This window comes from Salmo trutta, chromosome 21 (genome assembly GCF_901001165.1).
Source record: "Salmo trutta chromosome 21, fSalTru1.1, whole genome shotgun sequence".
Taxonomy (NCBI): domain Eukaryota; kingdom Metazoa; phylum Chordata; class Actinopteri; order Salmoniformes; family Salmonidae; genus Salmo; species Salmo trutta.
Window position 1 is genome coordinate 8,734,806 of NC_042977.1, and position 62,914 is coordinate 8,797,719.

Sequence of the window (62,914 nt, forward strand, 5' to 3'; positions counted from 1 at the left end):
TTGTATAACTATGCAACATTTCTAGTTATTGTTTATGGCCATCTCATGAAGATTTATTACTTTTAGGCATGTCTATTTGGGTGGAAATGACATTTTTGTCACACCCTGATCTGTTTCACCTGTCTTTGTGCTTGTCTCCACCCCCTTCCAGGTGTCGCCCATCTTCCCCATCTTCCCCGGAGGTGGGACAAAGGTACAGGACGACAGGCCCTGTGTACTTATACCTGTGTTTTCTGTTTGTCTGTTGCCAGTTCGTCTTGTTTGTCAAGCTTACCAGTGTTTGTCCTGTCAGCGCCTGTCTTTTTCCCTGCCTCTCTTTTTCTCGTCCTCCTGGTTTTTGACCCTTCTCTGTCCTAACCTTGTACCTGCCTGCCAGACCACTCTGCCCGTCCCGGGCCCTGAGCCTGCCTGCCGTCCTGTACCTTTGTCCCACCTCTGGATTTATTGACCCCTGCCTGCCTTGACCTGTCGTTTGCTTGCCCCTGGTGTTACAATAAACATTGTTACTTCACATGGTCTGCACTTGGGTCTTACCTTGATTCCTGATACATTTTGCCGTATTGTTCAAAAAGTTAGAAGGTTGTGTAAATGGGACATGGTACATGCTGTATTGTAGACGAATGCTGAGGACCTTTAGAGTGTTGTGATAGAAGCCAGTGGAATGCACCATATCTTTTTGAGGGGGGTCTGATGCAACAGCATAAATTGACATCAAAGATACGACGTAGGCCTACAACAGTATTAATGTATCGACGATATTGACTACATAATGGACTGCCCTGCTCAAATGGTTTACAAGAACTGCCTATACAAGCAGTATGGTAATGATTTTACTATATGGGTGTGTGAGAATGAGGTCAACTTTGTGCCTATGTGAATGAATGGAAAAGTGTGGGTGTGTTTTTGCGTGTGCGTGCATGTGTTTACCAGTATGTGGTTTTGTGTGTGCTCATGTTCCGGTATTTGTGCATGCGTGCGTGTGTTCCGGTATACATGTGTGTGGTATGTCAGGTGTCTGTGTGCTGCTGGCCAGAGCGCAAAGCTTACGCTCCACTTCAGTGTGTGTGTGTGTTCCGGTATGCCAGGTGTCCAGAGCACTGCTGGCCAGAGTGGGAAGCTTACGCTTCACTTTACAAGGGAGCCTACAGGGGTGGAAGTAAGCTGCCCTGAAACTTTAATGAGAGTCTGACATCTTCAACACGACCAACTCACTGCCCTCATCCTCATCCAACAGTCCCTATATGTGGAGTGAAAGCCAGACAGACAGCCTACTTTAATACCAGACAGACAATCTGCAGCCTCCTAAACACAAAGACACTATTGACACTGTTTATGCAGCTTCATTGTGAAGATCAACAGCTAGCTACGAAAAATAGGTTTCCACTCATGATTTCATTATCTTGTGTATAGTACGCTAAATGTACATGCAAGTTGATGACTGTCCCTAACGATTTTGCTTTCTTAATTGTTTTTGATTGATTGGCTAATTGTCCTACAGCCGCATCAGTTGCCAATTACAGTAGCGGATCAATATTCGTTTACATCGTTACGTGCTTGGCTGAACTGTAAAAACACTAGAGTACAGTAAATTCAATATTGGGAAATCCCTGATTAGTTGCCCTAATGAGGTCTACTGTAAATCAATGACCCAAATCAATAATGTATGCTTACCTCCTATCACTTAAATCTACAGTAAGTACATGCACATCCTTAAAGGAGAACTATTCCATCTCTATTCCCGGAGTTGGGTAAGACAGTGGTTACTACAGAATTAGAATAGCCTATCTCAGTTGCAGTTACATTGACCAAAACCCTTCATTGGAAATAGTTCTCTTTTAACCCCTCAACCCCCAGAGTCAGTTTAGTTACACTAATAGAGCCTGATGAGTTACACAAACAGACCTCTGTCAGGGAGTAAACGGTTCCTTCGAGGTGCTGAACACACAGGCTGGGGGGAAGAGGTCAGAACGGGGCCTTTTCTTTTGTCCTCTGATGTGACGGATGTCGGCTGACTTTGTGTCTGTCCAGTTAACCACATTGCCCACGGAAATGACTATTATTATTTCTATGGTTGGCACTTCCTTTACAGTGCATTTGACCAGTAAATTAAAAAAACAGTCAAAAACAAGCAGGTAGTGAGTCATTTAACTCATATCTGGTTATGGCATACTGTACCTTGTGACAGAGAGCACTTGTGATTCAATTAAAAGTTCTTGATTGATACTCTTACTCAGTACTAGCTCTCATGATGGAAGTGCCATTGAAGTGCAATTACAGTGCTGGATTAGCCAGCTAAAATAACAAGCACATGCACATGATATCCACGGGTAGTAATAACAGTCTGGAGCTATAGTTTGTGATTGACAAAGAGTAACCAATGTCATCTGCACAAAAAAACATGAAAGGGACTTGGCCCTTGAATTGTACTGCTTTCTTAGTAGGTTACTTGCAAGCACTTTCCATTTGGGTACTGAACCATACTTACAAAATGCTTTCCTATTTACTTTCGAGTAGAGTTCTGCTCGTTTTCTAGAGCTAACAAGATAAACAAACCTAACTCTCAACTGCTCACTTACTTTCGGTTGTTCTTATTAATAGATATATTAGATCTATAACTTGTAACTAACTCAATCCTAAAACTAGCTAATCTCTTACCCACTACTGTGCACTGACATTTACAATGATTCTTTCCTCCCCTCTGCTGAGGCCAATTCTCACAAAATTGACATTCTAGGATTTGCGTGCACAACAAATTATTGGCATTTATCAAACTGTCGCAGACAACATTGACTTTCATTGATTTTCAACATTGAGTCAACATTGTTTTCATTGATAAATAAGAGCCATACTATACGTGAGCGAGTGCTACAACCCCACCTGGAAAATGCCCTCCATTCACCATTTACGGTAACAAAAATGGCCAATTTTGCTGTATGATTTGGAAATGTTAGAACTGGGCCATGTCAGTTTCTAAAAGAAAGCGCAAAGTCTAATTTTAATCACATTTCTGAAGCGGTGTGGGTAGAATGTTTTAATCTTTTGCTGTGACGTTTTCAAACAAAAAAAATGCATGCCACCTATTGCGAGTGCCAAACACTGGCTACGCATTCTGCAAGATTGATTGTCTATTCAAACAATTTAAAAGTAAATGCTACAGCCCATACTTCTTTGCAATATGATACACTACACGGCCAAAAGTATGTGGACCCCTGCTCGTTGAACATCTCATTCCAAAATCATGGGCATTAATATGGAGTTGGTCCCCCCCTGCTGCTATAACAGCCTCCACTCTTCTGGGAAAGCTTTCCTCTAGAAGTCGGAACACTGCTGCGGGGACTTGCTTCCATTCAGCCACAAGACCATTAGTGAGGTCGGGCACTGATGTTGGGCGATTTGGCCTGGCTCGCAGTCTGCGTTCCAATTCATCCCAAAGGTGTTTGATGGGTATGGGGTCAGGGCTCTGTGCAGGCCAGTCAAGTTCTTCCACACCGAAAGGGCCTTCCTCAAACTGTTGCCACAAAGTTGGAAGCACAGAATCGTCTAGAATGTCATTGTATGCTGTAGCGTTAAGATTTCCCTTCACTGAAACTGAGGGCCCTAGCCCGAACCATGAAAAACAGCCCCAGACCATTACATTTTATTAAATTTTACATTTAAGTAATTTAGCAGACGCTCTTATCCAGAGCGACTTACAGTAGTGAATGCATACATTTCATGAATTTTTTTTGTACTGGCCCCCCGTGGGAATCGAACCCACAACCCTGGCGTTGCACACATCATGCTGGCGTTGCAAACACCATGCTCTACCAACTGAGCCACAGCATATTGCAAACTTTACAGTTTGCACAATGCATTCGGGCAGCGAGTGTTCTCCTGGCATCCGCCAAACTCAGATTTGTCCGTCGGACTGCCAGATGAGTCGTTGAAGCGTGATTCACCACGGTGCCACGTTGAAAGTCACTGAGCTCTTCAGTACAGGCCATTCTACTGTCAATGTTTGTCTATGGAGATTGCATGGCTGGGTGCTTGATTTTATACAATTGAAAGCAACGGCTGTGGCTGAAATACCCAAATCCAGAAATTTCAGTTCAAATCAAATGTTATTTGTCACATACACATGATTAGCAGATGTTAATGTGAGTGTAGCAAAATGCTTACACTTCTAGTTCCGACAGTGCAGTAATATCTAACAAGTAATCTAACAATTCCCCAACAACTACCTAATACACACAAATCTAAAGGGGTGAATGAGAATATGTACATGTAAGTATATGGATGAGCGATGGCTGAGCGGCGTAGGCAAGGTGCAATAGATGGTATAAAATACAGTATGTACATGTGATATAAGTAATGTAAGATATGTAAACATTATTCAAGTTGCATTATTTAGAGTGGCATGAATATAGTGACTAGTGATCCATTTATTAAAGTGGCCAGTGATTGGGTCTCAATGTAGGCAGCAGCCTCTCTGAGTTAGTGATTGCTGTTTAGCAGTCTGATGGCCTTGAGATCAAAGCTGTTTTCCAGTCTCTCGGTCCCAGCTTTGATGCACCTGTACTGACCTCGCCTTCTGGATGGTAGCGGTGTGAACAGGCAGTGGCTCGGTTGGTTGATGTCCTTGATGATCTTTTTGGCCTTCCTGTGACATTGGGTGCTGTCGGTGTCATGGAGGGTAGGTCGTTTTGAGACCCAGGGCCTCCAGCTTGATAATGAGCTTGGAGGGTACTATGATGTTAGATGCTGAGCTGTAGTCAATGAACAGCATTCTTACATAGGTATTCCTTACATAGATATGGAATAGGGCAGTGTGCAGTGTGATGGCGATTGCGTTGTCTGTGGACCTGTTGGGGCGGTGTGCAAACTGAAGTGGGTCTAGTGTGGCCGGTAAGGTGGTGATATGATCCTTGACTAGTCTCTTAAAGCACTTCATGATGACAGAAGTGAGTGCTATGGGTCGGTAGTCATTTAGTTCAGTTATCTTTGCCTTCTTGGGTACAGGAACAATGGTAACCATCTTGAAGCATGTGGGGACAACAGACTGGTATAGGGAGCGATTGAATATGTCCGTAAACACACCAGCCAGCTGGTCTGCGCATGCTCTGAGGACGTGGCTAGGGATGCCGTCTGGGCCGGCAGCCTTGCGAGGGTTAGCATGTTTAAATGGGGCGTCCACATACTTTGTAGTGTATATTGTTCAATATTTTGTTGATCAATACATGATTATCTTTCTTTCTCCTGCCTTGGTATAGGCTCTGAGATGAAATAGGCTATGATGTTGCGCTCCTTTTGCACAGCAATACTGCAGCCTACACATACAGTTGAATAGTTTAAATAGGCTACCGTTCTATTTACTTTCAACCATGCTTGGCTATTGAATGAACAATGGATAAATGGTAGACTCATTTTTGTTGTGTAGCGGGAATAAACCTATTTGACCTTTTGATGTCATAAAAGTAGGGACAGTAATATGTCCTGCAATATGATTATGATTTAAGCCTACATAAGAAAAGTCAAACAAACATATGCCTATTAGGCGACATGCTGCTATTCGATATCATTACCAATGGCAAATGCATTTGTTTAATCATTTGGCCTACGTTTTAATGTTTTTATGATTATTCCCATCCACCAAATACCTCCAAGTTCCCCAAAACAACAACATTAGCTTGCAATACAATTGATCAACCACTAGAAGTTGTGCGTCCACACTGTTTAAGCTTTGCTTGGAGATACGTACATTTTTACCAACCTTTGCAGGAAAGCTGAGCCTCCTGCTCGGTATCTGCTCTGCTCTCTGCTGTTCCTAATTCAATACATCTGAATTAGGGACAGCACCCCCCCCCCCCCCCCCCCCCTTCTGCAGGACTCCTTATTTCTACCGCCGAGTGCGAGACCGACCGAGGGGGCACGGAGGGAGGGGGAAAGTGAGGGGAGGGGGCGAAGGGAGCGGAGGGTAGGGTTGATGAAAACAACAGATCGCTGCTACCCTAATCCTTTTGTGTATACGGTGTTAATCCAGCCGCAAAAGCCCGCTGCATCCGCGCCTTGTACCCGAGCGCTCCCATCACACAAACAACTACCCTATGTCCTTATGGAAAGCAATGTCTGGATAGTCATCCTGTAAACACAACACTAGCAGCACTAGCATCCCATAACAAACACACCAGAACACAACCTCAAACTCTAACTGTGCCTGTTGTGTGTCCATTCGTCTGAGTTGCGCCAGGGATGTGCAGCCTTAACACAGATTTCCTCGTTTGTGCAGAGTGCGTTTTAATTCATGGGGGGGGGGGGGGGGGGGGGTGAAGGTGTGTTTTGCAGATGGGTTTTGTTTTTTGCCTGCTTTCTGACATTTTCTCGATGTGCATTTGTTGTTTTTTGTTCCATTTGTGCATACAGAGTTGTTGGTTTGTTTGGTATGGATGTATGAATGCATACATGTGAATGTAAGTCAGTGTATTCATTGTGTGCTGTGTTTTTGTGTGTATCCCAGGCTTGTTTACAAGCTGAACGAGAGAGAGAGGGGGGAGGGGGATAGAGGGAGGGAGCGGTAGTGTGGTTGCCGGGGCAGGGGGGGGCTGTGTCTAAAGAGGACACACCCTGGCAGCAGCGGAGGCACCAATGCCCCTCCCACCCCCAACCCCCCCCCCCAACCCCAACCCACAACGCCAGGCAGCTGATTAGAGAGCTCTCCGTGGTGCTGAAAAGAGAAAAACACATTCAGACACACAGTGAGTGCAGTACGGCCATGAGAGAGAGACAGAGAGCGAGCGAGAGAAAGAAAGTGAGAGAGAGAGAGAGAGAGAGAGAGGGAGAGAGAGGAAGGTAGAGTAGGCGTGTTCTTTGTGTTGTGATCCACGCTTCTGAAGCCTGGACTCATCTGCTGTGGCTCAGGCTAGCAGAGAGGAGCTCTGTGTGGAGGAGAGAGGCAGTGGAGGGATGCTCCGACTGAACACCCCCTGACACACACATACACACACCGCTCTTCTTTTCAACTACGGACACAAACTGCACCTGTGACACACACACACCTGGAAAGCCGAGAGTTCATCGGATCAGACAGAAAAAGCCACGAAGAACAAGTCACCTCCGGCGTGTGAATTCATTCTGCAGAAAGTGGCAGCAAGTCGAGAGGAGTGTGTGCGAGGCTTGTTTGTGTCTGTCTGTTTGTCAGTGAGGATGTGTGTGTGATGCTGGTAGGGTCTGGTCCAGTGCTGCTGCCTCCTCCATTGCTCTGTAGCATGTGCAGATGAGTGTGAAGCTGGCCCCTGGGTTGGAGTCTAGCATCGTTTGGACAGGGGGCTTGGGTCTCTCCGGCTACCCAGGGGAGGGAGCACTGGTCTGGGCATCCACCGGCCTTGCTGGCACTGCCCCGGCCCTGGAGGACTCCTCTGAGCCAGCCTTACTGTCGGGAGCGTACAATGGCTACTGGACTTCCCTGTGGATTTAAGTGGAATTCTGCACAGATGCTCCAGGATCTGTCCGAGTTGTTCAGCGGCTCGCACTGGACTCACCTGGAGAACACCGCTTTGGCCCTCTTCAAGCCAGCAGGGACACAGCTCCACTGTAAGTATCCCCCCCACCACACACACACACACACACCTTCCCCTAACCTATCAAATAAAATTGTATTTGTCACATGTGCCGAATACAACAGAATTCAACCTTACCGTGAAGTGCTTACTTACAAGCCTTTAACCAACAATGCAGTTCAAGAAATAGAGTTAAGAAAATATTTACTAAATAAACGAAAGTAGACAATAAACAGCGAGTAGCAGCAATGTAAAAACAAGAGGGGGGGGGGTGTCAATGTAAATAGTCTGGGTGGCCATTGATTAAATGTTCAGCAGTCTTATGGCTTGTGGGTAGAAGCTGTTAGGGAGCCTTTTGGTCCTAACTTGACGCTCCGGTTGCCATGCATAAGCAGAGAGAACAGTCTATGACTTGGGTGACTGGAGTCTTTGACAATTTTTTGGGCCTTCGTCTGACACCGCCTAGAATATAGGTCCTGGATGTCAGGAAGCTTGGCCCCAGTGATATACTGGGCCGTACGCACTACCCTCTGTTGCGCCTTACGGTGAGATGCCGAGCAGTTGCCATACCAGGCGCTGATGCAACTGGTCAGGATGCTCTCGATGGTGCAGCTGTAGAACTTTTTGAGGATCTGGAGACCCATGCCTAATCTTTTCAGTCTCCTGAGGGGAAAAGGTGTTGTCATGCCCTCTTCTCAACTGCCTTGGTGTGTTTGGACCATGATAGTTCATCAGTGATGTGGACACCAAGGAACTTGAAACTGTCGACCCACTCCACTTCAGCCCTGTCGATGTTAATGGGGGCCAGTTCGGCCCTCCTTTTCCTGTAGTCAACGATCAGCTCCCTTGTCTAGCTCACATTGAGGGAGAGGTTGTTGTCCTGGCACCACACTGCTAGGTCTCTGACTTCCTCCCTATAGGCTGTCTCATCGTTGTCGGTGACGACTGTTGTGTCGTCAGCAAACAGTGCCATTGATTTCATAGGGTTCACCTTTGTTACCTGATCCTCTGTATGATGAGTGATGGTTTTCACTGAGCTGGCTGTGCAATGTTTTGACACCGCTCGAGAATATCCCCATACCCCCAGTGCCACCGTTGCCTAGATATGGACATAGTGTGCCACTTTCGTTTCCGTTTTGAGAAAAGGCCGCCTCGGATGACCAACTTGTTGCAGTCAATGTCACCTAAGGAGAGGAGAGGATGGAGAGGGCAAGAGAAAGTGAGGTATAGTGAGGGAAAGAGAGGATGTGGGTTAGGTTCGGAGCTGCAAAACAACATTTGAAGAGAAAAGATTGAGTAAATAAGTGCACGCACGGGAGAGAGAGAGCTTCTCCAACAGATATAGCTGATTTAAAAGAGAGAAAAGATAAGAGAAAGAGGTGAAAGAAAGGGAAGAGATGAACCGTGCAGGACCATAGGAGGAGAAACAGGGCTGCAAGGTTTTACTGAAAAACAGTGTGATAAACAAGCTGATTCCAGCGCTGCATAGCGCTGCAGGCTTACAGGGATTACAGAGGCAGGCTTAATTCAGCTCCAGCAGTGTTTGAATCCGGCGTTGCTCCCCCCCTCCTGTCACTGACAGAATTTTACCTCTGCACTTAACACATCCACTCATCACTTCAACGCTGAGATTTCACGACGGGCTTCAAAAGTGCTTCACCACTCAGCAGCTTCATGAAACCACTGTGCTTAGAAACGGTGGTACATGGACCAAAATTCAACCACTAGACGCAGTGTAGAGGGTCCGCACTCAAAGAAAGATGCGAAAGTACTCTGTGCATCAATGATAAACTTCAACTATGAGATGCAATTCTGCAGCATTAACTGTAGCGCTCCAGCTACGAGCTAAATTACAGTACTGTAAATGAGGTCTGTCTCTCGTCTCTCTGTGACACTGATTCAAAACTGGGCCCTTTAAAAATGAGTAGTCTCTGGAGCAAACCGGAACAAACTGCCCCACATGCAGTTAAACTCACTAACCCCAACGCTGAGGTTATCCATGGACAGACAGAACAGACAGACAGTAGAGGTATGGTGAGCCAGACAATTTTCTGGTCTTTCTAAGTTAGCCATGCCATCCATTTGGCTGCTCTCCAATCTCTCTGACTCACACACACGCACACACACACACACACACGGTCTCACATGCACACATGGGCAGACAGACAGTCTCACACACACACACACACACACACACACACACACACACACACACACACACACACACACACACACACACACACACACACACACACACACACACACGGTCTCACATGCACACATGGGCAGACAGACAGTCTCACACACACACACACACACACACACACACGGTCTCACATGCCCACACGGATAGACACACAGTCTCACACACACACACACACCCACGCACACACACACACACACACACACACACACACACACACACACACACACACACACACACATACACGGTCACACACAAATACACACACACACAAACACACACTGTCCCCCAGGTCCCCTCCCCCCACTCCACACACAGTCCACTCAGTGCCGCTCACACGTAAACAGCATGAGTCTCTTAGGCTTATCTGAAAACATTGACCTACATAAAAGTGTGCGTTGTCTTCTCTTCTGCTACAGACTCCTGCGGGATGCATTGCGCTGTTGCACACACGCATACCGGTACACACACATTCCCTCTCAAACAGCGTCTACACACAGTGTACACTCTGCATCTACACACACATTGAATCGCACACCACATCATTAGATGCTCAATGGTGTGTTTGGATGTGGCTGTAAACAGTGCTGCATTCACCATCCATTCTTCTCGTTTGAGTGAAAGCGAAGGGATAACAGTCGAACTGAGTCTTTTTTTTCAATGGAGCATCCTCCTTCACGCAGCTCGCCTGTGACGCACGACTGTTTGTGGAGGAATCTTATAAAGAATCATCTTGTGGAGAAGCAGACAAAAGCACAAGTCAGATTATTTGATCAGGAATCGCAGCAGTTCTATGTGTAAATCCGGCACAAACCCCAGGAATGCACATAAATGCAATCAGTACCACAATGCCTGATATTCTGTGTGCATAGTACATGACGTTGAAGGACTTCTCAGTACTGTATGTTGCTTCATCCTAAGCCTAAGGCTACTGTCATTCGGGTTTTGTGTCATTTGTTTTTCCTTCTTTCATCCGTAAGTTCTTGATCCATTGAAGCTATTTATCAGAGCGACTAGATAGTGGGGCCCCTTCAGAGTTGTGTGTTTGTACTATACGTTTCTCATGCTCCGGGGGGGATAATGATGAAACTTGTGGTCTCAGCCATGAAGCAACTGTTACCACTAATAATAACAACCCTTTATAAGCAAAAAAACCCCGCCCATACACAGCCACCAGCCACCGTAAACGTCACTGAGCCACTATGCCATATTTGTCCTTAACACTACTCTATGTTCCTCTCGCAGAAGGCTGCCGGATCGCTTGTGAAGAATGATGAGCTCCAAAGAGGAAGAAACTCTGAGATTTCTCCAGTATGTTGAAGATAGCGGACTAAGAGCCTACAGCGGGCTGGTCTCTCAGAACCTGGATCACGCCAGGAATGAGAGGAACAGGATTTACCTACAGGAGAAAAACGACAAGAAGAGAAAACAGGAAGAAGCCATAAAGAGGTAGGATGCTTAAAAATGTGTTCGTGCACCTACAGGACACTCCTTCCAAAACCTGGGCCGCAGACCTTTGAGAAACAATACACATATACAGGCACGTCACGCTTGTCTATAGATGTGAGATGTCACACCACACTAGTGTGAGGACTTAACATTACATGTAACAAAGCATCAAAGACAGTCATGCATCTTATAATACACCTCAAACCATACACACACACACCGCATGCTTGTCCAGTTATATATAGATTCACTTATACATGATGTGCTTGTAAAGTCACAGGCTTAAGTTGTTGCACTGTGCTGCCGATGCCACAGACCTCTTACAATTACAGCTAACCCAAGCCTCCAAGACAATGAAACTGGCCCAAACAAGCCCTTAGGGCACCTTGTCCAATCTTTCGGGGAGGCCTTTGGATTTCCATTTCCTTAAGCTGGGTGTACACTATGTGATTTTGGCCCCGAAGTTTTTGAGATCGGAGACAAAATCCCCATGTCGTCGCCTACCTGGGGCGTGCGGCCACCACCGACACTCGTTTAATGTGAGCGAGTCATAGACGCAATCTGAGGGCTTTGACCCGTCTTTGAGCAGTCTCAGACGTCCCAATATTTGGAAACATGTTTGAATTTGTCGGCACAAAATCGGCAATGCTCTTGTAGTGTGAGACGTGCAATGCCAAGATTTGAGAACCGTGACCTGCAGTAGCCAGTGAGGTGATGGCGTTGTATCGCATCACCCAGAATGTGCACACTCGAGCAGGGGGAAATGACTCTGACGAGCTCTTTACACACAACGTTATTCAATTCAAAATGCATCGGCTCAACATTTCAACTCTGTATCGCAAGCGTGGATGTCTGACTGAAAACGTTTATGAGGCTGCTTGGAGCCGTAGCTCGTTCTAGCGATCTCATCGCATCCTTGTTCTAGTGAGACAGCGTGGTATCGAGAATCCTCACCACAAAGGGAATAATCTGATCGTGCGCGACCCACGTCTGCGCCACATCGTTGAATGTGCACAGTGCACACCGCTACGTCGGCAATACAAAAACACGACAGGAATGACGGTCGTTTAATGTGAGAGGCTCAGAGATGTTAGGATTTTAAAATATTGTGTAGTGTTCCCGCCCGGCGTTAGGGTGTGCCATTCTGATTTGGAGCAAAGGCTTGTCCTCTGCATTGGTCAACACTGTTGAGTTTCCATACCCAACAGAGAGGAAAGGGTGTGTGTACTGTATGTGGTTCTTGAGTGGGTGTGCGTGGGTTGTATGTGTGTGTGTGTGTGTGTGTGTGTATGGGTCTTGAGTGTGTAACATGTCCTCAGTCCCTTCTGTTAAGAGCTCACAGTGTGTGTGTCCCTTAAGCCATGGCATATTGCTATACTTTGGGGTGCCAGTGGGTCGGTGCGGGCCTCTCTACGGAGTAGAGTTAATTTATCATTTACTGACTTATTTGGGACTTGTCCTTGGCTAGAGGTTGTCCCTGCCTGCTCCACTTGACAGAGAGTAGTTTTAAGGTAGCCTGGTCTCAGATCTGTTTGTGCCGTACAGCCAACCCTTATGGCCATTGTTTGGCATGGCAACGACAATAGGACTTGGCAAGACAGCAGAAACGGATGACAACAACCATAGGAGCACAAACAGATCTGGGAACAGGCTAGATTTAGGGAGATTGTGATCATAAAATTGATGGATGAGCCCACGTTCACTATTAGACATAAATGCATTAAGTGTGTGATTGGTTTAATGTTGTTTTTAATGTAGGGTCTATCAACAGAACTATAGGCAATATTTGTTAGCTGGCTAATGGTGGAAGAGTTTTGGCCCGAGATTGGGCCAAAACTCAAAACCAGTCATATATAATGTACATAATATTATTTACTAACTGAGAGTTTGTAATTTCAGTCGTCTGATACAGTGGTTACAAACACTCCTACAAAGCATTGGAATAGTCAGTAGTGTCTGGCAGATGTTTGCGTCCTCTTTCACCCTCTGTCCAGGTGAAAGTGAGGCAGAGGAGACTAGTTGTCCTTACTTGGGGCTATGTAGCGGCACCACGTGGCATCCGAAAGCTGAGCGAATAGGAAGTGGCTGCACGACATGGGCAGCACGTGGAGACGGCGTGCTTTGGTTGTGTGTGAACAAGTAGGCGCTGTGGAGGCACGTGTGTGGTTCGCCCATAAAAGATGACAGCAGATGGGTAGAGAGGCGTCTGGTTGTGTGTGCTTTCTAATGCTACATGCTAACAGTGGTAGCAGAGTTCCTCGACAGATTCTCATTCTACAAGTCTTTGCAACATTTTCTCGGTCTAGGAAATGTGTTCCAAACCTGAACGGTCATCACTCTTTAAGCCTTGTACGGCATTGATTGCTTTCACCTGTTAAGCTCTGCAAATGTTGCAGAGAGTGTCGAGTATGGGCAGTGTAGGTGCAGCTTGGGTCATTTAGTGTCTTCTTCTGGCTTCTTCTGATAGTAAATCTGACATCAACTACAGTTGACTCCTAATATTATAGTAGGTGCCAGCAGTGTAACTTTCTTCCATTCATTAACTGTATTGGTTCTCTGCACTTGCAATGATTCTATGCACAACACTGTTTACATGAGTAGCGTTTAAGAGCAAGTTCTATTTGAGAAACCAATAGTGCATGTTTTAAAGCACAAAGTCCTAGGTCCTCCAGTTGTATGATGAAACGTTCTGTGGGGTGCACAAGAAACTCATATCACTTCTCACTTAAACACATTGCAGCAAAAGTTACCTAGCACACCGACAGCGAGTCTGAAGTCATCCTAACTTTGTACCCATTCCAAGGGAGGTGCTGCCTTGAGGAAAGTGCTACCTAGTGTCCTGATATCTCTCTATCTGTCTCTCAGCTGTTGTCAATGTAAAATATTAATACACAGTAGCTAGAGGAAGAGTATAAAAAAATAGCTGGATTTTTGACGAAGCCTATAAGTAGGTCAATGAGACGACCCATTTTTACAGTAACTGATGGAGGGAGAGAGAGAAGCAAAAGTAAAGAGAGATAGTGAGGGGGAGAAAGAGAGATATACGAGAGAGAATGGGAGAGAGAGAACGAGGGAGAACGGGAGAGAGCGAGAGAGAGAGAGAGAGACAGAGGAGAGGGAGGGGGAGAGAAAAGAAACCTGTTAGAAAGAGATTAAGTGTGAAGAGCTCGCTAGCAGGAGATGTGTTCTGCCTGGTGACAGCTGGAACAGCCGCAGGCCAATCAGATCACCAAGTTGGTTTGAGTGAGGAAGGTCTTCCTGCCTACAATGCCATCCCACTTGTGTTTCCATTTTATCTGAAGGAGTAGTTATTCACACACACACAGGGATGTACACACACAGGGTTGTTGTCGGGCAGTTCTGGTTCTGTGTCTACTTGAGTCTCTATGTGACTTGGAATGTGCAATATGTCACCAACAAACAAAATAATTGGGTTTATGTGTGAGATTAATTGGAAGGGAAAAGTCGGTCCATAACATTCAGTGTGTGTTGTCATGCACACACGTGCGCATGCATGCACACACACACACACACAGATTGATATGCACAGCAAACCTCACACACAAACTTAGTTCTGTTATTTTTTTTGGTGTCTTATTGTGCATTCAATGTCACATAGACTCAAGTAGCCTACTGACACAGAGCCAGAACTGCCTGACGACAACCCTTCATCCAACTGTTCCATGTGCACCTGTGGTCTAAGTTCCAGCCAATCACCGGGCATAGATCCTATAAATAACACACACATACACTCCACCAGTTACACACCTGGTACATACACAGTTCTGTATGTGGTTATGTTCATGAGTGCTTTCCTGCAGACACCTGTGTGTGAGCGAGCAGAGCTTAATTATTATTATGTATGATTACATTATCATTGTCATTTCTGTAGAGTATATGAATTAAGTAGCACCATGTTATAGTGAAGCCATATTTCCACATTGCATGGATAACGTTTTTCTAACTCTAATGAAATAACAAATGATTATGAAATAGGCTAATGTTATGACATTATTATGATCGTTTCTGCAGCGTTTATGAGATAAAAGCAAAAGCTACAACTCGTTACTTGATTTACTACATTGAAAACAATGAAGGTTCTTAAAGGGTTCTTCCTCAGCTGGTAAGGTTCCTTGGGGAACTCTTGGCCGATAAAGAACCTTTGAGTTAAGTGGAGTGTCCTTGATGGGACATCTACAGTTCTTCGGAATTCTTAAAGGTTCTTGAAATATATGGAAGCGTGCAGATGTGTCCCTTTCATAGCATAGAGCAAATTGGCCAGTGTTAACTAGTGTTGATTTTTCTGGTTAACATTTTTTTGTGTTGATTCAGGAGTTAAATTAACACTCAGTGGTGTAAAATAACCCCAGTGTTGGTGACGATAACCAAAGTTGAGCCAAAACCATGCCCATCTTTATCATATTTCCCAGCATGCTCTACTGCAGGTGGATTTTAAGAATTGTTTGTTTCAATATCTATGTTTTTGCATGTACACAATTCATTAATTAATCGTATTCTACTCAAATATAAATAACATACATTTTTGTAAACTAATTAAATCTGTTACTATGGACTGAGGCTATTGCACCCATTACTGAAATTATTGTTCCACTTTATATCATCTCATATCTTAGTCTTCTTAACCCTGGCAGTCATTCTGAAAGCAAATGCTGGCTATCCCCGCTCTTCCTGGATTCCAATAGGAATTACACATCACTTTGCAAGACAGCATAATGTGACTTTCAGGCCTGATGTGGCCTGTAAACCATGAGTTTCAGGCCACTGTATTAGGGTAAAACTAGGGTCTTAAAATAAGCCTTATGAATTATGCTGTGTTAAAAAAATAATTGTTTAATGATAACACATTCACTTAGGATTTCACATGGTGAAGGCCACAGGACTGAAAATGTATGAACGCAAAACCATGTCTCTGTCACAAGCAAACACAGTTATTGGTGGTACTGGAAACTCAAAAATGTACTTGAAAGGCACCCTGAGAAATATGCAAATTCATCTCAACAATAAGGTGTTAAGTGTGTGTGGGTCTTCAAAGAACCATCCCATGTAAGGTTCTTCAGAGAGCCTAAAATGGTTCCTTTATGGCAGGGCTGCCCAACCCTCTTCCTGGAGATCTACCGTCCTGTGGGTTTTCAGTCCAACCATAATTTAACACACCTGATTCTACTTATTAGCTGCTCAACAAGACCTTAACTAGCTGAATCAGATATGCTAAATTAGGGTTGGACTGAAAACCTACAGGACAGTAGATCTCCAGGAAGAGGGTTGGGCAGCCCTGCCTTATGGCATCGCTCTGAAGAACCTTATTTGGTTTCAACTTGAACCTTTATTGTTAACAGTGTACATAGGGAAAATAATAACTCCTGCCATTCAGATACCATGGTTAGTGTGTTTATGGTTAAAAAGAAAGAATAGGAAAGTACCAAAAAGAGTGTTTGAAACAGGCACTGTCTTCTAGGCTACATAACATCAGCTGGTGCCAAGCTCCTCTGGGCACAAGGCATGACCAGGAATACACACTGAGAGCTGTGTGATTTTTTTTTCCTCCCAGGTCTTGAAAATGCCAGCTCAATGCTACATCCATCATGTGCGTGACTGGCACGGTCCACCGCAGGGATTCATAACCTGAGGTCCCGGAACCCTCAGGTGGTGTGTGATAGGTTTGATAGCTGGAGGAGGGTAGGTGTCATCTAGCTGTACACAAGGGAGGTCTACAGGTTCAAGGAAAGATTCACCCATTCTGAATGCTACATCTCTGAGCGAGGTTCTATCGATTCCTGGGGTCGTTTCATGACTTCATGTGTATCTGAGCTATTGCCGTTCAAGCATGCCGAAATTCGCAATGACATAGCTTTGCGATAAATCTGCTCTCACTAGACTGGAAGTTAATAAGGAATACGACTTTTAGATTGCAAAAACGTCTGCCATTACATGTCAGATTTCAATACTGGCTGATGTCATAACGCGGGAGCCATTTATAATATTTTTCCAATATTCCTACCTTGAGAAATGTGTAATTTAACAGTGGGTCCTCCACATGTCTCCTATTTGTCTGCCTCTTCAGTCCAGGGTTCATTGCATGGTGCCATTGCAAGGCCATTGCGAATGTCAGACTCTGTGAGGCACACCGATCTGTAGATTGAACATGGTGAGATTGTAGACTCCTACATTTATAGTGCCGTTTGTTTAGGCGATTTTACAGCTAAGTAGCTACTTCACATGCTGATATTGACTTTGGTATTATTGTGTGTAGCTACATTTGCTAGCTAGCTACCTAGCTTGCTAGCCAGCCAGCCCATTGAGAGAGCATTGCGCGTGTTGTAGTCAACTTGGTCTGCAACAGTTTTCCACAACGATTTTCACATGTTGCTACCAATCTTAGTATAACAATAAAATTAAACATTTGTTCACAAAAAATATTCTTCTCACATATTAGTGTTATTTAACACTGTACATTTTTTGGAATGAATGGTTTTGGGTGGATTTTTCCTTTAAGAACTACAGATGGGAGTTTAGGACTTGGGAGTTGTAGTCTCTCATGTGTTCGTTTGTTGTGCGGAGCTGGACAGCAGCAGGCTTTGTGTCTGGTTTCCGTGGGTACCCTGTTGCTAGGCAAAATTAAGCCCCTGACCAATGAACCCAACCCTGCAAGCTCCTGCTGCTCAGCAGCTGGCTTGGAGTCAGTGGGAGTCAGCAAAGTCACACACACACAAAACGCAAACATCCACCCACCCCCGCCCATGCACGCATTCAAGCATTTGTACGCACACAATGCCACTTAATGTCACAATAATCTTCCAACTTTGTATTTTGACTGACGCATTGACTTAATGTTTGGATAAATTCTTGGACTTAATTTCCACTATGTGAGCTAAACCACCAAAAGATACCAAAAACAGAACAGCCTTTAGTTTGGTTTTCCTATAACTAACTGATTCAGTGCAGATAATTGATTCCCCTCAATGACAGTAACTGGACAAAAACGGTTTAGAATACTAATATATCAACATCACTGTTTCTGTCCAATTGGTCTTGAGGGGACATTCTTTCGAACCTTTTCAAAGAGGCACTCTGCAACTGGAGTACTGTCTCCATCACGGTCGAATTACATGTGGTTCAACTCTCATCCACTGCCGTTGTGAAAACTCTGCATCGGTGCAACGAGGAGTTTGAGTTGTAGTTGAGCACCAACAGAGAAAGATGCACGAGTAGGGAGGAAGGACATATTCAACACAGCGGATGATGCACAGTAGTTTGAATGGCCGCTATGTGAGTGGGTGTGTGCATGTGCAAAAAGTTCTGTCGTTTTGTGGTCGGAGAGAGAATAATTGTTAGGCTATTTGGTTTTGTAGTGTTCAATTGACTTACAGGTATTTACTCAGATTTTTTTTTAAGTATTCAAGGTGTTGACCATATGCAGTACCACAATCAACACATTTTCGTATCTGACAATATCTGATGATATAGGGCTATAAAAATTAAGAAGAAAAAAAACTATTCAGAGGCCCAACTAGACTACTTCCTATTTTTGTGCACCTCATCATTTCCAAACTGTATTTAAACTTTCGCCATGATATCTTCTGTTTGCTGGTGACCTTCTAAATAAAAACAAATAAAAATAGTACTTGAAATGAAGCCAAAGTCACCACCATCTGGCAGTAAGAGAGTCAAAAATCAACTCTACAGTCCTGCGACTGTTAAAGCCCCATCCTGCCACATGAACCACTCCATTCAGGCTAATCATCGGTGTTTTTAAAGAGGGATCGATGGTGGCTGGACTGGGGAGACTTCCACCGTGTCATTGTGTCTCTGCGGCTGGGAGCGCTGAGCTAACCATGCCCAGGGTTAAACACAAATCAATGGCTACCCACAGAGAGATCCTCTTGGCTGAGTGGCACTAATGTGGCTCTCGTTGTTGACGCTTGCATCATTGGAGCACTCGCGAAGAGAGTAGGGCAAGCGGAAACTCACACGCGTGCACAAACAAACATCGAAGTAGACCTCTGTGTGCTATTTTTGGTTCAAGGTCTTGTGAAAGGGCAGAGTTCCAGAGGTGAGGGAAGGACTGATGTATCGGTGATGTTTTAAGTTTTGTAATTATCTTTATAGATTCATCTTTGTCACAGTAACTTACTACAACTGTTTGAATGAAAGATTGATCAATTTATTGTTTTATCATTTCTGGATCAATCATTTGGATTGGAAAGCAGCACATTTCATCTTTATAGTGTTCAGTGTGGTTGTGTTTGCTTGTTTTTCCATCCATAACAAATTGTTTCTATGTCGAATGCGAAGATAGTTCTACGTACCGTCGTGCGTTATGACGCGAGCACCTATACTATCAGATTCCAGATCAGTCGGCATGTATCATAACATAAACATCTCTCTCTCTCTGTCTCTCAGGACCGGTGAAGAGGTGGTGACTGAGGGGAAGCTCCTGCGCATGGGCTCCATGACAATGCCGCCCCCCCCGGAGCGCATGCCCGTGCCCCCCTATCTTGCTTGCGGGCCGGGCTTCGCTGTGCGCTCCCAGTCCCTACACTCGGTGGGCGGGGGCAGTAATGGCGGTGGGGAGGAGGAAGTGGGCAGCCCCACGTCCCGCAAGCAGCCCCCACCCAAACCCAGGAGGGACCCGGCTACCAAGTTGAGCATTTCCTCTGAGACAGTGGACCACAGCCCCACCTTGGTCTGTAGGGGCTGCAGGGCCAATCCGGACAGTTGTGATGGTAAGTATGGAATGGCACGGCTAGCTAAGCAAACTAGCTAGCTATAGCCTGTAATTCAGCGTAGCTGAGGCAACATGGGCTTAGCACACAACTACGAAAAAAAAATACTACCCGACGCACAACTACACAAACACAGAAGACCTGAGGAACACTCTGAGAAACACTACGCTACAATATGCACTGAGTGGTTTATGTGTGACAGCACTGTACAGCATTCCTGTCTGACTTTACATAACAACAACACAGTTTGGCCCACACTCAGTAAACAAATGACCGTCCGCTGCAGTGGGATTGAATGAGCCGAGCCGCCACCCTTACAAGCCAGAGTGCAGTGAGTGTACATGAGGTTGAGTGTAGCAATGCGGATGAACATTGGCTTCTAGTGAGTGAGGCTCTGCTCGGTCATTCCATGCCACCGCTCCTGACGGTCATGAATGGTGTTTATCTAGGCCCAGTCGGCCAATTTTTTCCACTATTATTGGATGGCGGATGTGCGTACAGACTTTCTTGTCATCATACTTTTTCCTCCCCACATGGACATGTTGCAGTGTTAGATTCCCCCCGCTTGAGATTTCACCACAGGAGGCTGCTGAGGGGTGAACGACTCGTAATAATGTCCGAAACGGAAACCATGTGTTTGATATATTTGATACCATTCAACCTATTCCGCTCCAGTCCTTAAGACGAGCACGTTCTCCCCAGTTAAGGTGCCACCAACCTCCTGTGGATTTCACAGCAACACAACCTGACTCTACTAACTCATTCAGGCTTGAGGAGGTTCGAAGGGTGCGTGCAAAGTGACCGGTCTCATTTTTGGTGCGCTGTCGAAAGCTAACCGTTTGGAAAATGCCTCCCGATAGCATGTGCAACCTACAGTATCTGTGTTCTACAGTGTCTGCTCATCCGTTTTCTCCTTAAAGCCCACAAAGATCCCGTTTACATTTTGCAGGAGAATGCGCTCCGAGAACGGGTCACATCTGGAGAGATCTGAATTTGATGTCCTGGTGTGACTCGTTTAGCCTATATCCACTTTGTGATCGGTTCTAGCATGAATCCTCACCAGGTAGACAAAAGTGATCCGCTCTGCGTCTGTTGTGAGGAAAAAGTGTCAGAGGTCGTTGGAAGTCGTTGTTGCATGCAATCGGCAATTCCCCTGAATTTAATAATAACAGCAGATCTCAAAGGAAAACAGATTCATGAAACGAATGACGGAAGCGGGACACATTGGGAAAAAGATGGTTACTGTAATAGAAAATGTGGGTAGAGACTAGGTAATGAATGGATCAACATTCAACCATCTCTAATCAGATATGATTTTTTTTCTCTTTATTCACTATAAAATCAGTAGTGTGGCCTTGTGGATACTGGGATGTAAACCAATAGAGCATAAGAGCCATATAAATTCAATCACTGTTCAGCTGTAGACCTATATCAAATAGCATGAAAACAAAAAAATATTTTGACAGAAACAAAGAAAACCTGCTAAGCAAGGAAACAACAAGTGAAGAAATGAACAGGCTATTAAAGTATTTTAGTCTTAAAGGGCTGTGAGAGACTTAAATTTGACTGCGTTGCAGTTTGACGTGTGTGCCAATGTGATGGTTGGTTAGGGAGTTGCCCTGGCTGTCTCAGATTGGTGGGGATCACTGTGTGCGCACAGATCTTCCTCTGCACCACGGCAACCATCCCACAGAAACAAGACCCCCCGTAGCCCGGCCAATCAGAACAGCGGCAGGCAGCGAGGGCCAATGAAGCGGCGGCAACGGTTGAGCTCTAAGGCGTCCCGGCCAATCGCCGTCGGAGTGTGGGGGTGTCCGTCACAGAAAGAAGGGTTGTTGCGTGAGCCGGAGCAGGCTTTGCGCCGAGCAGGGGGGAGGGGCCAGTCGGAAGCAGAATTCATTCAGGAGGAGCGATTGACCTAGATTCCTTTTCCCCTAGGAGGAGAGGGGGTGTGGGTAAACACATCCGCTACGGGGGAGGGGGCGAGAGAGCGGGGGAAGGGAGGCGGGGGAGGATGAACTCATCATCTGTGCGTGAAACAGATCTCAAGATCCACCGTGCAACCCAGTTAGCATAATGATAGTAATAACAGGCCATGCATCCGAGTGCGGAGACACAAATTACACTGACACATAGCCACATCAACAATTGAAGAAAAAAAACACATACACACAGACACACACACACACACACACACACACACACACACACACACACACACACACTGAACCACAGCTGACTGTGCTCAAATGAGGGGTTGGGTGAAGTGCGGAAGAGACATTTCAGTTGAATGCATTCAGTTGTACAACTGACAAAATAAAATATACATATATCCTATTATCGTCTCCTTATCTGGTTGAGAAAATGGTGCCGGGATATAAAGCCCTGTTGAATTTACAACCTGTGTTTGTGCAACCTGTGTTTTTATTGTTGGAGGAAAACAACATATTTGCCCTTTGCCTGTGTGTGTAGTAGGGAGAGATTTCAGTTCAGAGACTATGAATGTGAACATGTTGAGGTTGGGTTGAGGTTATGGATGTACTGTATATGAAAGATTTCAAAGGGATGAATGGTGTGTGTGTGTGGGTGGGTGTGTGTGTGTGTGTGTGTCGTGATGGCGGTGGTGAGTCATAGAGAGGAGCGTGCGCCTGGACCATCTGGCGTCTGAATTATTAAAGGTGTAAAATCTGCAGTTTGAAGGAGACATGTTCTAGCTCTTATCTTCCACTTACATCTGACCAACGGGAAAAAGGGACTCACTAATACACTACACTATTTGACCTAGAAATACACTCTCTCTCTGCGCTATAATATACTGTAACCAGAACATATCTAGCCTAAAGGAACACCTGTCTCTATATGGCTGTGATATACAAGACCCAAATGGATTCACTGCAATGCTACGTCATACCAACCTGAAAAAACCCACACAGTTTGACTCAGATACACTTAATTACAACACTACCGTATATCTGACCTAAAAACAAAGACATGTAAAACATAATAATACAGTGAAGGTTTACTGTGATATGGCTAACGCGTTTTGTTTTTCTGCTCCTTCAGCGCCGCAAGGCTGCGGCGAAGACTGCAAGAGGGCCCCTCCCCCCAAACCCAGGAGGAACCCCAACACCCAGCTGAGCACCTCCTTCGATGATTCCTACATCAGGAAGCACGGAGGCTGCAAGGGTCACTCCCCCTCTGCGGAGCGCGAGCGCAACCCCTCGCCGCCAAGCGACGAGAGCCCCAGCCACCACTCCGACTCGGATGAGCCCGTCTACATCGAGATGGGCGCCAGTGTTGGGGGGCAAACAGAGGCGCCCAAGAGTGAGGACGAGGAGCCGGACGAGTCGGTGTATGAGGAGATGAAGTACCCCCTCCTGGATGACATGGACTACCGCTGGGACCCCCCGGGATGCCGCTCCGCCTGCCCTACCCCGGCACCACTGGACCCTGAGCCCCTCAGCCGCTGCTCCACTCCGCGCAACATCCCCCTCTGCGACATTCCCGCGCCCTTCCCCAACCTGCTAACCCACCGGCCACCTCTCCTGGTGTTCCCCCCTTCGCCAGCCCAGTGCTCGCCAAACTCAGATGAGTCCCCGCTCACCCCTCTGGATGCACTGACCAAACTGCCCATGATGGACAACCCCAGTGCCTACAGCAAGTCACCCACCTCCTCTTCCGAGCCCCCCTTGGCGCACCTACGCCGGGAGCTGACCGCCACGCCCACCCTGACCGTGTCAGGTCGCTCGTCGGCCCCGCCCCTGCCCTGCACCCTCTACAAGTCCTCGGCCTCCTCGGCCCACGGCTATCAGCGCAGTCACTCAGCCTGCCCCTCGCCCGTCAGCATGGGCCGCTGCCTAACTCCCCTCAGCCTGATGCGTGCGCCACCCTTCGACACCCCCATTCCCTTCCCAGGCGGGCTGCCGCGCAGCGCCTCTGCCACGCCCCACGGAAAGGGCTCACCGCCCCAGGACTGCGTTGCCGGGGGCAGGCTGCATGGGTCAATGCAGAACGTGTCGACAGGGCGCTCACGCACACCGACCAGCCCCCTGGACGAGCTGACCAACCTATTCACCGCCGGTAGGAACATGATGAAAAAGAACACCAGCGGAAGGAAGTCGAAGGAGCCCGGGGAGAGTGAGTGTCAATCATTCAGTCAGTCCATCAATCAGTCAATCAACGCATCACATCATCTATTTGTCAATCTAGTTACAGAATGAGTCAATATCAACATAGAGGTAGAGTAACAAAATAGTTCCTCTACAGGTATCCACTATCCAGTCTGATCCAAACTGACCGCTATGCCATAACCCACACAGTGTAACATTGACACATTTGTTGACACATTGATGCGCAAACTACAGCAATGGTTCAAGTTTTTTGGTGAAATTATTTATTAGTGTTCTCATCAGTGTCGCGTTAATATAAACCCCTTTTCATCTGGTAAAACAACTTTCAATCCCGCTAAATTAGGAGATGCTGCTGCTGATGTTTGCGGTGGGTGTTTGTGGCTCTTTGCAAGCATTTCCACCGTGAGCCCGTTTAATCTATGCCCAACAAACATAGATTGATACAGATCATATGATTTAATCTGGCCCGGATTAGGGAGTAAAGCGGTCGGCATGCCTCTCAAACCCTGCAGTGGCATTAAGCCACCGCACAGCATTACTCTTAAATATGTAAACATGTTTAAACACAGAAGGCCAATGCGTCCAGTGCAGTACGGTGCCAAAATTGCACAAATGGTGAATCCAGATAGTTACCCAACTCCGGAGATGAATACATTTTTATAAAACTTCAGAACCGGTTTTCCGTATTCATGCTTCGTCGACCATCCTGTAATCTTTATATTCAATCATGGATTTATTTATTTCATTTGTATGTATAATTCAGCCATTGATTTTCTCCTAATTAACGACCCCTGTTGACACATGGCCTGAAATTTAAATGGGCCTAATGCAAAGGAATAAAATATTAATTTGTGTTTGAAACCACATAGGCTATGCATTGCATATGCACACAATACTGTATAACAAATTGTAAAATATTAAATCGTGTGTAGGTATTCAGGACTTAATTATGGTCACAAGAGCAGTGGAGTGTGTTATTGGGTTTTTATCAGATTGGCTGAGGATTTGGAGAGAGATCTAACATAGCAACTAACTCAATGGGGGAATTCCCACTGGCTGAGTGCATTTGAACCCATCTAGGGCTATACATAAAAAATGACTGGGCACGTGTCAATCTGTTCTTAACTCCGAGAGCTTCATAGCAACCACCAACTCCAACCCAGTCATAGCAACAGAAGAAGGAGCCTCTCTTATTTGCAGCATCCCTCCCTGTGGGGAAGTGGGCCAATCGCAGCGCAGGTCACTCCAGCTTCCAACTGATCATGTGCAGCAGCAGTAGGCTTCCTAAGAGACAACCAAGACATTTACACCTGATCAGAGAGTTCTATTCCTATCTTGGCCCAATCAGCAAGTAAAGATTGAACCAATCAGGGAAACAGCTTCACTGTCACCAATCAGGAGAGAGAAAGAAGCCCCAATCTATGACAGTTGCTGACTTCCTGGATCTGTAACACCACAATCTTCTCTGAATGTTGGAAATCTTGGTTGGTGGTTCTGGCAAATGTTTGCATCTAGCTTTTTATGCAAATTCTGTGTATTTTTTAGCTTTAATTGGCTTGTGGGATCATTTGTTGGCTCTGTCCTCTTCATGCATATGCAGTAATGTCTTATTGATGCACAGTTCTGTGTTGTCCTTTAGCCTAATAGAGAGAGACAAGCAGAGAGAGATAGAACATTACAATTGTCATATATACCTACTGCATTGTTTTAGAAAGATTTCTCCAAATATGACAGATTAAAACAGCAAATAAATGTGTTTAAATAAGAATGCATTGAAAGTGGTTACTGAGCCTTTACCTACCCATTGATAATAGTGTCTATGCAATTCACATCCTGGATGTCTCCATGACATCTGTCAAATGAAACAACAGCATTTCCCAGTAATTCAGGCAAAAGGACCTTGTCTCATCCCAGTGGTTCATAGCACCCACAGCGCATGGGTGAAACCAAGTGGCCGTATAGCGTTAGTGCAGGGCTTTTTATAAAATTGTTTATTTTTATATAGGTTATGTTTACTAGATATTTTGTGTTGAAGTAACAGAATATACTACTAACTAATTGGCAAGGACATGCAGGAACTTGGTATTTTAAGGTATTTGACTGCGTTTCTCCTAGGAAATAACAGTAGATACCACTAGGCCTAACTAATAACTAGGGACTTAAAGAAACTTGGTATTTTATGGTGTCTGACTGTGTTTCTCCTCTGTTCCAGCCGAGTCCAAGTGTAAGCCTAACAGCGAGTCCAAACGTGACGGCAAGGAGCGGCACAGTCACAGCAAGGAGTCCAAACGGGAGAGCAAGGAGTCCAAACGGGAGAGTAAGGAACGTAGCAAAGAGTCTTCTTCTCACAGACGCGACACCAAGGACAGGGGCTGTAGCAGTGTTGAACCCCTGCCTATGAAACGGGACAGCAGAGACCGGGGTTGTAATAGCGTGGAGCCCTTGCCTATGACAAGAGACAGTAAAGATAGGGGTTGCACTAGTATTGAGCCTCCACCTGTCAGACGGGACAGCAAAGACAGGGGCTGCAATAACATAGAATTGATGCCTAGACGCAATAGCAAAGACAGAAGTGTCCACGGCGTGGAGCCTTTACTACGGCAGGACAGTAAAGACTCTCCCCGGAATGGTGTGGAGTCCAGACATGACAGCAAAGAAAGGCTCAGCCACCAGAACCCACCGGAACTTCTACCCAGGCAAGATAGCAAAGACCGAACCAGGAGCGAAATGGATTTGAGACATGACAGCAAAGAACGAATTGATCAGCCACCAGAGCTCCTACCCAGACAAAATTGCAAAGATTCACCCAGAAATGGCCTTGAGTGCAGACGTAATAGCAAAGACCGAGACAGGGCGAGCTACGGCCTGGAGTCTAGACAAGAGGGCAAAGAACGAAGTTACAATGGAATGGAGCTCTTACCCCGACAGGACATCAAAGAGTCAGCCAGACATGGCCTTGAAGCCAGGCGTGACAGCAAGGACAGAAGCTGCAATGGCTCAGAACTGCCCCCCCGGCGTGATAGCTATGGTAAGAGTGCCAATGGGGTAGATCCTAGGCGCGACAAAGACCGGGTGGGTTACAGCTCAGATGTCTTGCCCAGGCGTGATAGCAGAGATAGGGGGACCTACAACTTTGAGCAATCAAAACCACAAGAGAGGAACGGTGTATCAGGGCAACAATCATCGACGGCCACACCAACTCGGCATGGAAGACCTGCTGGCAGTCCGCCAATGATGTTGGGAACTGGCAATACAGGTGAGGATAGCCTAATTGAAATTGCAAATACAGCTCAACACAACCAGACACCAGGATGTGACTGTGGTAAATTATTTACACGCACTAAACATGTCCTCATTAAGCACAATAATCAGCAAAATTTAGAGATGCTATACTGTTGATTGCAATAACATGCAAGTAGAGTATCCATAATTGAACAATTTGAACATTCTCTGACTGGGTTACATGGGTAACTAAAATGTACATACAACAAAGGTAGTCAGGTTCTTCAATCAAGTACAAGGGTGGAGCGAAAACCCGCAGACACTCGGGTGACTCGGCCCTCCGTGGAATGAGTTTGACACATGCTGTAAAACAACACATTTCACTGCACCTATCTGGGGGGTGTGACAATAAAACATATTTTGAGTGCGCTTGTTAGCTAGCTTGCTAGGCTAATTTAGTCAACATATTGTCCGTCAATTTGATTGTCATTTGAAGACATTGAATTAATTATAAGGATATTTCATACTAATCAGTAAAGTTTGAAAATTAAATGAACAAACACAATTTTACACTTTTCACACGAAATAAGCAACTTACCTAGTCCAACTGTTCTCATCAAGTTGCAGTTTCAAACTCAAGAAAGGTGATTTTCTCTGTTTTTTGTGGGAATACTGAGACCAGGTGCAGGTGCCCTTTGAAACACACTGTAGTCTAAATAGCTAGAAGCTACATAACATAAAATGAAATGTGATTCCAAGTGTTATCTTATAGACAAGACATAAAACATGCTGAGAGAACTACAAAGTAGCCTACACTATTTATTCTGGTAATGTGGTGATGATTGGTAAGGGTTTGAGATTGTTTTGTTGCATATAAAAAAAAGAGTGAGCTAAATGTATTAATTTAAATGCATCGTCCATCTTTCTAGAACTGAAACCAGCACTTCCGAAGTATGGACGCTCCTCCTCTGCCCCAGTTACACCCTCTCCCTTGGGGACCCCACAGAGGCAAGCACCAGAGGCACAGGTAATTCAATGAGATATGAGATATGCTGCCAATAAATCTACGATTATCGAGAATTTCAATAAACATTTTTCTATGGCTGGCCATGCTTTCCACCTGGCTACCCCTACCCTGGTCAACAGCTCTGCACCCCCCACAGCAACTTGCCCAAGCCTCCCCCATTTCTCCTTCACCCAAATCCAGTTAGCTGATGTTCTGAAAGAGCTGCAAAATCTGGACCCCTACAAATCAGCCGGGCTAGACAATCTGGACCCCATCTTTCTAAAATGATCCGCCGAAATTGTTGCAACCCGTATTACTAGCCTGTTCAACCTCTCTTTCGTTTCGTCTGAGATCCCCAAATATTGGAAAACTGCCAAAGTCATCCCTCTCTTCAAAGGGGGAGACACTCTAGACCCAAACTGCTACAGACCTATATCTATCCTACTCTGCCTTTCTAAGGTCTTTGAAAGCCAAGTTAACAAACAGATCACCAACCATTTCGAATTCCACCGTACCTTCTCTGCTATGCAATCTGGTTTCCGAGCTGGTCATGGGTGCACCTCAGCTACGCTCAAGGTCCTAATTGCCATCGACAAAAGACAATACTGTGCAGCCGTATTCATCGACCTGGCCAAGGCTTTCGACTCTGTCAATCAACGCATTCTTGTCGGCAGACTCGACAGCCTTGGTTTCTCAAATGACTGCCTCGCCTGGTTCACCAACTACTTCTCAGACAGAGTTCACTGTGTCAAATCGGAGGGCCTGTTGTCCGGACCTCTGACGGTCTCTATGGGGGTGCCACAGGGTTCAATTCTCGGGCCGACTCTTTTCTCTGTATACATCAATGATGTCGCACTTGCGGCTGGTGATTCTCTGATCCACCTCTACGCAGACGACACCATTCTGTATACTTCTGGCCCTTCTTCTGGCCCTACTTTGTGTTAACTAACCTCCAGACGAGCTTCAATGCCATACAACTCTCCTTCCATGGCATCCAACTGCTCTTAAATGCAATTAAAACTAAATGCATGCTTTTCAACCAATCGCTGCCCGCACATGCCCGCCCGCCTAGCATCACTACTCTGGACGGTACTGACGTAGACTATGTGGACAACTACAAATACCTAGGTGTCTGGTTAGACTGTAAACTCTCCTTCCAGACTCATATTAAGCATCTACAATCCAAAATTAAATCCAGAATCGGCTTCCTATTTTGCAACAAAGAATCCTTCACTCATGCTGCCAAACATACCCACGTAAAACTGACTATCCTACCGATCCTTGACTTCGGCAATGTCATCTACAAAATAGCCTCCAACACTTTACTCAGCAAATTGGATGCAGTCTATCACAGTGCCATCCGTTTCATCACCAAAGCCCCATATACTACCCACCACTGCTACCTGTATGCTCTCGTTGGCTGGCCCTCGCTTCATATTCGTTGCCAAACCCACTGGCTCCAGGTCATCTATAAGTCTTTGCTAGGTAAAGCCCCGCCATATCTCAGCTCACTGGTCACCATAGCAGCACCCACCCGTAGCACACGCTCCAGCAGGTATATTTCACTGGTCACTGCCAAAGCCAATTCCTCCTTTGGCCGCCTTTCCTCCCAGATCTCTGCTGCCAATGAATGGAACAAATTGCAAAAATCACTGAAGCTGGAGACTCATATCTCCCTCACTAACTTTAAGCATCAGCTATCAGAGCAGCTTACAGATCATTGCACCTGTACATAGCCCATCTGTAAATAGCCCATCCAACTACCTCATCCCCATATTGTTATTTATTTTATTTATATATATATTTTGTTTTGCTCCTTTGCACTCCCAGTATCTCTACTTACACATTCATCTTCTGCACATCTATAACTCCAGTGTTTAATTGCTAAATTGTAATTATTTTGCCACTATGGCCTATTTATTGCCTTAGCTTCCTAATCTTACTTCATTTGCACACACTGTATATAAACTTTTCTATTGTGTTATTGACTGTATGTTTGTTTATTCCATGTGTAAGTCTGTGTTGTTGTTTGTGTCACACTGCTTTGCTTTATCTTGGCCAGGTCGCAGTTGTAAATGAGAACTTGTTCTCAACTGACTTACCTGGTTAAAAAAGGTGTAAAGAAAATGAAAAAAAGATCGGCCCCTACTGCAGACCTGGATCAATATCTATTTGTTTTCTTTCATTCTTGGGAAGTGCTGGATTTTCTTTCCCTGGTTGACTACTGCTCTTCTCCACTTTTCCCCAGGTACCCCAGATGCCGTGGATGTGTGGGGACAGCACTATGCTGGAGCAGATCGAGAGGAAGCGTACCCTATGCATAGAGATCCGCTCCAGGCAGCGGCCCCCAGACAGGAACCACCCGGACAGGAACCTGTGCAAGCAGAAGAACAATGGGGCCAAAAAGATCCAGCCGCCCCCGTACCCCACACAGACCACTGTGTTCTGGGACACAGCCATCTGACTATAACCAATGATTAACTATAACCCACTTGGCCCCACGCCCAACCCCCATCTAGACTTTGTGCCTACTGATTGGCCTACTCCGCATCACGGGGGTCAGGGGCAGCCAATAAGAGCAGGGAGGGGATCGCTGATGTCAAAGGACAATGGTGGTTACCATAGCAATATTTCCGCTTGTTCAGGTTGTAATGTTTTCTCATCATCACTGGTGATATTTGATATTTTTCTATTTCAAGTGACTCCATGTAATATACTTAGTACGAATAAATATTTTCTAAACAAAAAGGGATAAAGCAGCAAAAACTATGTAGATGTAGAGAAGTCCAATGTTTCTTTTACGTTTTTGTTTTGGTATTTTACATTTTAAAGCATAATCTATCACGGATAATTATTTATGCCAAATGCTCAATGAATTTCCAGTACTCAAAGCACTCTTTTGAATGGAGGATATTCTGACTGTCAACACAATGCCACTGTTGTATGTTGACATAGGTTTCTATCAGAGCCATATATTTCAATCTAAATACATGGCTCTGGTTGCCATTAGCCCTTGGGCCAATGTGTTTTAGTATGTACAATACTTAGTCCTAGAACAGGTCAGGAATCTTATGCTTCAGTTTGTAAGTTTACAAGCTGTGTAGTCAGTCAGAGCCCTTGACAAGGATTTATTTGTTATGAGATGGGTTGGCTAGCATGTACATAGTACACAACACTAAGATAGAAACGAGGGTGGGTCAGGGAGATAAACCTAAGGACAAACGTATTATCCCAAACCAGCCTGCTGAGGTAAATTGTGGGTGGGGTTGCACTTTGCAAGGGTTGGTTATCTAATATGGGTTGGTGGCAATAGCTGGCACAGGTCAGCTCTCCTACTCTGCCAGGCACATTGAGGGCATCTTCCCACAGAGTAGATACGGAACTCAATCCACACCAACAACCAGCCAGAACAATCCATGCCTGAACTTTTAGACAACGACTTAATCTTACGGCAGAATATGTGTATATTATGCACTTGCTTGAGAAATAACTTGGGAAAAATATGCTTATATATTTTTGGGTAAAATGTAGAGTAGTAGAGCTGTGCCATGTAATACGTTATCACTTGTTGGCTGGGTGGTATGATCGCAGGATGATTGGCTGTCTGTGACATGCCGTCATCCGTGACTGGCTGTCTGTGACGCATTGTCCCCCGTGACTGGCTGCTTGGCAGCATCCATTTTAGGGATCAGATGATAAGGACCTATAGGGTGGCCACAGCTCTGCCCAAGTATAAGGACATGGGTTACACAAGGGCCTACAGATCAAGGCTTTGTAAAGTAAAGATTAATAATGAAAAACTGCACTACCCATCATCCTCCATCACACTCAATTAGACTGGATCCATGTCCAGCTACCCCTCCACTCCCCCTCTACCTCCTACATCATCTAAAGAGGTTATCTTTTGCACGTAAGAAATGCAATGTCTGCATTGCCAAACTGTTTTAGATGTACCCCCCCTCCTATTCCTGTCCTCCATAGACCAGCATGCACCTGCATGGGCAATAGGGGTGTGACTGAAGTCATGGGTGACTCAGGAGTTGCCTCTAACAGTTGTTCCAGGGCCAGATTTCTTAATGGTCTCCTAGGTTAAAGGTTAGGATTTGGGTAATCTAACTATAGATCTGTGTTGGGGGATGGTCCTACATCAAGTGATGAATCCCTTTGAGGTTGTTTAGGGTGCAGTGTACTGTAGTGATGTTGGGGAATAACATGGGCGAGAGACCAATAAACGGCTAGATCCCCAAATCTGTCCATTCATTGGCAGACATGAGCAGCAGTCCTACAGGAATGGAGGAAAGGAAACCTAGGAGTAGCAACAACCTAACTGGTTAAGCCAGTGCAGTACCCCTTCCATTGAGAAATCAACACGGAGGTCCCACCGAGTCCTTTATACCTGTATGTGTGTGTGAGTGTGTGTTAGTGTGTGCCAAGCTACACTGTATGCAGGTCAACTCTGAAATGATTGTTTTAAACATGAACTTTTCTGCCCCGCACGGTTGGTCGGCGCAGGTCTGAAATGTATAACGATGTACAATCTCTTTTGTGTGTATAGAATATGTGCACTGTGAAAGGTAGAGAGAGCACAGCACTGTGAAAGATAGTGAGAGCACAGCACTGTGAAAGGTAGAGAGAGCACAGCACTGTCAGAGTCACCTGTCTAATTTCTAAAAAGGAAAAGAAGAAAAAAAAACATGTTTGAGAAAATTAAGTACTGTATGCTGATTGTCACATGGGTTCTGTTGTCGAGAGAAATAAATATGAACTTCAACCCACTGTGGAAGAGCTCGGACTTCTGGTGGAATATGTGATTGTACTTTTGGTCTTTACAGTTTACTCTGATTTACTTGGATACATATGTTTTTTCAATAGTAACCCACATTGTAGTACTCAAAGGGCACTTGTTAAAGTTAATGAAAAAGGTCCCTGTAAATCATGATTCAAAGGGATTTCTGTTCTTGTGGATGAAACTTTTAAAGAATAAAAACATCTGCTTATCTGTAATACAAACATGGCATAGCACAATTTGATAGCAAATTCAAAACCATAAGAGCACCACTGTTATCAGCACCAATAAACAAAATGAATATTTACACCGACACAGGCAACAAAAGGAAACTATTTAATTTGTCATTTCATTTTGCACAACTACAAACAGGAATATAACATGTATGTATGATGTACGAAGAAATGGGACCAGTGCATTTGAAGCTGTAATAGCAGTAGTGTAAATTATGTAAATTATAACATTATGACATGGGTATTGATACAAGAATATAATATTATTGGTTATTTCAACTACACATGTTAAGATGAGATCTGATTAAGGCATGCTGTGTCTTTTAGCTTTCACTTCCTGATCTGGGAGGTGCTCAATGCAGGTTGATCAGTGCTTAACCATTGTGCCTATTGCCTGGCCAATGCCCACCACCATCAAGAAGTTAGTTAAAAGGATTATTCAGCGAAATTACATAATCTTCCACACTTTATATATTTGTTTCCTTACCTTGAAAGCAGTCTATCGACAGGGATAGACAGCAATCCACAGAATGGTTTTGTTAAATTAGCCTCCATGGTGAAATGATAGATGATGCTGGTAGCCCTGAAGAGTTGACAAATATATAAGGCTATACAGTGGAAAACCAAAATAGCAGTGATTTAGAGGGGTCAGGGAAGTTCGGTAATCATATTATGAGGTAACTTGACTTATGGGTGAAAAAGGAGGTGACGTGGCCTGGAGTGGTTTAATGGTCTATGCCACTGCCTCTGGAGCACATCTACAGCATGGGTTCAAATCCGGCCCACTGCTCTTTCAGAACTCTCTCTCCTATCTGTCACCTCCATCTCTCTCAATCCAATAAACATACAATAAAGAATAAAGAAAAGAAATAGGAGACATAAGGTGTTCAGCCCTTGGTACACACGTGGCAGCGGCTGACCTGCTGGCGCTGTTGACTGGAGGCACACGCCAGGGACGGGGGCGGTGCCAAACTGCTCGGCTCGGGTAACAAGGGTCAGCCAGAAGCTGTAGACATTGGCAAAGTATTGGCACGTGCCGCTCCACGCCGGCAGCTGCTCGACGAGGTCAGAGACTGACCCTCGCCACCTGCTCCGGAGTGCTGGAGAGAGGAGAGGATAGTACAAACACACACACACACACACAAACATCAACAAACAACTTTGCACACAATAAAGTCATACACACATACAAAGATCCCCCACCCCCAGCACACTCACCATGAGGAAGGAGTAGCTGGCCCACAAACTCCTCCATCCGGGGGGACAGCTGGGGGCGTTGTGATCTTGGCTGCGAGGGCGTCTCTCACACACGGCACAGCTGCTGATGTGGCCGAGGATTTCGCGGCCCGACACGGGCATCATGGGCACGGCCGCAGAGGTGGAGAGCCAGTAGGACTTACCGTTGCGTCTGGCGTAGTCACAGGTGTTGCAGTAGCAGAAGGGCATGGTGCTGAAGACTTGCATACACGAGCCTGCCTGGCTTGTGTCTCCCTGGGGGCCCTCGCAACCCAGCAGGACCCTTAGGACCCAGGAGAGAACGCAAACACCACAATCAGTCAGTGTGAAGGTAAGGGTGCGCGCACACACACAACTATCCTGTTTCTCTTGGTCAGCTACCATGAGGCACAGGGTTTCCATGGGGCCCAAAATTAAAATGTGCCCTTTATTTAACAAGGCAAGTCAGTTAAGAACACATTATTATTTACAATGAAGGCCTACCGGGGAACAGCGGGTTAATTGCCTTGTTCAGGGGCAGAATGACAGATTTTTACCTTATCAGCTCAGGGATTCAATCCAGCAAACTTTTGTTTACTGGCCCAACCACTAGACTACCTGCCACCCCTGGGGTTGGGGTTCAGGTAGACCTAATGATCCTGAGGGTCCAGGGAGCCCAAAGGGGGGTTCCTCAATGGTACTGACCGGGACGGCCTTTGGGACCTGCAGAGGAACCGCATTATCAGAGGGACAGGCTAAAACAGCCAGAATTGTCTCAGTTAGCTCTGCTGATCTCAGTGGTCACCTGTGTCTGCCTTTGTCACCTTTGGGCCCCAGGAGGCCATAGGCACCTAGACAACCTCTTGGTCCATTGGGGCCCATGTGACCCACTGGGCCTCTGGCACCTATCAGAAAATAACATTAGGCACCAAACAGAAGAAAACAGACTGCATCAGGGAGGAACTACCTCGACTTGCCAAATAAAAAATGGTCATTTTTGTTTTTGCTGCAAAACGTTTTAAAACGTTTTCTGTTTCGGAGTTGTGTGTTGTGTGGTTACCTTCGGTCTTTGTGGTCCTGAGTAGTCTAGTGGCCCGGGGGGCCTTGCGTCTCCTGGGGAAGGCACTGCAGTATCAGTGCGACCCTGTTCACTGAGTGGTCCTGAAAGAGCACTTGAATACTGAGACAATAAAAACACATGGTAAACCCCTCCTACGCACCAGAGTATGGGAGCGGCGCTGGAGCAGAGCGCGGAGCAGAGCATGCCCAATTTGACTGGAGCGTGGAGCGAGATTCCTAAAGTCTTGGAGCGAGATTCCTAAAGTCTGGAGCGTTGGCCTTCTAGCCTGCTCCAATTTCATTCCAGTAGCCTCCAGTAGAGCTCATTCGAGCACAGGGTATGCCTGGCCCAGCATGCATTTGTTGTCTACTTGTGTGCTGCTATAGCCTCTTGCTTTAGTTACTGTCATGGAGTTTGCTAAATTGATAGAACACACAGGTGCAAAATCAAGGTGACTTACAAAGATGAGGACCAAGAGCAAGAGAGGGAGTGCGGTGATGTAGTGTCCACAGGTTTTATGACTTTACGAAAGGTAGAAACTGCCATGTTGTATTGAGGGAGAGAGTCTACCAGAACAAAGAGCTTATCTTAGTTCAAAACTCCTAATCCCCAAAATGGGAGAACTAAACAATATTCTACTTTTGAGAATGTGGGAATGGTCCGTGGACACTTAAGGGACAGTTATGATGAGTGTTTCATTTGGTGATCTCATGACGGACAGGAAACACACAAATGTATCTCTTCAAGTGTACATTTCCCAGCTGTCAGGTTTATGTCTAAATACTGTGAAACATATGTGATTGAACATGCAATTATTTGTGAAAAGATGTAATGTGATGTTAACCTTCTAAATGAGAAAATATGGGTTTTCATATAAAGTCAACCAAGTCAGTAACCACACCCACGTGAGCATAGACATTACGTCGGCATCATGGACCAGCTTTTTCTCTGAAGTGTATATAACACACACCAAACGAAATTCACATTAGACGAGAAAACATGCAGCTGACGCTTCATGTGAAATGGTTAAGAACGACAATAGGCCACGGAGACCATACAGCTGTAGTTTGGCTACACGGCTGGAAATAGTTAAACTCTGAAACTATCAATCACTACAGAATAAGAGCAAATCTTAGACATATAATTACTAGTCTGCAGCTAGAAATTACGTAAGTCGAGAATGAGAATACCGACAACCACCGAAGCCTCTATCTATGAGAACATTTCCGAATGGTACTCTGAAGTATTCATTCTAACCACCTACAACCACAAAAGACATTGTGACTTCTGGGAAAGTTAACCAGAGACTCTGATGAACTCTATTGAGTGATTGAGTGATTCCAACAGAGAAGACAACAACGACATACTGGCGTAAATATATACATTGCAATTAGTCTCGAATGAGTGGCCGTTCATGTACAAAGGATTAGCATTTCAATGATTATAATTATCCTCTGTGTATTGTAAATCCATTTTGTCTTTCCCGCTCTTTCTCAGTCCCCACCCCTTTCCTTTGTATACCAAGCCGTCATATCGGCTTAGTCCACTAGAGACTTTTCTATCATTGTTAGTAACCAATATCTACTGTTTATATGTTATGTAATTCTGTGTGATTATTTAGCTAGTAAATAAAAAATTAAGCCAATTTGTATATTGCTGATTCATTATGGAAACTAGGGTTCGTGCAGATATCCAAGGGTTTGCAACGTTCAGTAATGAGAACTGAACTGAATAATTCATTAATAGACTAATTGATCAGATATTAAAATATCTGAAGAGTAATATTCGGAAAATTATAACTTTGTAATCTCAGTCCGTGGTGCCCTGACTTCCTAGCTAATTAATGTTTACATGATTAGTTTAATCATGTAATAATTCAACCTAGAGTGCTTGGTTTGATATAAATAAGTCTTCACATTTAATTAATGATAGTCCAGACACGACAAATTCATATAAAGGAATCAGGCAATTGAAAAAAATTCATTATGCCCTAATCTATGGATTTCACATGATTGGGAATACAGATATGCATCTGTTGGTCACAGATACCTACAACAAAAAGGTAGGGGCCTGGAACAGAAAACCAGTCAGTGTCTGTGCAACACGACACATCTGCTTCACATAGAGTTGACAAGGCTATTTATTGTGGCCTGTGGAATGTTGTCCCACTCTTCAATGGCTGTGCGAAGTTGGTGGATATTGGCGGGAACTGGAACACGCTATTGTACACGTCGATCCAGAGTATCCCAAACATGCTCAATGGGTGACATGTCTGGTTAGTATGCAGGCCATGGAAGAACTGGGACATTTTCAGCCTCCAATAATTGTGTACAGATCATTGCGACATGGGGCCATGTACAGTCGTGGCCACCAGTACAGAGCTTGCTCAAGAATGGCAGCAGGCAGGTGTGAGTGCATCTGCACGCACAGTGAGGCGAAGACTTTTGGAGGATGGCCTGGTGTCAAGAAGGGCAGCAAAGAAGCCACTTCTCTCCAGGAAAACATCAACAACAGACTGATATTCTGCAAAAGGTACGGGGATTAGACTGCTGAGGACTGGGGTAAAGTCATTGTTTCTGATGAATCCCCTTTCCGATTGTTTGGGGCATCCGGAAAAAAGTTTGTCCGGAGAAGACAAGGTGAGCGCTACCATCAGTCCTGTGTCATGCCAACAGTAAAGCATCCCGAGACCATTCATGTGTGGGGTTGCTTCTCAGCCAAGGGAGTGGGCTCACTCACAATTTTGCCTAAGAACACAGCCATGAATAAAGAATGGTACCAACACATCCTCCGAGAGCAACTTCTCCCAACCATCCAGGAACAGTTTGGTGACGAACAATGCCTTTTCCAGCATGATGGAGCACCTTGCCATAAGGCAAAAGTGATAACTAAGTGGCTCGGGGAACAGAACATCGATATTTTGGGTCCATGGCCAGGAAACTCCCCAGACCTTAATCCCATTGAGAACTTGTGGTCAATCCTCAAGAGGCGGGTGGACAAACAAAACCCCACAAATCCTGACAAACTACAAGCATTGATTATGCACGAATGGGCTGCCTTCAGTCAGGATGTGGCCCAGAAGTTAATTGACAGCATGCCAGGGCGGATTGCAGAGGTCTTGAAAAAGAAGGGTCAACACTGTAAATATTGACTCTTTGCATCAACTTCATGTAATTGTCAATAAAAGCCTTGGACACTTATGAAATGCTTCTAAAGACACTGAAGCAGCAAACTTTGTGGAAATTAATATTTGTGTCATTCTCAAAACTTTTGGCCAATACTGTATTATCATACTAAAACATGAGGTGATGGCGGTGGATGAATGGCACGACAACGCTGTGACAACGCTATGCATTCAAATTGCCATCTATAAAATGCAATTGTGTTTGTTGTCCGTCGCTTATGCCTGCCCACAACATAACCCCACCGCCACCATGGGGCACTCTGTTGACAAAGTTATCAGCAAACTGCTCGCACACACAACGCCATAACGTGGTCTGCGGTTGTGAGGCCGGTTGGACATACTGCCAAACTCTCTAAAGCAACGTTGGAGGCGGCTTATGGTAGAGTAATTACAATTTTAATTCTCTGGCAACCGCTCGGGTGGACATTCCTGCAGTCAGCATGCCAAATGCACACTACATCAAAACTTGAGACATGAGTGGCATTGTGTTCTGTGACAAAACTGCACATTTTAGAGTGGCCTTTTATTGCCCCCAGCACAAGGTGCACCTGTGTAATGATCATGCTGTTTAATCAGCTTCTTGATATGCCATAACTGTCAGGTGGATGGATTATCTTGGCAAAGTCTAAATACTCACTAACAGGGACGTAACGAAATTGTGAGTATGGATAATGTATGGAATCTTTTATTTCAGATCATTAAACATGGGACTTTACATGTTGTGTTTATATTTTTGTTCAGCACACATTGTGTCATTGTAGCAAAGTATTTATTAAAAAATATTACATCTGTTAAAAGGTTTTGTTCATTTTTGCTCTATTATCTATACAGTTGGCCATAATAGATTTTGACTCAATAGGCATGGCATATTCCCATATTCAAGCAACTTTCCATTTTGATTGGATTATTTTACAAAAAATTATTCACTCCTACCTACAGTTGAAGTCGGAAGTTTACACACACTTAGGTTGGAGTCTTTAAAACTCATTTTTCAACCACTCCACAATTTTCTTGTTAACAAACTATAGTGTTGGCAAGTCAGTTAGGACATCTACTTTGTGCATGACACAAGTCATTTTTTCCAACAATTGTTTACAGACAGATTATTTCACTTATAATTCACTGTATCACAATTTCAGTGGGTCAGAAGTTTACATATGCTAAGTTGACTGTGGCTTTAAACAGCTTGGATAATTCCAGAAAATTATGTAATGGCTTTAGAAGCTTCTGATACATTTTTACATTTTACATTTTAGTCATTTAGCAGACGCTCTTATCCAGAGCGACTTACAGTAGTGAATGCATACATTTCATAGAATTATTTTCCTGTGCTAGGCTAATTGATATCATTTGAGTCAATTGGAGGTGTACCTGTGGATGTATTTCAAGGCCTACCTTCAAACTCAGTGTCTCTTTGCTTGACATCATGGGAAAATCAAAAGAAATCAGCCAAGACCTCAGAAAAACAATTGTAGACCTCCACAAGTCTAGTTCATACTTGGGAGCAAATTCCAAATGCCTGAAGGTACCACGTTCATCTGTACAAACAATAGTATGCAAGTATAAACACGATGGGACCACGCAGCTGTCATACCGCTCAGGAAGGAGACGCGTTCTTTCTCCTAGAGATGAACGTACATTGGTGCGAAAAGTGCAAATCAATCCCAGAACAACAGCAAAGGACCTTCTGAAGATGCTGGAGGAAACAGGTACAAAAGTATCTATATCCACAGTAAAAACGAGTCCTATGTCGACATAACCCGAAAGGCCGCTCAGCAAGGAAGAAGCCACTGCTCCAAAACCACCATAAAAAAAGCCAGACTACGGTTTACAACTGCACATGGGGACGAAGATCGTACTTTTTGGAGAAATGTCCTCTGGTCTGGTCTGATGAAACAAAAATGGAACTGTTTGGCCATAATGACCATCGTTATGTTCGGAGGAAAAAAGGGGGAGGCTTGCAAGCCGAAGAACACCATCCCAACTGTGAAGCACGGGGGTGGCAGCATCATTTTGTGGGGGTGGTTTGCTGCTGGAGGGGCTCGTGCACTTCACAAAATAGATGGCATCATGAGAAGGAAAATGATGTGGATATATTGAAACAACATCTGAAGACATCAGTCAGGAAGTTAAAGCTTGGTCGCAAATGGGTCTTCAAATGGACAATGATCCCAAGCATACTTCCAAAGTTGTGGCAAAATGGCTTAAGGACAACAAAGTCAAGTTATTTGAGTGGCCATCACAAAGCCCTGACCTCAATCCTATAGAAAATCTGTGGGCAGAACTGAAAAAGTGTGTGGGAGCAAGGAGGCCTACAAACCTGACTCAGTTACACCTGCTGTGTCAGGAGGAATGGGCCAAAATTCACCCAACTTATTGTGGGAAGCTTGTGGAAGCCTACCTGAAACGTTTGACCCAAGATAAACAATGTAAAGGCAGTGCTACCAAATACTAATTGAGTGTATGTCATTTTCTGACCCACTGGGAATGTGATGAAAGAAATAAAAGCTGAAATAAATAATTCTCTCTACTATTATTCTAACATTTCACATTCTTAAAATAAAGTGGCGATCCTATATGACCTAAGACAGGGAATTTTTACTCGGATTAAATGTCAGGAATTGTGAAAAACTGAGTTTAAATGTATTTGGCTAAGGTTTATGTAAACTTCCGACTTCAACTGTGTATATATATTTTTTTATACGCTGCAGCTCTGCCCAGCCTGGCAAGAGTGGCCCGAAGGGTGTTAAGCATCACCAGTGGCTCTGCAGGTGAGGAGAGAATGTTCTCCACTGCTGGCCGGCTCTCCAGGCACCATTGCGTGAGCCTGAAGCCACAGACTCTGGCCAAACTCAACTTTCTAAAAATGAATTCAAAGGCATTGTAGACTGAGCCTAATACGTAAGTCACAGACTATATGCGCAATGTATTCTATAATGATTTAATACAACGAAATGTTGTTTAAATGCTGAGCACTTTATGTCCCTACCAACCTAGTGTCGCACTCGCAAATGCTTCACAATGTATTTCTTTGTAGGCTATAGCCTTGAAATAATTGAAATAATATAGCCTAAATAATTCATTTTCTTCCCTTCTAAGGCTCCCTGTCTGGCTCCTAACCTATTTAGAGTGTTTATATGCTGTTTACTACGACATGTATTTGAAATGATGAGCGCTTCTTACATTCACCTTTTCATGTTTATTAAAATATTTTTCATTGAAATCATATGCTTTGGTTTCAATACCTCAAAATCAAATTATGGGTCCAGGTAGTCACAAAAATTCATGGGTGTTGATTAAATTGTGATTTTAATGAATGGAGCGAATTCGGAGCGGCAGTTTTTTTCTTCCTGTGAGTGCTGAGCAGTTTTTAGCGGAGCCGTTGGAAAGGATGTGGAGTGCCATGCTCCACGAGCCATGAGCGGGATTTCTGACCACTCAACTCTGATCACATATTCTGCTATGCACTCATTCACTGACAAACAGACAGAGACAGACGCATACACACGCACCTGGAGGTCCATGAATGCCTTCGTATCCTGAGCCTATGTCTTGATTAAAGACTAGTTGATTAGAATCAGGTGACGTTCCTGGGGGTCCTGAGTGACATCTCACATTAAATCAACCATACAGGAGTTATACAGTAGCTAACATCGTGATGTATTGTTGTCTCTGCCTTCTTGCTCTTTGTGCTGTCTGTGCCCAATAATGTTTGTACCATGTTTTGTGCTGCTACCATGTTGTGGTGCTACCATGTTGTTGTCATGTTGTATTGTTACCATGCTGTGTTGTCATGTGTTGCTGCCTTGCTATGTTGTTGTCTTAAGTCTCTCTTTATGTAGTGTCGTGTTGTCTTTCTTGTCGTGATGTGTGTTCTGTCCTATATTTATATGTTATTATTTTTTATTTATTTTTTATTTTAATTTTAATGTATTTATTATTATTTTTAAATCCCAGTCCCCGTCCCCGCAGGAGGTCTTTTGTCTTTTGGTAGGCCGTCATTGTAAATAAGAATTTGTTCTTAACTGACTTACCAAGTTAAATAAAGGTTCAATACAAAATAAAAAACAACCCAACCACTTTAAAAAGCAATTCCATGTGCAACAGTATTGCTCCCGTCCCTCTCCTCGCCCTTACCTGGGCTCAAACCAGGGACCCTCTGCACACATCAACAACTGACACCCTCAAAGCAACATTACTTATCACTCCACAAAAGCTGTGGCCCTTGCAAGGGAAACAACTACTTCAAGGTCTCCGAGCGAGTGACGTCACTGATTGAAACGCTATTAGCGTGCACCCTGCTAACTTGCTAGCCATTTCACACCAGTTACACTCACCCCCCTTTTGACCTCCTCCTTTTCCACAGTAACCAGTGACAGGGTCACGGCACCAATGTAACAGTATTACTTCCGTCCCTCTCTTTGCCCTTACCTGGGTTCGAACCAGGGCCCCTCTGCACACATCAACAACTGACACCCTCGAAGCATCATTACCTATCGTTCCACAAAAGCTGTGGCCCTTGCAGAGCAAGGGAAACAACTACTTCAAGGTCTCAGAGCGAGTGACGCCACCGATTGAAATGCTATTAGTGCGCACTCTGCTAACTAGCTAGCCATTTCACACAGGTTACACAAGCAATACTCATTTGTACACCACCGCACCAGGGAACTACACAGAGCTGTTTTATATATCTACTGTATAAAGTTAAAGAAAATCACACACAAACCTATTTTAATACATTCCAATGCATGGTGACCTCTTACATAGGGTATGGCATATCAATCATGCAATGACAATTTATTTAAAATAAATTGTTACTGTGCATCTGTACTGATACATACAGTATGTGTAGCCACAGTATTTTTATTCAGAGACAGTTATTCATTGACAATTATCTCCCCTCACCTCTTGCTCCCTTCTCTCCATTCTGACCTCTTAGTCCATCCAGACCATGCAGACCTGGGGGTCCCGAGGGCCCTGTGGAGAAATTCGTAGTCAAGTCAATCCTATATATACTGCTCAAAAAAATAAAGGGAACACTTAAACAACACAATGTAACTCCAAGTCAATCACACTTCTGTGAAATCAAACTGTCCACTTAGGAAGCATCACTGATTGACAATAAATTTCACATGCTGTTGTGCAAATGGAATAGACAACAGGTGGAAATTATAGGCAATTAGCAAGACACCCCCAATAAAGGAGTGGTTCTGCAGGTGGGGACCACAGACCACTTCTCAGTTCCTATGCTTCCTGGCTGATGTTTTGGTCACTTTTGAATGCTGGTGATGCTTTCACTCTAGTGGTAGCATGAGACGGAGTCTACAACCCACACAAGTGGCTCAGGTAGTGCAGCTCATCCAGGATGGCACATCAATGCGAGCTGTGGCAAGAAGGTTTGCTGTGTCTGTCAGCATAGTGTCCAGAGTATGGAGGCGCTACCAGGAGACAGGCCAGTACATCAGGAGACGTAGAGGAGGCCGTAGGAGGGCAACAACCCAGCAGCATGACCGCTACCTCCGCCTTTGTGCAAGGAGGAGCAGGAGGAGCACTGCCAGAGCCCTACAAAATGACCTCCAGCAGGCCACAAATGTGCATGTGTCTGCTCAAACGGTCAGAAACACTCCATGAGGGTGGTATGAGGGCCCGACGTCCACAGGTGGGGGTTGTGCTTACAGCCCAACACCGTGCAGGACGTTTGGCATTTGCCAGAGAACACCAAGATTGGCAAATTCGCCACTGGCGCCCTGTGCTCTTCACAGATGAAAGCAGGTTCACACTGAGCACATGTGACAGACGTGACAGAGTCTGGAGACGCCGTGGAGAACGTTCTGCTGCCTGCAACATCCTCCAGCATGACCGGTTTGGCGGTGGGTCAGTCATGATGTGGTGGCATTTCTTTGGGGGGGCCGCACAGCCCTTCATGTGCTCGCCAGAGGTAGCCTGACTGCCATTAGGTACCGAGATGAGATCCTCAGACACCTTGTGAGACCATATGCTGGTGCGGTTGGCCCTGGGTTCCTCCTAATGCAAGACAATGCTAGACCTCATGTGGCTTGAGTGGGTCAGCAGTTCCTGCAAGAGGAAGGCATTGATGCTATGGACTGGCCCGCCCGTTCCCCACACCTGAATCCAATTGAGCACATCTGGGACATCATGTCTCGCTCCATCCACCAACGCCACGTTGCACCACAGACTGTCCAGGAGTTGGCGGATGCTTTAGTCCAGGTCTGGGAGGAGATCCCTCAGGAGACCAGCCGCCACCTCATCAGGAGCATGCCCAGGCGTTGTAGGGAGGTCATACAGGCACGTGGAGGCCACACACACTACTGAGCCTCATTTTGACTTGTTTTAAGGACATTACATCAACGTTGGATCAGCCTGTAGTGTGGTTCTCCACTTTAATTTTGAGTGTGACTCCAAATCCAGACCTCCATGGGTTGATAAATTGGATTGCCATTGATTTTTTTTGTGTGATTTTGTTGTCAGCACATTCAACTATGTAAAGAAAAAAGTATTTAATAAGATTATTTCATTCATTCAGATCTAGGATGTGTTATTTTAGTGTTCCTTTTATTTTTTTTGAGCAGTGTACATCAAAACCATGCCAGGGTCTGTGTGATGTTGTTGTTGTTTGTATGTGTATGTTTTGCATTGTTTATGAAAAATCCATATAAAACATGCCTATCCGGTTTCAGGTAGACCCAAGTACAGACTGTGTTGAAATAACAATGTTTATTACAACAACAGGACAGGGGCATGCAAACAACAGGTCAAGGCAGGCATGGGTCGGAAATCCAGAGTAGGGGCAAAGATACTGGACGGCAGGCAGGCTCAGGGTCAGGGGCACGCAGAGTGGTCAGGCAAATGGGCTCAGAGTCAGGACAGGCAATGGTCAAAACCAGGAGGACGAGAAAAGAGAGACAGGAGAAAAGCAGGAGCTGAGAAACAAAACGCTGGTTGACTTGACAAACAAGACAAACTGGCAACAGACAAACAGAGAACACAGGTATAAGTACCCATGGGATAATGGGGAAGATGGACGACGCCTAAAGGGGGTGGAGACAAGCACAAGGACAGGTGAAACAGATCATGGCGTGACAATGCCAGGGTCAACTGCACAAATGTATACTGGTACAGAAGACAAAAGAGATAGTGGTTACAATGTAATATGTAAGTTACGAGGTGGCACGTAGGTTGGGTCTTAGTACCTGTGGGAAGGGCCGCTCCATGACTACACTTGAGGCCTTGACCTCTGAGAGGTACTCCAGGAAGCTCTGGGGGTCCTGGACGACCTGGCAGACCTGAGGGACCAGGGAAACCTGCACACACACAAAGTTGCAACATCATTTAATAGAAGGAGAGGCCTTCGGACTTCTCCAGTGATTCTTTGAAAATACATCTACATGCCTTAAGAAGATATACAGTATAACACACAGACGGGGACTGTAGGGGTCCATTACAGTGTGCCTGGAGCTCCGTGGACGCCGGGGCGTCCAAGTGTTCCTGGTGGTCTTCTGGGTCCTGGGTCACCTGGATCTCCTTTGTCCCCTAGTGAGGCTATAGAGAGAAGAGGACCAATTAAGGTTGCATGTTTCTATGAACTTTCCCCAAATTCCCAGGTTTTCCAGAAATTCAAAGTTGGAAGGTTCGAAGAATGAGGAGGAAATTAGAAGGAAATCCAGAATCCTTGAACCAGGACTTTTGGGAAAGTTGTGCAACCCTAGGACCAATCACACCTGCTCACACCATCTAGAAGTGTGACTCACTCCGTCAACACAAACTTTACATTTGGGAGTGAACACATATATTTTGGATCTAGATACTATACAGCAATAACAGCCCAGGTGGAGGCGGCAGCCAGAAAGACCAGGTCAAAACAGAGAGGACTTGTTTTCACCCACTTTGTCAGGAGTGGCTTACTGGAAACAGCAGCGGACTGAGAACGGTAGCGGACTGGAACTGATCTGGAAACAGCAGCAGACTGGAAACAACAGCGGACTGGGAGTTAATAGCTGAGAACAGCAGTGGACTGGGAACAGCAGCATTCTGGGAAGAGCAGAGGACTGGGAACAACAGCAAACTGGGAACAAACTGGGAACAGCAGCTGACTGGGAACCGCAGTAGACTGGGAACAGCAGCGGACTGAGACTGGGAACAACAGCTGACTGGGAACAGCAGCAGACTGAGACTGAGAACCACAGCTGACTGGTAACGGACTGGGAACTGACCTAGGAAGGCGCCTCAGCAATCCCTACGACATTGTCAGCACAACATTCAGACCAGACCAATACTCCCTCTAAGCCGCGCACCTCCTACAGGACTGCCACTCAGGAGAAATGCCATGCAGAGACGCAAGAGATTGAACTTCACTGAGTTCGCCTCATTCATTTCCACTAAAAAGATCACGTTTTTTTCTGTGATCGAATCAACATCAGCCCATTTTCAATGCAACAAACCAAAACAAATCAAACTTTGCAAGATTGAGTCTGTGATTTTGTTGACTGAGTAGAATTCTATTGGTGGGGTACCCCACCAGCAGTTGGGTCTTTCAATCACCCAGAGTGAATGCGCTTTTCAGATCCATTCAGATCAGAGTGCGGAGCCGCGCGTGTGCACATTTGTTTAAATCCACTTCAATCAGTGTAGACGAAGGGGAGGAGACAGGTCCAATTGAGACATGGATTGTCTATCTGTGCCATTCAGAGGGTGAATGGGAAAGACAAAATATTGTGCCTTTGAACGGGGTATGGTAGTAGGTGCCAGGCACACAGGTTTGAGTGTGTCAATAACTGCAACACTGCTGGGTTTTTCACGCTCAACAGTTTCCCGTGTGTATCAAGAATGATCCACCATTCAAAGGACATCCAGACAACTTGAAACAACTGTGCGAAGCATTTTAGTCAACATCGGCCAACATCCCTGTGGAACGCTTTTGACACCTTGTAGAGTCCATGACCTGATGAATTGAGGCTGTTCTGAGGGCAAAAGGGGAGGGGTGCAACTTTATATTAGGAAGTTGTTCCTAATGTTTGGTATACTCAGTGTATATCTACTGTATTATATTTATTTAACAATAGAAGTGTGATTTGTTTTTTTGCCTTTTATTATTTTAATCCTTTTTGAGTTTTTTAAAGATAATATTTAGAAGGAATCATTATGATCTCTTCATTGATAATATTTTAAAGTAATATTTTAAGTTTTCCTTTTACTCTGCCTATCATTTCACCTTGAGGGGGGAAAGAACAATACTGTATTGTACTTTTAGAAGGTAAGACTTTTTTTCTTGTTATTAAAATATTGTGCTTCTCATATAATTGTACCAGACAAAAACGGTATAATGCTAGTCCTATTGGGATGTAAGTTAGGGGAGCTAAAAGTACAGTATCTTACATATACTGTGTTTACAGTCATGCTTGAGTGATTTTTTAGATAAAACCTGGAGTATTTCATGCCTGTCTGGACTCTTGAATAAAACTCAGTTTTCATCACTGCACATGGTACCTTCAGGCATTTGGAAATTGCTCACAATGAAGAACAAGACTTGTGGAGGTCTACAATTTTTTTCTACAGTCTTGGCTGATTTTTTTTTTCTTTTCTTTCTTTCTTTCCCCTGATGTCAAGCAAAGAGGCACTGGGTTTGAAGGTAGGCCTTGAAATACATCCACAGGTATTGACTCAAAGGATGTCAATAGCCTATCAGAAGCTTCTAAAGCCATGACATCATTTTCTGGAATTCTCCAAGCTGTTTAAACCTCTTACATCTAGACGTTCTGCTAGCGGAACACCTGCTCCAACATCCAATGATAGGCGTGGCGCGAATTACAAATTCCTCAAAAATACAAAAACTTCAATTTTTCAAACATATGACTATTTTACAGCATTTTAAAGACAAGACTCTCCTTTATCTAACCACACTGTCCGATTTCAAAAAGGCTTTACAGCGAAAGCAAAACATTAGATTATGTCAGCAGAGTACACAGCCAGAAATAATCAGACACCCATTTTTCAAGCTAGCATATAATGTCACAAAAAACAAAACCACAGCTAAATGCAGCACTAACCTTTGATGATCTTCATCAGATGACACACCTAGGACATTATGTTATACAATACATGCATGTTTTGTTCAATCAAGTTCATATTTATATCAAAAAACAGCTTTTTACATTAGCATGTGACGTTCAGAACTAGCATTCCCACCGAACACTTCCGGTGAATTTACTAAATTACTCACGATAAACGTTCACAAAAAACATAACAATTATTTTAAGAATTATAGATACAGAACTCCTCTATGCACTCGCTAGGTCCGATTTTAAAATAGCTTTTCGGTGAAAGCACATTTTGCAATATTCTAAGTAGATAGCCCGGCATCACAGGGCTAGCCATTTAGACACCCACCAAGTTTAGCCCTCACCAAAGTCTCAAGAAGAATTTTATTACCTTTGCTGTTCTTCGTCAGAATGCACTCCCAGGACTTCTACTTCAATAACAAATGTTGGTTTGGTTCAAAATAATCCATAGTTATATCCAAATAGCGGCGTTTTGTTTGTGCGTTCAAGACACTATCCAAGGGTGACGAAGGGTTACGCGCCCGACGCGTTTCGTGACAAAAAAATTCTAAATATTCCATTAACGTACTTCGAAGCATGTCAACCGCTGTTTAAAATCAATTTTTATGCCATTTTTCTCGTAAAAAAGTGATAATATTCCGACCGGGAAATCGTGTTTTAGTACAAAGAGAGAGAAAATAAAAACATGGTGTCCCCTCGTGCACGAGCCTCAGTCTCATAGTACTCTGACCGGCCACTATCCAAACGCGCTAATGTTTTTCAGCCAGGGCCTGCAAAGCAACCATTCAGCTTTTTGCCGCCTTCTGAGAGCCTATGGGAGCCGTAGGAAGTGTCATGTAACAGCAGAGATCCCCTGTTTTGGATAGAGATGATCAAGGAGGCCAAGAAATGGTCAGACAGGGTACTTCCTGTACAGAATCTTCTCAGGTTTTGTCCTGCCAAATGAGTTCTGTTATACTCACAGACACCATTCAAACAGTTTTAGAAACTTTGGAGTGTTTTCTATCCAAAGCTAATAATTATATGCATATTCTAGTTTCTGGGCAGGAGTAATAATCAGATTAAATCGGGCACGTTTTTTATCCGGCTGTGAAAATACTGCCCCCTATCCATAACAGGCTAAAGGCACAGTCAATTTAGTGTATGTAAACTTCTGACCCACTGGAATTGTGATACAGTGAATTATAAGTGAAATAATCTGTCTGTAAACAATTGTTAGAAAAATTATTTGTGTCATGCACAAAGTAGATGTCCTAACCGACTTGCCAAAACTATAGTTTGTTAACAAGAAATTTGTGGAGTGGTTGAAAAGCTAGTTTTAATGACTCCAACCTAAGTGTATATAAACTTCCGACTTCAACTGTATATCCACTCGACATTCGGGACACCCAAACCCTCCTCTCTTTAACTCAGGAAGATAATGTCACGTGTGGTGTGTGTGTTTATGAATAGCCACTTTCTCACCACTTGAACATTTTTGTTAGTCATTTCCCTCAGAACCTTCTGTGGGATATGAACATTGGCAAACAGATGTTGAATCTTTGCTAGGGCCAGCTCTCTCACAGCCTCTAGCTTAACCACAGGCAGAGGGGAAATGTCCAAGATAGCTGTATGTTTCGTGACGAGTGTACACTGATTGGTTTATTCATTAGTGTAAATGTTGGGGGCTTATCAGTTCTAGACGTGCACCAGCGGGTGCCGACGCTGCGTCTTTCATAGAGCACTGCACATTTTGTGTCTTTCACTTCCAGTCCAGATCTTTTCAAAAAGTATCTGTGTGAGAGAGCATGTCTTTGATAACATGCTCCTCTCTGGAGGAGATCTGAACTTCATCAGCATACCAGTCTACTGGGTTTGTGGATTGCACATGGGCTGGTGAATACTGGCATAGCCAGCCACTGGTTAATGGCTAGGATGAAGTTAACAGCACTCTATGGGCAGGCTGTTTTTATGCCAACCCTGAGTGGGAATCAGTCATGAGCTTCCCACAGATAACTTGGAGAAAAGAGCCTTTGTACAGATCGGATATAATGTCCACATAAGGCTGAGGCAGTTGTATTTCCTTGAGTACGCTGATCATTATATTATGTGATAAAGTACCAAAGGCATCTCTGAAGTCAAAAAACACAGTGGAAAACTTTGTGGATTCATGCTTAATGTCATCAGTTCCAGTTTTTAGGCAGAAAACATATTCATTCATGCTCTGTCTGTCTATATATGCCTTTTGTTTGGGAGAGAAAATGCCCGTATCTACGAGTCATGGCAATATGCGGGCGAGCAAGCATTTCATGAACACTTTATAGACAGAGGATTTATTTCCTCAATAAAGAACTTATTAGCGAAGTCGTGCTTGTAGGAAAAGACAGACAAGGGCAGTTTTTTTTAAGAGGAACAAGTACATTTTTGTACAAGTCTGTTTCAATTTATAAAAAAGGAAAATGTGGAATTGTTGTAGTAGTTCTTTACATGGTTTCGCTGGCTTCAGAGATAACTTTTTGGTTCTAACGTAATGTACTTCATGCGTATAACCACTAGATGGCCTAATATTCCAGTACTGGTCACGATACTGGTTCTGTGAACTCTAAAATTAGTCTCTCCCTCTCCAAACTATTTGTTGATCCTTATAATCAATTGATTCCGATTTGTTATATGTTACAAGTCATATAATATGATATTATAAGAGCTCATAAACAGTTATAACAAGTAATAAAGCATTATAACAGTTGGCTGTTTGATAAAGTGTTCCCAAAGTTTCCATCACAAATAGCACAATTTCTGATTGGGGGTAAAAGTAATATTGCACCATGTAGGACTAAAGCTATGGTGGCTTGGCCAAGACATACAAACGAGCACACACACACACGCTCACCCTATCCCCTTTATGCCCCTCCAGCCCAGGTGGTCCCTCGTCGCCCCTCCTTCCCTTCTCTCCGTGAGGCCCTGCAAGGCCCCTGTGACCATCTGGGCCCTGTGGCCCCTGCTTCAACCTCCCTGGTTCCCCCTGCAGAGGTAAAGACAGCTAAAGTAGTAGCAATGTGATTTACGCATCAAATGTGTCTGATATAGTGATATAGTGGTCCTCGAGAACATATTGACATAGTAAGCTAAAGCCTAGGCATGAGCTATGGGAGCTAACATGAGTATTCAGGTCTGGAAAACATGGATATGTATGAGCTGAAAGCATGTGATGAATTGCTGCTACTGCATGGAGCACAATATTACCCTTTTGTCATTCCACCATGTACATCTATCTATAAGTCTGCAGCTTCAGCCTTTTTTCCGAACGTCTGCAGCTTCAGTCTTTTTTCCGAACGTTGTGCGGACATCACATTCTCATGAAGTTTCTTATCAAACGTATATACCCAATACATGATAAATAACACACTCTTAAAAAAAAAAAAGGCTATGTCTAAAACCTTAAAGGGTTCTTGGGCTGTCCCCATAGGAGAACCCATTGAACTTTTTTTGGTTGCAGGTAGAAGAAACCTTTTGGTTCCATTTAGAACCTTTTTGGGTTCCATGTAGAACCCTCTGTAAAAAGGTTTAGGCCATCGTTGGTGATGTGGACACCAAGGAACTTGAAGCTCTCAACCTGCTCCACTACAGTCCCATCGATGATAATGGGGTGTGCTCGTTCCTCCTTTTCCTGTAGTCCACAATCATCTCCTTTGTCTTGATCAAGTTGAGGGAGAGGTTGTTGTCCTTGCACCATACGGTCAGGTCTCTGACCTCCTCCCTGTAGGCTCTCATCGTTGACGGTGATCAGGCCTACTACCACTGTTGTGTCATCAGCAAACTTAATGATGGTGTTGGAGTCGTGCCTGGCCGTGCAGTCATTTAAACTGGTTGGGTAAGTTTAAGGCCCCCAGAACATTCACACCTGGCCTAATGGGCAACCAGTTGTCTGGACTGTAATGAAAAATTAACATTGGCACAGTTTCAATATTGTTGTTTTCAAACATTGCAACTGGGGTAAAAAGTGTTTCTGATATACAGTATTCCAATATGATATCGATATCAAGTGGAAAAATTCAACACAATTGGTGCCCATCACTAGTGTGAACTGTGAAACTCTGCATGCATGTTTTATGACAGAAGATTCTAAAGATGATACGGAATTTATTTGATTCCTTTTAATATTTGCAGCCATAGTGTCAACCACAGAATTCAAGTTGTATGGGTCACACACAGTCGTGGTCATTACACTAGGCCATCCGTCATAGACCCCCACGAAAGTGTATGTGTGTGTGACAAATATATTTCACAGCATGTGCTTTTTTTTTATCAACTATCCCTATCTGTCTCCTCTCCATAGCTTGTGTTGGAAGTCAGTTGCACAAACGTGGAGCAACATTTACTTGTGTTTCCTAAATATTTGGATATTTGAGAGATTTATTTTGTAAGACAGGATAACTCCCACTACACATCTGGCAATACTTTCACTTTCCAAATAAGTTGAGTTTCAATCCCTGTGTGAACTCTTCAACCAGACATACATTTAACAGTTTCTTAATGCCTTAATGATTTTATTATTGTAGATGTGTACCTGTAGTCCAAACAGTTAATGTAAGCATTAATGCAAGTGCTGAGGGCAATTCCATTGGGATCCTATTGCTCTAGATCACTACAAACCTTGGACAGTACCATGGGGTTTCACAATGTGTAACACTAAACATGGACACAGACAGACAAACCTAATGTCATTGCATAATCACTCTTAATGAAACAGGTGGAGTTAAGGTCAACACAGAAATTCCCCAGGTGATGGATTTAAGTTTATCCTAGCTCTAAACAACTACATTTCACCCAGTGAAGCCAAAACACATTACCAGCAAATACAGCAATAATTCCCGGAATACTATTCCTCACACCAGAAAGAGGCTCCTGCCAATGTTTACAGGCGAAGGTATGAAGGAGAGAGATGCATGTTCAACCAATAAGGCCAGGTTAGTTTAGCGAGGTTAAGCTGACACTAGATCAGTCTCTGTACGTACAGATGCAATCTTTTTGTGTGTGTGGATCATTGGATCATGGCACAGAATTATGGAGGGTTAAAGGCCAATATCTAAAATGCAATGCTTGAATGCTAAATTGAATTGCTAGAATTATAAATGCAATGTTCATGCTAAATCAGAATGGCAAAATGATAAATGCAATTAAAAAGCTAAATTAAATGATACATGCAATGATTAAAGTGTTAGTTCATATGCCTTGCAACCGTGATATATAGGCCTAAGGCCCAGACAATAAAAAGACAGTGGCAGAATAAATTCAACCACACCTTTGTTTCATCACAAAACCGGAGCGCAACCTCTGACCGGTGAAGTCAACAAAGCATGGTCAAGCAAGTTAATGTTTTTGAGATTTTCGGACTACTAAACAACTATTGATTTAGATCCACAGAGAGCTACAAAGAAGTCACAAAGTCACAAAGAAAACAGGAGCTGCCTCCACTATTCCAGCACCATTTCAACATCATCAAATCACCTATGCTTAGTCTAATACAGTGACAACTAAAATACAATAAAAACAATATAGTTCAATCACCGTCAGCTAAACATGATGTGGCTGTCTTTGGTTCTGATTTTTGTGTGTGTGTGCACGTTCGTGGAAATAGAAAAAACTCACCCAACTTGTAGAGAAACTTGTAGACATCCTCCTCTCTTTTATGTTGATGAAACGGCTTATGACTCTGTGATACAGTACATGCTTTTATTTTTTTGTTGTCCTAGGCTACCTGGCTAAAATGCTTGCTCGCTAGCCTAACTTCCTTTCATGGACAACGTTAGCTAGTTAACATTAGCCTTCTACATCTAGCTACATAGTGAAATTCCATCCTCTCAGTCCACGGGCACAATGTATGAGTTCATGGTTGGATCAGAATCGCTGTTATAATCATTGGCCAGTATGGAGACTTAAGTAAAACCACAAGTCCAAATCCCTATCTCCATCCATGGCTAATTTAGGAAAGGGACAATTTTAGCTAGTTAGCTAGTCATCGGAGGGCAACAACACAACAAGATGCAACAATTCAAGTTGTTTCTGTCAATGATGTATTCCTGTCAATGATGTGATAGGACTGAAGTCAAATCCAAACTGGCTTCCCTTGATACTTTTTTTTGTGCACTAGGACCATTCACAGATGAGCTCACTCAGTTTAGCTCAACACTGACTGGCTATTCTTTTATTATTTTTTTAATCAAGGGAGGCCAAGTGCTCGCTGGCTTCCTTTGCATTCAATGCTACAGGCGGCAACAATGTCATACACGTTTTGACCAGACAGTATCAGATAGATGGCCTACACATACAGAGACAGAGGGGCACTGTTTCACACGCTTGGATGCTTTCACTGTTGAGATGCATTCAGCCTCTTGTGAATTGAAGGACAATTATGAAAACTACAGTAGGTCTACTTACTTAAAGTGGTAGCCAACACACTTCAATGCAAAAGATCACCTGTCTGTTCACCTGTTAAATTCTACAGTATGCAATAAACCGCGCTCACCTTCGGATGCATATAGACCAACAACTAGAAATTATAATAGCCTATCTAATAGGCCCAATTAAATGAGAGATGTGCTTGGTAATTTGTTGTATGGATAATTTGGGAATATCAGCTCATCATGGCCATAAAATGTGAGGAATTTATTCTGCAATGGTTATCATAACGCTTGAAAAATAAATAATACTTACAGTGACTTCGAAAAGTATTCAGACCCTTTGACTTGTTTCACATTTTGTTACGTTACAGCCTTATTCAAAAATGTATTAAATATATATTTTTTTCTCATCAATCTACACCCAAATCCCAAAATGACAAAGCAAAAACAGGGTTTATACATTTTTGCAAATGTATTAAATATAGAAAACCGAAATATAACATTTACATAAGTATCCAGACCCTTTACTCAGTACTTTGTTAAAGCACATTTGGCAGTAATTACAGCCTCAAGTCTTCTTGCGTATGACGCTTCAAGCTTGGCACACCTGTATTTGGCGAGTTTCTCCCATTCTTCTCTGCAGATTCTCTCAAGCTCTGTCAGGTTTGATGGGGAGTGCTGCTGCAAAGCTATTTTCAGGTCTCTCCAGAAATGTTTGAACAGGTTCAAGTCTGGGCTCTGGCTGCTGGGCCACTCAAGGACATTCAGAGACTTGTCCCAAAACCACTCCTGCATTGTCTTGGCTGTGTGCTTAGGGTCGTTGTCTTGATGGAAGGTGAACCTTCGCCCCAGTCTGAGGTCTTGAGCGCTCTGGAGCAGGTTTTTATCAAGGATCTCTCTGTACTTTGCTCCATTTATCTTTGCCTCGATCCTGACTAGTCACCCAGTCCTTGCCGCTGAAAAACATCCCCACAGCATGATGCTGCAACCACCATGCTTCACCGTAGGGATGGTGCCAAGTTCAATCTTGTTTTCATCAGACTAAAGAATCTTGTTTCTCATGGTCAGCGTCCTTTAGTTGCCTTTTTGGCAAACTCTAAGCAGGCTGTCATGTGCCTTTTACTGAGGAGTGGCTTCCGTCTTGCCACTCAACCATAAAGGGCTGATTGGTGGAGTTCTGCAGAGATGGTTGTTATTCTGGAAGGTTCTTCCATCTCCACAGAGGAACTGGAGCTCTGTCAGAGTGACCATGGGGTTCTTGGTCACCTCCCTGACCAAGGCCCTTCTCCCCCGATTGCTCAGTTTGACTGGGTGGCCAGCTCTAGGAAGAATCTTGGTGGTTCCAAACTTTCTTCCATTTAAGAATGATGGAAGCCACTGGGTTCTTGGGGACCTTCAATGCCGCAGAAATGACTTGGTACCCTTCCCCAGATCTGTGCATCGACACAATCCTGTCTTAGAGCTCTACGGACAATTCCTTTGACCTCATGACTTGGTCTTTGCTCTGACAAGCACTTGCAATTGCGAGACCTTATGTAGACAGGTGTGTACCTTTCCAAATCATGTTCAATCAATTGAATTTACCACAGGTGGACTCCAATCAAGTTGTAGAAATATCTCAAGGATGATCAAATGGAAACAGGATGCACCTGAGCTCAATTTAGAGTCTCATAGCAACATGTCTGAATACTTATGTAAATAAGATATTTCTGTTTTTTATGGGGTAGATTCAACCACAAAGACCAGGGAGGTTTTCCAATGCCTCACAAAGAAGGGCACCTAATAGTAGATGGGTAAAAAAACAAAAAACAGACATTGAATATCCCTTTGATTCAATCTTAATCCTGTATTGACGCTTTGCTTGTTTGATGGTTCGTCTGAGGGCATAGCGGGATTTCTTATAAGCGTCTGGATTAGTGTCCGCCGTGTTCTTCGGCACCATCTTGACAGTGTTGCCCCCGTGATAGGTCAGAGTCACTTCAAAACACCCCACCCCTTTCAGCTAATATAGGCAATACCTGCCAAGCACAGATAACACTGTATACACATGAATATGAATACACACAAAAAAATACAAATGTAGAGTTCACACATTTACCATTCAATAATAGGCCTACAGGTTTGAAACAGTTTTTTTTATATTGTGTCTACCCCATGTTACAAGATGGTAGTAGGTCTATCACACTCAGCTACAATAAGAACTGGAGACAGCCTCCAAGATGGCCGACCATTGTTTTCAACGCAACCTACTCATGGTTGCATTCGCCGATTCAGGGGGGCTGACATCTTGCTAGTTCCGGCTTCAGGAGACCATTAATACATACGCACTAGAATTTGAGCCCAGCGTGTGCAGGAGCGGGGACACGCATTCCAGCTCGAGCTAGAAAAGGGTCGTGGACCTTGATTAGTGGGGAAGGGAAATCTGCAGGCACGAAGCACCAACACAACCACTGGAAAAATGAAGAAAATGTGTATGCAAGTAAGTTATTCAGGACTAAGAGTACTGTGCCCTAACTTTCTCTATAAGCGCACCTCAGGAGACAGTTGTATGATATTTTCTGTACAATGCAACTGCAATAATTACTTGATGCAGCCAGTAACAGCAGGTGTACTCTGGGAACTGTAGTCCTCTTAATTCAGCACATCACAAGGGTGTTTTTGTTTCATTTTTTTGTTGTTGAAGACCGATCACACCAAATGAAAAAGACAACAGTTCAGACTTGTGTATTCTGCAGTACATTCTGACTCGGGTCTCCTTCCCAGTGGCTCAAGTTTGTTTTTAGGCCATAATACATTCCCTTACATTGAAACTAAAGCATGTAGGCAATGTACAGTGGAAGAGTGTAATGATGCTGTATCTGGTGTGTGCACACCATCCTGACCTGTCCCCACTGAGTTGACCCTGCCGCTTTAAAGTGCCAGTGCATCAGTAGATACATGTATACAGATGAAATGTTGCTTTTAATTTGCACTCAAAATGGTTATACAAACAATAGCATTACTTGTTAAGTCAGACGAGCATGAGCATAATATAATTTATGACTTTATTCTTACAATGTATGGATTGATAACGTCGGAGCCAAAGCAAAGTAGCAGTTACGTGAATTCTCACTAGAAGATCGTGATTAACAGACACAGTATTAACCATGGGAAACATACAAGACATTAAATAATACACTTTCTTTCATTCACACCAACTGATATTAGTGTAACTTTTGCGATTGCTATTACAACATAGTTGATTGGACTTTGTTTCAATACAGCTCATGCAAACAAAAACAGTAGGCAGTAAAAACAGTATCACAAAATAAAAAACATCCATAAAAGCAATCATATTTGATCCATACTCTAGATCGAGGTACACTTTACATACTAGCGTCAACTGCTAACCAGAATAGTATTGTCCTCATTAAACTACCTGTGTGGAAGCTACTAGACCAGGCCTGGGCAATTATTTTCTATGGAGGGCCACATTAGAATATATTTTTGCCATGGCGGGCCAAAATCATATTACAGGATTATACATCATGTGTATGACTGTGTTAAGAGATACATCTACTGTAAATCACATCCAAATATGCTACTTATTTTTACTTTTTTTTTTTAACATGCATAGAAATAAACCACGTCCATGTTCTCCTTTTGGTGGGTATTTTCATTATTAAACATGCAATGAACTACACGGAGGGAAAAGTACACAAAAACACAAGAAAGAGAGAGAGCTCAGCATTACGTTTAAACTACTCAATCAGTGTGAGGAGTGAAGCCTCTGATGGGCATTGAGTAGAGCAGTGAAGTCAGGTATAGATTCTGACGTCGCTATGTGCAGGATTGCTGAGAGGTGAGATTCAGTAAGAGATGATCTGTGCCTTGACTTGTTATATTTCATCACTGAAAATGTCTGTTCACATACATAGGTTGACCCAAACAGTAAAAACATCTTGTGAGCATGACTCCTAATCTTTGGAAAGTTTTGTTCATTGAGAGATGCATAGAACCTCGCCAGTGACATTGTTTTGAATAGTTCTCCAATCACTGCATCAGACTGAAGATCGATAAGTTCAAGTTGCAGGTCAGTGGGAGCGTTATCCACATTGACGGTGAAATGAGAAGAAACCAACAGCATGTAATTTTCCAACACTTTGAAATCCTCAAAACTATGAGAAAACTCACCATTCAAAGCACGCAGCAGCGATTTATACTTCTCCCTCTGGTCATCTGATAGGGAACAGACTAGTAGTGTCGGAAGGTGGGTGAGATTGTTGGCTTTTACTTGGCGGATCAGGAGGAGTAATTTTCCCTTAAAGAATGTTTAATTGACTCTGCAGCAATACTTTGCCCCAACAAGAAAGAGCTGTTTGAAAATATTTCCCTGTCAAGATGAACAGTGACACGGCGTGTTGAGGACATTGCAGAGAATATGGGACAACCGTTGAAAGTTAATGTAAAGATGGCTGAGTTTGGGGAAGGTGCTTAAAATGGTGTGGGACCTGAAGTCAGACATTGCTGAGTTTTTGCAAATGAAAGGAAAATATGTGGTTTCCCTCAAATGCAAGATAAGGAATGGTTGGCTGATTTTGCCTTCACTGTGGACATCATGGCCTTACTGAATGAACTGAATTCCAAACTAGAAGGGAAGGGCCTGTTTGCACATCAGATGTACAGCCATCTCACGTTTGTGTGGTAGGGGAGATCTGCATGACCCGACTCTCTCTTCCAAAAGTGAGACAAACTGCCTGTGGTTTAAAGATGTAGCTCTTATGAAGTTTACCACTTTAGTGACTGTATCCACAACATGGTTCATTTTCAGAACACATTTACAGAGCATCTCCTGATGAATAATGCCATGCAGGAAAATCATTTTCTGATCTGGGTTGAGCTCAGCTACTTGAGCTTGTATCCTTTTCAAAAGTCAAAACGTTTTTTCCTGTCAAGTTTGGGCACCCATCAGTGGTCACACTGGATAACTTTTCAAAACTCAGTCCCAGCTTTGCCACACACATATTAACCTCCTCCAATAAATCTTTCCCTGTGGTTGTGCTCTTCATTGACTGCACTGAAGCAAGCTCCTCTGTAATTTCAAAGCCTGAGATTATGCCTCGTAAGAATATCGACAACTGCACCGTGTCACGTACATCACTGCTCTCATCCAGGACCAAGGAGAAATCTTTTACATTATCTTTCAACTGTTGGTCCATATTCTCTGCAATGTCCTCAATACGCCGTGTCACTGTTCATCTTGACAGGGAAATATTTTCAAACAGCTCTTTCTTGTTTGGGTAAAGTATTTCTGCAGTCAATTAAACATTCTTTAATGAATTCACCCTCAGCGAATGGCTTGTTTAGCAATTTTGTGGGACAGTACATACAGTTGAAGTCGGAAGTTTACATACACTTAGGTTGGAGTCATTAAAACTCATTTTTCAACCACTCCACAAATTTCTTGTTAACAAACTATAGTTTTGGCAAGTCAGTTAAGACATCACTTCCTGCATGACACAAGTAATTTTTCCAACAATTGTTTACAGACAGATTATTTCACTTATAATTCACTGTATCACAATTCCAGTGGGTCAGAAGTTTACATACACTAAGTTGACTGTGCCTTTAAACAGCTTGGAAAATTCCAGAAAATGATGTCATGGCTTTAGAAGCTTCTGATTGGCTAATTGATATCATTTGAGTCAATTGGAGGTGTACATGTGGATGTATTTCAAGGCCTACCTTCACACACAGTGCCGCCTTGCTTGACATCATGGGAAAATCAAAAGAAATCAGCCAAGACCTCCGAAAAGATTTTGTAGACCTCCACAAGTCTGGTTAATCCTTGGGAGCAATTTCCAAATGCCTGAAGGTACCACGTTCATCTGTACAAACAATAGTACGCAAGTCTAAACACCATGGGACCACGCAGCCGTCATACCGCTCAGGAAGGAGACGCGTTCTGTCTCCTAGAGATGAACGTACATTGGTGCGAAAAGTGCAAATCAATCCCAGAACAACAGCAAAGGACCTTCTGAAGATGCTGGAGGAAACAGGTACAAAAGCATCTATATCCACAGTAAAATGAGTCCTATATCGACATAACCTGAAAGGCCGCTCAGCAAGGAAGAAGCCACTGCTCCAAAACAACATAAAAAAGCCAGACTACGGTTTGCAACTGCACATGGGGACAAAGATTGTTATTTTTGGAGAAATGTCCTCTGGTCTGCTGAAACAAAAATAGAACTGTTTGGCCATAATGACCATCGTTATGTTTGGAGGAAAAAGGGGGAGGCTTGCAAGCCATAGAACACCATCCCAAACGTGAAGCACGGGGGTGGCAACATCATGTTGTGGGGGTGCTTTGCTGCAGGAGGGACTGGTGAACTTTCCAAAATAGATGGCATCATGAGGGAGGAAAATGATGTAGATATATTGAAGCAACATCTCAAGACATCAGTCAGGAAGTTAAGGCTTGGTCGCAAATGGGTCTTCCAAATGAACAATGACCCCAAGCATACTTCCAAAGTTGTGGCAAAATGGCTTAAGGACAACAAAGTCAAGGTATTGGAGTGGCCATCACAAAGCCCTGACCTCAATCCAATAGAAAATTTGTGGGCAGAACTGAAAAAGTGTGTGCGAGCAAGGAGGCCTACAAACCTGACTCAGTTACACCAGCTCTGTCAGGAGGAATAGGCCAAAATTCACCCACCTTATTGTGGGAAGCTTGTGGAAGGCTACCTGAAACGTTTGACCCAAGTTAAACAATTTAATGGCAATGCTACCAAAAACTAATTGAGTGTATGTAAACTTCTGACCCACTGGGAATGTGATGAAAGAAATAAAAGCTGAAATAAATAATTCTCTCTACTATTATTCTGATATTTCACATTCTTAAATTAAAGTGGTGATCCTAACAGACCTAAGACAGTACATTTTTACTCAGATTAAATGTCAGGAATTGTGAAACTGAGTTTAAATGTATTTGGCTGAGGTGTATGTAAACTTCCGACTTCAACTGTTGCTTGCTCTCGCAATTATGTCATTTGCTGAATAACAGTTTTGTGAAAAGTCCTTGCTGCTTTTGCAACTGAGACAGCAGCTCTTTCGATGCACTTGCCCTCTGCTCAGAAGACATATTCCTATATTTCTCTGCATGCTTCATCTGGAAGTGTCAGGATTTTCAAGTTGTAGTCTTTCAAGACAGCGATGCTCTCTTTGCAGACTAAGCACACAGCTTTCCCTGATACCTCAAATAAAGAAATATTTCGATGTCCACTCTTACTGGAACACCCTACATTCATTGTCTACTTTCCTTTTCTTTGAAAAACAAATTTTGCTCAATTTGTAGCTAGCTACTATTTGTAACTGTGAAGTGTGTGTCAGCCTGTCAGTCACTGTCTGTCCTTGTGGAGTTATTTATTCGTGCCTACAAAATAAATGTCCAACAAGCGGTGGGAGTTAAATCCTTACACAAAGGCGAGTATTCATTCGGCTTTTAATTTGAACAACAAATCCTTTTTTCAAAACTTTACTATCGCAAATTCTTTATGTGATCTGAGCATGATTCCGCGGGCAGTATTGAATCAGGTCGCGGGCCGCATATGGCCCCCGGGCCTGCCTTTGCCCAGCCCTGTACCAGACTATTGATATGCAGCCGCAGTGCGTGTCCTAAAGGTGAAATGTTGAAGGTGCCCCCTGGGGGTTGGCGG

At 44.0% G+C, this 62,914-nt stretch overlaps 2 protein-coding genes across 2 annotated transcripts; one reads left to right on the forward strand and one right to left on the reverse strand.

Annotated features, from left to right (window-relative positions):
* The first annotated feature begins 6,766 nt into the window (after window positions 1-6,766).
* nyap2b (neuronal tyrosine-phosphorylated phosphoinositide-3-kinase adaptor 2b) lies at window positions 6,767-33,071 on the forward strand. The gene is made up of 7 exons (XM_029704112.1): window positions 6,767-7,566; window positions 10,981-11,184; window positions 19,606-19,928; window positions 22,992-24,065; window positions 26,271-27,314; window positions 28,210-28,307; window positions 30,535-33,071. The coding sequence occupies exons 2-7, from the start codon at window positions 11,006-11,008 to the stop codon at window positions 30,748-30,750; spliced, it is 2,934 nt and encodes a 977-aa protein (XP_029559972.1). The 5' UTR covers window positions 6,767-7,566; window positions 10,981-11,005; the 3' UTR covers window positions 30,751-33,071.
* A 1,130-nt stretch (window positions 33,072-34,201) lies between these two features.
* Window positions 34,202-35,402, reverse strand: LOC115157707 (collagen alpha-2(IV) chain-like). Its single transcript, XM_029706160.1, has 3 exons — window positions 35,326-35,402; window positions 34,524-34,824; window positions 34,202-34,405 (listed from the first exon to the last, which is right to left on the reverse strand). The coding sequence occupies exons 1-3, from the start codon at window positions 35,400-35,402 to the stop codon at window positions 34,301-34,303; spliced, it is 483 nt and encodes a 160-aa protein (XP_029562020.1). The 3' UTR covers window positions 34,202-34,300.
* Between the last annotated feature and the right edge of the window lie 27,512 nt (window positions 35,403-62,914).

What these genes read in the sequence shown, in the direction of transcription:
- LOC115157707 (XM_029706160.1), bottom strand. Translation starts at nt 35,402, where the DNA reads ATGGGCCCCAATGGACCAAGAGGTTGTCTAGGTGCCTATGGCCTCCTG. An exon ending in GGTGACAAAGGCAGACACAG is followed by an intron (nt 34,825 to 35,325) that starts GTGACCACTGAG and finishes CTGGGTCCTAAG; the next exon opens with GGTCCTGCTGGGTTGCGAGG. An exon ending in CCAGCTACTCCTTCCTCATG is followed by an intron (nt 34,406 to 34,523) that starts GTGAGTGTGCTG and finishes TCCTCTCTCCAG; the next exon opens with CACTCCGGAGCAGGTGGCGA.
- nyap2b (XM_029704112.1), top strand. Translation starts at nt 11,006, where the DNA reads ATGATGAGCTCCAAAGAGGAAGAAACTCTGAGATTTCTCCAGTATGTT. An exon ending in CAGGAAGAAGCCATAAAGAG is followed by an intron (nt 11,185 to 19,605) that starts GTAGGATGCTTA and finishes TCTGTCTCTCAG; the next exon opens with GACCGGTGAAGAGGTGGTGA. An exon ending in GTCGAAGGAGCCCGGGGAGA is followed by an intron (nt 24,066 to 26,270) that starts GTGAGTGTCAAT and finishes CCTCTGTTCCAG; the next exon opens with CCGAGTCCAAGTGTAAGCCT.